General features: G+C 55.1%; 1 protein-coding gene across 1 annotated transcript; it reads right to left on the minus strand.

The window, feature by feature from the left end:
- Positions 1–31,094: 31,094 nt before the first annotated feature.
- On the minus strand, positions 31,095–49,038 carry MAP2K3 (mitogen-activated protein kinase kinase 3). Its single transcript, XM_055576260.1, has 12 exons — positions 48,847–49,038; positions 39,526–39,592; positions 39,203–39,251; positions 38,349–38,462; positions 38,133–38,252; positions 37,595–37,711; positions 36,665–36,716; positions 35,454–35,581; positions 34,948–35,025; positions 33,104–33,243; positions 32,014–32,059; positions 31,095–31,519 (listed from the first exon to the last, which is right to left on the minus strand). The coding sequence occupies exons 1-12, from the start codon at positions 48,893–48,895 to the stop codon at positions 31,436–31,438; spliced, it is 1,044 nt and encodes a 347-aa protein (XP_055432235.1). The 5' UTR covers positions 48,896–49,038; the 3' UTR covers positions 31,095–31,435.
- Between the last annotated feature and the right edge of the window lie 11,910 nt (positions 49,039–60,948).

Here is a 60,948-nt window from a genome sequence, read left to right on the forward strand (position 1 = left end):
AGGGATTGCCACCTTAGTTCCACAGACTAATTTGCCAGAAACTCCTTCATATACTGAAGGTGAGACTCTTAAAGCTAAGAGCGAGGGCTTTCAAGAAGATCATATGGGGTGGTTCCAAAAGGAGGGACTCCTTTTTCTGCCTGGAAACCTCCAATGGAAGTTGGTTAACTCCTTACATGCCACTACTCATTTAGGAGAAAAGGCCCTCCACAGATTACTAGAAAGTTCCTTCAGAGGAACAGGCTTCCAAACAACTATAAGACAGGTGGTCTCCTCTTGTCCCACTTGCCAATTAAACAACCCCCAAGGAGCTCGAAAACCCCAGCTGGCCCAGCCCGTCCAACGACGTGGGGCCTACCCCAGAGAGGACTGGCAGATGGACTTCACCCAGATGCCAGTTTCTCAAGGGTATTTGTACCTATTAGTTATGATAAATACTAATAGGTATTTATACCTATTAGTTATGATAGATACATTCACAGGATGGATTGAAGGCTTTCCCACCTGGACCGAGAAGGCTGAGAAGGTAGTTAAAAAACTGCTCCATGAAATCATCCCAAGATTTGGTCTGCCCAGGTCATTACAAAGTGACAATGGGACATCATTTACTTCTAAGGTCACCCAAGGGGTCTCGAAAGCATTGGGCATTACTTATTATCTCCACTGTGCCTGGAGGCCTCAATCTTCAGGAAAAGTAGAAAGAGCCAATCAATTCTTAAAATCAGCGATAAAAAAGATAACCCAGGAGACCTCCCTGGGATGGAAGGAGGCTTTACCAATAGCTCTCCTCTGCACCTGCATTGCCCCTAAGGAATAGGTTGGTCTTAGTCCTTATGAGATGCTATATGGGAGACCTTTTGTTTATGTCAATGACCTCTTCCTAGATCCAGAGGTTCGGACCCTTCAGTCTTATACCATGGCCACTGGGCAATTCCAACAGGATATACGTTTGTGGGGTATGAACCAAGACCCAAAAGATTCTAAAGAGTCACCACTATATGCTCCAGGGACTCAAGTCCTAATTAAAGTCTGAAAAGATGGGTTCCCAAAGGCTCAACTCCAGCCCACATGGAAGGGCCCCTACCCTGTAATACTTTCTACCCTCACAGCAGTCAAGGTACCAGGACATGACTCCTGGATTCACTACTCATGAGTCAAGTCGTTGAAGAAAACAGAAGAGGACACTCGATACACCTGTGAGCCCCTGGGAGATCTCAGATACCTATTCAGGACTACCAATGAGTGTCATTCTAATGAACACCCCCAAAATCTGGTTTCTGGGGATAAGATTTCTCAGGATAACTCTAAAGAGCCAACACAGCTTGACAGAGACTGTACTCCAAAATAACAGGAGATAGATCTTCTGATCCCTGAACAAGGAGAGACTTGAGCCATCCTGGCGATGTAAATTTAAAATTGGCTAATGTCCCTACTAGTCCTTGTTATGCTTTATTGATGATGCTTATGATTATTCCATGTACTGTCAATTGTCTAACCTGTTTTGTCTCTGCCCAGGTCAACAAGCTACAACATGCAGTGCCAATTCAACAAAGATATAAAACTACAGCCGACCACGGAAAATATCACACACCCTTAGATGGACGGCTATAAGGACTCTGAGGCTTGAGACTAGCAAGAGGGGGGGGGCCCAATACTCCTCGCCGTCCCAGTTCAGCAGGAAGTAGCTAGAAAGATCTCGACGCCACTATTCCCAAAGAATTGGGCCTCCCATCTCTTGAAGGGGGAATGTTAGGTAGGTAGAATAGGGAAAAGGAGTCCAAAATGGAATGTCACGCAAGTGTATGTTCCTCGGTTTTTTGTCTCGTCACAACAAAGATTTGGAGCAACGGACATTAAAGCCCTCAGCGCGTCACAGCTCTTGGGTCTTGGACAAACCGTGTTACAGCTCTTAGGTAAATCAGTGTTACAGCTCTATTTTATTTAGAAGATAGCAGGAGAGTGTGAGAGAGACAGAGAGAGAGAGAGAGAAAGAGAGAGAGAGACAAAAGAGCGCACGCACGTGGGAGAGAGAGTCCGTGAGAGAGCGCTTTGGCTCCTCCTTTTATATGTTTTTTTCCTCCACCTGGGCCTGCCCTATGCAACTTGGGCTTAGCCAGGAGTGCTGTTTGTTCTGCCTGAAGTTTTCACTCTGGTCCTCGGACCTTCCTTGTCTTTTAGCCACCGCCATTTTGGACTCCTTTTCCCTATTCCACCTACCTAACATGTCCGTTACAAGTTCAACATAGAAATGAAACCCGCTGACCCACTGACCCAGGGACTTTACAACAGCCAGCAAACCCTCCAGAGATAATGAAGATATGTGAAGTTGTGACCTCAGGGCCTGTTTTAGTAGCTAAAAGAGGTGAAATGGCCCAATGTCCAGCAGGAGGGGACAGTGTCTAGCACGTGTGAGGCAGGGCTGTGGACCACTACCCACACAGAAGGGCCCAGTGGCACAGCCTGGGATTCCTGACAGGGGCCATCAGCAGCACCAAGCTCCACCCTGTGTGTGCCCACCACCAGTCCTTCCTGCTGGCTCCTCCAGGACATCTGACCGTCACTGTCCCCACCACAGGGCTGGGCACCAGGGAAGGACCCGGCTCAGGCACCACGACTGGCCCGTCTCCAGGCTGCCGTTCAAGTCACATTAGCTGCCCCCTCTCTGGGCTCAGAGATGGGGCCCTCCATCCCCACATGACCAAACTGGCCCCACAGAAACACACTCCCACCACACCTCCTGGGCTCACACCCACAGGGAGAAACTGGTGAGGGGGACAGACTGGGCCGCGAGGAGCTCCGAAAGGCTAGTCACCCCCACACAACACACCGCACCCCTCCTTCCACAGACAGGGTCCTGTCGGTGCCCTCAGAGGACTCGTAGGCAGTGGCCCCTCGGTTCCTGGGGCCCCACTTTGCGTCTTGCTAGGTGGCCCCAGGCACAATGGACACATTCTATCTGAGTGCTTGGGACTCATTTGGCCCCCGGTTCCAAGCTTCTAGAAAAAGAGCAGAAGAGGAAAGGAACGAGGGGCTGGGAGGGGCTGGAGGCAGAGCACAGCAAGGGCAGGTGCTGTGCGACCCCAGGCCAGTAGCTCAGCCTCTCTGGAAAGCCTCGCTCAGAGTGTGTAATGGGACCTTATGTGCCCAACAGGGCCAGCCCTTTGAGATTCCCAGAGCTTCTGGGCTAAGTCCCTTCCAGTGAGGGCTGGCCTCAGCTACAAGCCCCGGGATGCAGAGTTGAGGCCACAGAACGGGGCCCCACGCACCGGGCCCTAGAAACGGGCGAGCCTAGGGAGTAAACCAGGCCTGAGCGCTGCAAGGCTCTGGGTCCACCGGAGCAAGAATGAGGAGGGCCCTGGGTCCGTCCAGGGCTGGAGCCCCACACAGCTGCTTCCGAGGGACAGGAAAAAGAAGTTAAGGCAGGAAGGGTGGCTGGGCCAGTCCTCTTGCCAAGAAACTGGAGGGCCAGGGTCCCCCTGCCAGCCACCCTTGCTGCTGTGTGGACGGCACCCAGTCCTGGACGCTGGACCTCAACAGGTATCTGCTGGGGCTGCGGGAGGTCCCTCCCACACACAGAGGGGAGGCGCCACTGAGGAACCTCACGGGAGGTGGAGGCATGCTCAGGGCAGGGGGTGGTGCTCAGGCAGGGCGCTCCTCATGACAGCCTTGAGCCCACCCACCGAACTTGCCCTGTCCCCGCCCTCTCCAGGAGGGACAGAAAGTGGTATCATCTGGTGTCTGACACCACCAGACATCATCAGAGGTCTGGCAGCTAGTGTCTGCAGACTTGACCCCTCACCTGTGGCCTCGAGAGAGCGCATGTCCTCCAGGAAGCTGGGTCCCGTCCTCTCTAAGAGGGGGTCACCCCTGGAATGCCAGCATCATCGAAGTGGGCCGTGAGGCATGGGTGCACCAAGCCCCTCTCTGCCCCACTGGCAGAGCTCTGATGTCCACCAGATGAAGGATACCAACAGGCGGACCCCAGGCTGGGAAGTGGGGCCCCAGAGCACCTGGAGTCCTCGTTCTCATCTCCCTGCAACAGGGCCAGGTCCGAGGCAGCTTCCTCCACCGTGCCCCATCAGGGCTTTTGACTTACTCCACCCCACCCCACCTTGGAAATCTCTTCCTCCAGGCCCCTCGCCCTGTCCAGGTGTCCACTCAGGTGGTGCCTCCTCTGAGAGGCCTTCCCCGACCTTCACTGTCCCATTTCTCTGTGTTATTTTCCCCGACAGTGTTCGTCTCCACCTGGCGTTTGACTAGATCTTTTTCCCCAGCGAGAACATTGTCTCAAGGGCTTCCGAGTGCAGAAGGGGAGCAACCCTTGCCTGCAATCCTGAGCTGCTCACGAGGCCCAAACCTGCCCCTCGGCCCTAGTGGGCAACCCACGTGCACAATGAACTGAAAGTCGCTTAGTCGTGTCTGACTCTTTACAACCCTGTGGACTATACAGTCCATGAAATTCTCCAGGTAAGAATACTGAAGTGGGTAGCTGTTCCCTTCTCCAGGGGATCTTCCCAAGCCAGGAATCGAACCCAGGTCTCCCCATTGCGGGCAGATTCTTTATCAACTGAGCCACCAGGGAAGCGTGCACAGTGAGAGCAGTGGTAAATACAGCCCCTCAGGGGCATCCTCGGCCAGGGCAGGAAGACAGATGCGCTGTTCACCTCGATGTCCACCGAGGGTCCACAGCTGCTCAGAAGGGGTGGGGGTGGTGTGGCCAGCCGCATGGGGCTGGGGCTGTGGAAGGAGGAGAGCCAGGGCCGCAGCCCCACCCATGCTGGCGCCAGGGTCGGGGCAGGGGTCCCTGCGGCTGTGCAGGCAGTCTCCTCCCCCTCTGCCCTGGGGCTTCAGGAGTCCGGGCGAACTCGGCCGGCTGCCAGGGATGCAGAGACCCTGCCTCACACACAGTGGGAGCCTGTCCGGAGTACCAGTCACACCCTGGCCATTGAGCAGCCAGGGTCCCATCCCCAACAAGTGTTGACCCATCCGAGCCGTGCTGCCTCTTGGATGCCTCCTGTTAAGGACAGAAAATGTACGTGAGGTTGGCATCTGCTGCAGACTCTGCCCGAGGTTTGCTCTCATGGGAAGTGTCATGTCCTGCCCCGGATTTTTGAGGAAAACCAATGCCCCAAGAAGAGGGACCATGAATGCCCCACAGCTTGGCTTTCTCCGGAGTGAGCCCCCACCCCTGACCTGGAGACACAGTGAGAGTGTGAGAGCCAGGGCTCAGGGGCCGGGTGGGCCTTGGTGAAATCCCAGCTCAGCCCCTTGTGTCCGGGCCACACTCTGTCTCCCTGTGGGCCTTGACCTCCCTGTCTGTGACCTGGTTCCTCCGAGCCCTGGGCCCCAGGCTACAGCCTCCGGGGTTAAGGGAGGGAAGGAGCAACACACAGCCTGGTGGGAGGACAGAAGGAGGTTAAACCCTCCAAACACCAGGGACTGTAACTCAGAAGTGCCTCTCCAAGGTCTCTGGCCAAAGAAACTGAATCCAGGATTCACACAAAACCATCTATGAAGGTTGAGAACATCACTGCCCACAACAGCCAAAGCGGGGAACAAACCAGGTGACCATACAAAAGGTGGTCCATGCAGTCAAATAGTACTCCACCCCGGGAGGACGACCCTGGAGGTAATTATGCCAAGTGAAACAAAGGACAAAGACCATGACTCCACCTACACAAAGTGTCCAGAACAGGCACATTCACAGACGAGGGCTGCAGGGGTGCTGGGTGCCCACTGACACACACAGGGTGCTGCTTCTGGGGGTGAAGACGCTCTGCAACTAGAGCGTAGAGCCGACCACAGAGCACCGTGAGTATACACAGCACCCCTGAGCTGTGCACTTTGGCTAATTCTAGGTCACATGGCTTTTACCTCAATAAAAAGAGGGGAGTCACCAGGGCCAGGGCAGGACCACAAGCAGCCACAACAGGTGACAGTGAGCAGAGAGGGTCTGGGCACGTGTGCCTCCAGCCACCTGCCAGCAGTGTGACCTTGGCCACATCCCTTCTCTGAGCCCCCGTGTCTCCACCTGGCAGAGGAGGAGAACGCACCAGCTCGGGGGCCGTGAGGAGGGCCGGTGGCACGTCTGGAGTGGGCCTGCTGCCCCATGACCACCACCAGCAAGGGCCACAGGCACCCTCCCCACTGGCGGAGAGCTGAGCCACGCAGCCGTCCCTCTGTGTCCCTGGTCAGCTGGTGTCTCGTCCCTGGGCCTTGCCCACCCATCTCTGAAGGGACTGGACACCAGCCGTCTATGGAGCCCCAGCCCTAGGACCTTTCTGTTCCTGGAACTCCACAGGGTGGGCAGTGGGGATTAGGCAACAGGGGGTTCAGATCCCAGCTCCCCGCTGCCCAGCCCTCCACCCTCAGGATCACGGTCTGAGGCTCCATGCCTATATCTCCCCATCTGTAAATGTGGGGTAACTATAAACACTCTGTGGGATGCAGGGAGACTTGACTGAGTCCTGCCTCAAGGCACAGGCTCTGCAGGAGTGAGTCAGGCACCCGGGCTTAGGGCCCTCATTCTTCAGGTGAAGAGACAGAGGGTCAAGCTGGAGCGTGGAGAGGGGGCTACAGACTGGGCTGCTCCACACTAGGTGGGCTAAGCCCAGGTTCCCCAAGAGTAGACACTCAGGCTGGCTGTGCCAAGAGGGGCGGCCAGGAAGGAAGGGGGCTGAACGGGGTGGCAGGGGTGGGTGGGGGAGCCGGCTCTCATATGTGCACTTGGACGCACACACGCACGCACACACACACACACGCACACACACACACACACACACATACAGGCAGGAAGAGCTGCCCAGAGGGACGGGTAGGTGGCCTGTGTCGGGTGGATTCAGCCCTACCAACCACGCTTTATAAATTTTGCATCATCTCAGCTATGAATAGATTCCTCCACAGCAAGACAGACAGTTCAAAGGGAAGAGAAGGGCCTGTGGCGGGTTAGAGGGGTGGCAAGACGCACTGAACCCCTGCCTCGAGCTCTGGAGCTGTGGCTGGTGGGAGTGGGGGAGGACCGGAGGAGGGGTACAAGGGAGCCGGAGGACAGAAAGGGCCAGGTGTGTCGGGCCCAGGAGGACGCGACTCAGGTGGGCACACTGAGGCCTGGGCCTGGGGTGAGCTGGGCCCGTGGTGAGTGTGGGAAGGGGCCCAGTGAGCTGATAGGGTCAGATGAGTGGACCCCAGGGCGTGGGGTCTGGGAGTGTGGGCAGGGTGGCTTCAACAGGCACTTCAGGGCTGGAGGACTTGGGGAAAGAGGCAAGACTTCTCTGTGCCAGTTTCCCAGTAATAAATGTGTGATAACACCGCAGCTGGTGGGGAAGGTGCACCCTCTGGGCCCCTGCCCAGGGCTCAAGCCCAGCCCTACCGCCCACCAGCCATGGAAGTGGCTCCCTGCAGAGTGGCCCTGTGTGCTTGGAGAACCACCCTGGCACAGAGTCACAGCAGCACCCGTTTACCACCACAGTATTCTGGTTGTTGGAACGTGAGGGGCCCATCACCCGTAAAGTAACTGCTGGGCAGTCCCACCGGCCACAAGGGTGTCACTCCAATATGTCTGGGGCCCCTGTCTGGTTCCCACTGGGCCATCGCCAGCTGAGACCAGGGGACTTAGTGAGGGGAGGCTCGCCGCTGGCAGGCCACACCCCATGGGGCTCTGTGGGCAGCACGGCCTCATTCACTGCCCACGTTCCCAGTTCAGGGACCTCAGGCCATCGTCTGACCCTGCACTGGGGAGCAGGCTTATAAACTGAGGAGTGTAGCCCACCTCATGGGGCTTCTGTGGGAACCGACACCCTGAACCTCATCCGGGCCAGTTACGAACATGACTCTGACAGCCGGCTTCACCCAGACACACGCACGCCAGGTGCTGTTAAACGCTCACTCCCCACTTTGAACGGCTCCTCACCCGAGGCAGATGCTGAGAGTGTCCCATCTGACTGACAGGAAACAGAGGCCGTGGGAAGCGAGCGGCCTGCCTCAGACATGGGCTCATCCTCAACGCTCCATCACAACGCTCAGTCCTGGCTCTTCACTTAGGCCCTAGGATGCCCATCCTCTCCCCATGCCCTTGGCAGTTGATGGGTCTGAGGCCAGCAGAGTGAGGCCTGGTCCAGCTGGCCCTCTGTCCGCCGGCTGGGGAGGTGAGTCCCAGGCCTCCTCCTTCCTCCACAGAGTAGCACTCATGCTCCAGCACTGAGCAAGGCGAAGTGCAGGAAGTCCTGGCCAAGAGCCACCTGAGACTCCTCCTTGCCTGAGACCGACGGGATGATGGGGCTCCAGAGAGCCAGGGCCCACGAGGCCTGTGGGCGGCCAAGGCCCCGCTGAGCAGGGGAGTCTGGGGCTGGTTGTCCCCACAGCCTCCCATCTGCCAGAGCCCCGCCAGCCAAGCAGAGGAGTCCCCAAGGAAGCAGATTGGGGAGTTGACCTTCCCCGAGGAGAAATATGGCTTCACCAGGCCCTCAAAGTCCCCCTCCCAGAGCACCCACCAGCTAAAGGCCCTGGGCCTGGATGGCTCCCCTCCTGGTAGCTTGGACCCCAGACTCTTCAGAGTCTCAGTCACCCAGGACCCCCCTGGCTCCCCACTTCCAGCAACATGTCCCATCACCCAGATGTTGGGTGGCATGGCCCCACGGCCCTGAGGTCAGTGGCTCACCTACTGAATCACTGGGGTCAAAGCCCGTTGGCCGAGGACCAATCTCGAGCTAAGTGACCTCAGCTGCCCGGGCGTCACCTAATAGTCCAGAGCCAACAAGACCATCACGAGTACCTGTGGTGAACAACAAGCCCCAAATCAGCACTTTTGAGCCAAATAAGCCCATTAGAGCTTGTGCCCCAGACCCACCTCCATGACCTCATTTCTGCATTGGATCAGAACTTCCCTCGACTTCTCACACCTTGGGCATCCTCGTCTGACCATGTCTGCCTCTTCAGCAATCAGAGCTTCTGAGAGCAGAAACTGAGTTTGATTTCTCTCTGTGGACCCAGAAACACCTGACATGGGGCCTGGGAGCTCAGAACTTGTTTACTGATTGAATGCATGATGGCTTTTGACCACATGTAAATTGCAACTAAGGTCACAGATTCCCTGTGGTGACCTCTATCGGGAGACGAACTCTATTCCCTGTCACTTTGCATCTTGAGCTTGGCAGCAGTAGGAGGACAGGCAGAGGTGATGCCAAGACCAAGACCAGGTCTCTAACAAGTTTGTAGACTTCTGCCTGGGCTGGCCTGCTGACAGGTACAGGGCCTCTTGGAAGTGAGGCCCAGTCATCCCACCTGAGTTGGCTAACAGTGAGCAAGCCCGCTGGAGAACAGCTGAGTTCAACCCAAATCACCAACCCAAAGATGGTGAGCAAAATAAAAGTGTCATTTTGTAGCCTGCATTTAGGGGATGTTTGTTACAGGGCAATAGTTAACTGATACACATCATATCCCCACTTCACAGATGAGGAGATTTGAGGTTGCAGTGGGCCAAAGCTCCAGGCCTCATCTCCATCTGCAAAGGGGCATCCTACCCACCATCCGTCACTAGGAAGTCAGGGGACACAGGCAGAGGGGACAAAAAGTGCATACCTTCAGGATGGACGACTGTGACAGTCCCGCCAGCACTCTGACAGCTCATTGATTCAGATGCGTCGTTACACATAAACTCACACCAAGGGCGCCTTCTCACTCCTCCTGACATTTTGCGCCAACAGCTCATGGGTTGAGGGGCAGCTTGGCCCCACCAGAAAAGAGTACAAGGACCAGCATCAGCCCCCTCTGCACTGACTCTGGGCCCACAAGGATGGGTCTTCTCCTCCATCTGAGAGTTGGCTGTGGCCTGCGTGGGGGCAAAGGGAAGGTGAGGAGGGGACTCAGAGCTCCCTTGTTTCCTGCAGGCATGCACCTGCAGCCCCAACCACACCAGGCTGACCAGCACTCTCTGCACTTGCCACATCTTCTGCCTGATGCAGCCTTTCCTCCTTCCTTGCCAGCCCATGGCCAACTCCTGGACAACCTGCAGAGCCCAGCCACATTAATCTCCTCCTGGCCCTGCTCACTGTCCCTGATTCTAAGAAGGATCCATCTCTCTGTGTTCAGCCCAGCCCCGGGCCCTGAGTTAAAATGGTCAGTGAGACACATCTTTTCTACCAGCATCCCTCCAGCCATGCTGCCCACTCCCTGTCCTCCAGCCCTACACGGCCAGGTCCCAGCAGAGACTTGACCCCAATTAAGATAAAAATTAGAGGAGATAAAACTCAGGCACCAGCTCTGACAACACTTCTCCGGGAAAATGCATTTCCCAGGTACCATGTCCATTGTAGGCATCTCAAACCCAGTCAGCCACGGTTCTGAGTCACTGCATGAGGACTAGTGATGGGGTGGGGGTGCGGTTGGGGGAAGGGGATGGGAAGGGTGGGGCGAGGGAAGGGTGGCGGGGGAGGGGGGGCAGGGGTTCCACCTCAGACTGCAAATCAAATGCTATGTCGATGGGGCTCTGGAATTTGCATTTTAACAAACTTGGCCCTCTCTGGCACATGACTCCTACCCATGGGAAGGAAACAGGGGTTTATACTGGGTCCCAGAGCCCCCTAGGATTCACAGGTGACCTGGCACAAGAGGTACAGGGTCCCCCACTGTGAACCTTACTCCAGTTTCTATCCTGTTTTACATAGTGGGGCTTGTGAGTATGTTCCATTTTTTTCCTCAATGGGTTTGTTAACTCCTCCCATACTGTGTGGGTGGGAGTGTAATTAGGACAAGCCCCATGGAAGCTGTCTGGCAGCATCTGCACAGCATCTGGCAGCATAGCTTGTGACCCAGCGGTCCACTCTTGGGTGTGAACCCCAGGAAACGAATCCACTGGAAGATACACTACGGCGTTCTTGCCGCTTCATTCAGAATCGCCCTAAACTGAAGCGACCCATCAAGAGGAGGAAGAGTAAACACATCATGCATATCCACATGGAGGCACGCAGCACAGCAGCCATGGAGACCTGCCACGGGGACCAGCCATGGGGAGCTGCCACGGGGAGCTGCCACGGGGACCTTTACTCAGAGAGAAGGGATCCAAACACAGAGCCACACACATGCCTCCAAATGAACCAGACGGTTCTGGGCAATGCTGTCGGAGCAGGGCTGCTTGTGGGGTGCCGGGCCTGACCAGTGGCCTCATGTCAGATGCATAAACACACTCAGGAATTTTATTTAAGGGGAATCATGAAGAACGGAGAAGGCAATGGCAGCCCACTCCAGTATTCTTGCCTGGAAAATTCCATGGACGGAGGAGCCTGGTAGGCTGCAGTCCATGGGGTCGCTAAGAGTCGGACACGACTGAGCGACTTCACTTTCACTTTTCACTTTCATTCATTGGAGAAGGAAATGGCAACCCACTCCAGTGTTCTTGCCTGGAGAATCCCAGGGATGGGGGAGCCTGGTGGGCTGCCGTCTCTGGGGTTGCACAGAGTCGGACACGACTGAAGCGACTTAGCAGCAGCAGCAGCATGAAGAAAGGTTGACAAAATGAGCCTACTTAACCCTGCCACCGAGGGACACCTGCCCCAGGGGCCTTCGGATCCAGGCTTGCTCTAGTTCAGCCCCTCACCGGCCTCACGGCTTTGGACCTCCTGCTCACCCCACAGAGCTCGCAGACCCACGTCAGGCCGAGTCAGCCACTGGAAAGGGACACCACTGTCCTCCGAGGGGACCCCAGGCCCTGCTGCTGCCCTCCAGCCACAGCTACCCCCAGCCCTGCTGGTCTGGACACCCAGCGAGCTGCTCTTTCCATTCCTCACCATGGGCCCCTTGCACCTGCCCAGCCAGGACCGCTGTCCCCAGCCTCATCAACTTCACATCACCTCCGGGTGGGGGAGGGCCCGGCCCTAGGAAAGCTCCCCCGCCTCATTCCTCTCATGACTGGTTAGGGTGGTTGTGTCTCTGGTGTCTGTTCACCACCCCCACCCACCCAGCCGACTCCCTGGGGCAGGTCAGGTTTGGGGCCATGTCCATAGACAGCCTGCTCACTGTGGGTCTGGTGGACATGCGCTGGATGAGTGACTGAGTGAATCAGTGGATGCACAGCCCCCCTCTGTGCCTGAAACTGAGGGCGGGAAGGCAGGCAGGCAGGGAATGGGGAGGGTCCTGGAGCAGAGGCAGCGATGGCAGGGCGAGGGTATGGGGCCAGGCCTCAGACTGGGATCCATGGACTTAGGGCCCCGGAACCAGCCTCACCCTCAGGGTCTTGGCAAGGAGCATGGCCCGGCGCTGCCCACCTAAGCTCAGAACTCTGCACTGCACCCTCCAGAAGGGAGCCGCCCTGAGGGGGTGCTCACTGCAAGTGGCACAAAAGTGCTCAGAACAGAGCTGGCTGCACAAGTGTCAGTGCTTCTGAGTACTTGCTGTGACCTGGCCGTGGTCATGCTGGCGTCCACCCCCAAGGCAGCACTGTGGTGCCATTTCGCAGATGAGGAAACTGAGGCACAGGGAGGTAACGTGACTCCCAAGGAGGAGCCTGTATTGCAGCTGAGTCCTCATTCCAGAGCCCAGGGCTCCATTCCCAGGCCCTTCAGCCCCCAGCTCTGCACCACACACAGTGTGACCTTGGCCATGTCACCACCCTCTGGGCTCATCCCCCCCACCACCACTCTCTCAGGAGGCCCGGCAGCCCTTTCATCCTCCCTGATGGCAGACCAATGCTGACTTCCAGCTCCGGCCAGCAAGGCTGAAAATATACCCACATGACGTTTCCATTGAGTTTCTCTTACGTATGGGCTAAGGCCTGCCCGGGCTGCTTCAAACTCTGACTCCAGAGACCTCAGAGAAGGTGCAGGCTCTGGTGGAGCCAGGCCAGGAGACACCGCCCCCTGCAGCCCAGTGGGACCACCTCACCTTCTCCCCACCCAGAGTCCCCTGCACGTTTCCCTGGGCACATGTGCACCGGGCCCCTCCAGCCCCCACCCCGTGGCCTACGGGCACCACACACTCGGAGTGTCAGTCGGTGGTGGCGAGGGTGCAGGGCCGTGCGCTGCTGTGTCCGAATTTGTGCTCTGGGCGGGGCCTCCGTGGAGACACCAGTTGAGTGGTCAGCACGCTCACCAGAAGCTGGATATTTGAGTCAGAGGTCTTCAGAGGTGCCCAGGCCAGGAGCTGCGCTTTCTACAGTGTTAGAGGTGGGACCAAAGTTTCTGGAAGGGATGCATCCAGTGCACCTGCCGACCCACCCCCAGCTGAGTTCTCCCCAGGGTCCTGCCTGGGGCAAAACAGAAGTGCTGTGGCCATGGGGGCCCTACCCTCTGCACACACACACACTCACCTGATCTGCATCTACTTACAGGGAGGTCCCCGGCAAACCCATGCTGACCCTCTCTGAGCCAGCTCCCTCCTCCCCAGTATCTGAACCCAGACCTTATTCCAGCCATGCTCTCTGATACAGGAGCCTCTCACCACATCTAGCTATTTAAATTTAAATTAATTAAAAGTTAAATAAAAATTCAGTTCTGCAGTCTCACTAGCTGCATGCAAGAGCTCGGTAGGAATAGCTTGGTAGGGACATGAGGCCAGTGGCCTCCATGCTGGGCAGCACAGATCCAGAACATTTCCATCTTTGCAGAAGGTTGTCAGCTCTAGAGGATGAATCTAGATGGGGCTAACCTGGTCACAGAGTCCCAGTGCCAGTGGCTGAACAGGGAGACATAAAGGAAGGCTGAGAAAGATGATCCTCCTGGCACAAAGGAACAGACCTGGGAGGAGTGGACACTTTACACACTGGTTACCCGCTTCTCTGCAGCTTTTGAAGGTCATGGTGAAAGGATGTGAAGGCTGGAGCTGAGGCAGCCTTTTTGTAGCTATAAGGCTACAGTCACCAGTCACTAGCAGAGCGAGGATAGGGTCACTGTCCTCATGGAGCTGTACCCCAGACCCAAAAAGTACCTGGCAAGTTGCAGACACTCAATATTTGGCAAAAAAAAAAAAAAAAAAAAAAGAATAGCTGCTTCATTTATCTCCCCATCTTGTCCTGCACGTGGTGCAGGTTTAGCTCCTCCCCTTGCCCTGCACGTGGTGCACGCTTACACCAAAGCTTGTGAAAAAGTGGAGAAATTCAAATGTCCACCCCTACCTCACACCATCCACCCACATACAGTCCTAGTCAATTAAAGGATCAAATACAAAAGCAAAGCATTCACATTTTTATTTCTTTCTTTAAAATTCCATGTGGATGGTCTATGCATGCAACAGAATGTTATTCAGCCTTAAAAAGGAAGCAAATCCTGACACTTGCTGCAACATGAGCGAATCTTGAGGACGTTATGCTAAGTGGAATTAAGCCAGTCACAAAAATACAAATAATACTCTATGCACAGGAGGCACCTGGAATTGTCAAGTTCATAGGGAGAGAAAGCAGAATGGCAGATGCCAGGGCTTGGGGGCAGAGTGGGGAGTTGTTTTTGTTCAGGACAGAGTTCAACATGAAGAGTTCTGGGGACTGGCTGCACAACAACATGGCTGTACTTAACAGGAATGAACTGTGCACATAAAAACGGCTAAGACAGTAGTATTATCTAACATGCCTTTTGCCACAGTTTTAAAACTTTTGAATGACATGTGGGATAGATACAGACAGAATGGAGATACAAGATGACTGTCCAATTGAAGCCAGAACACTTGGATGGGCCCCAGAGGGCCCACAGCCATCTGAAGAAATAGAGCTTCACAGTCCCTCTGAAGCCCTGAACGCTCCTGTCCAGCTTCACCCCGTCCCTTAGAGGAAACTGCCCTGCAGACGCCGGGATCACTATGTTGCTCACCTTTACACTTTCGCCAGATGTGTTCCTAAACAAAAGGTAGTTCAGTTTTGTTCAGTTATAACATCTACATAAATAAAAATAAATAAAGCACATGTATATCTCTTCTGAGACTTCTTTTTCTCTTGGTTCTTTTTGGGGTGGGCATTTTTATTCCTATTATTTGTTAAACTTGCATTTGTGTAACAGACTCTTTAGTATGTCTTACAGGCTTCATGGTTAAAAATAAATAGATACAGTGCTAAATGTAAAGAATGAAGCTCTTTTTTGGAAAGTGGGGGGGTGGGGATCTTGGTGACTCTTTTTATCATCTTCAGCTGAGGAGGGACTCTCTAAGCATCACACAGAGACAGTCACAAAGGAATAGGCGGACGTGTTGGATGACAAAACAGCTCAAAAACGTCTGTGGATTTTAAAAAACGCCTGAAGCAGAGCTAAAAGGCAAAATGAAAACTGTGAAAAGTATTCACAGCATAAGGCAGGAGAGATTAACATCACCACTTTATGAAGGGCTCTTCCAAATCTGCCAAGAAGAAATGAACATGCTCCCACATGCTGGTCCTGATACAAGCTGGTGCACGGTTTCAGAACGTAATATGTATTGATACATATCAAAAATCAGAAAAAATGTTTATACCCTTTAACCTAGTAATCCCACGTTTAGGACACAACCAGAGAGGTGTACCACCATCACATAGACGATGTCCTTCACAATCTTATCCGTAATTAGGAAAAAATGCAAAGGCCCTAAATGCTAACCAACTGGGGATGCTTTGAATTATCAAAACCACTGAAATCCTGTTTCAGAAAAATGTTTCCTTCAGCAGGGAAATATGAATGATACACGAGTTAACTGTAAAGGCAGGTTATACTCTGATGGGTGGCTTATCAGGACACGAAAATGGTACAGTCACTTGAGAACACAGCTTGGCAGCTTCTTCTGGGGTCAAATATACATTTGCACACAACCCAGAAATTCTACTCTAAGGGATTTACCCAAGAGAAAGGAAAACATGACCACAAAAATTTGGGCACAAATGTTCATAACAGCTTCACTCACAGCAGCCCAAACCTGGAAAGAACCCAAAATGTCCCTCCACGGGGAGGCAGAGCCACACACACTGTGGAGGGCTGTTCAGCAACAAAAACAGCAGAGTCTCGGGAAAACCTCAAAAGCATCATGTTAAGTGAATGAAGCCAGACACAACAGGCTACGTACAGTGGGATTCCATTTATACAGCTTTCTGGAAAAGGCAAAGCCATCATGTCAAGAAGCAACTAGCCTTTGCCAGGAGCCGGTTGCAGGACTGGAGGCTGACTACCAAGCAGCCAGAGAGGATTTGAGAAGAAGGAAGTGCTGTTTGTTGCTTTGGTGGAGGTCATGGTTACACAGCTGGCAATCTTTCTCAAACTCATCAAGCTGTAACTTAAAATTGGGGGATTTTATTTTCTATAAACTGTGCTTCAGTGAAGCTGATTGTTAGCTTTAAAAAAGAATGTTCTAAAAGAATATGGTTGGCAAGGCCTCAGTGTTGTGTAAAAATGCAGTAAGCACTTGTGTTGGTTAAGACAGACCAGCATATGCCAGGAAGACAAAACCCCACAATCTTGGGGGTTTATGCACACTCATGTCCCGGCCTAGACCAAGCAGGACGATGGCCACGCCACTCTCTCCCGCATGCTGACCCCAGCAGCACTGGCAGCCTCCACCCTTCACTCAGAACCTGCAGAGTTTCTGTCCAGAAGGAAACGAATCAAGGGGCTCCAGCTCCCACCGTGTCATTCTGAAGTCAATATACATTACTTCCCCTTCTAGCCCATGGCTGAGACAAGTCACATGGCCCCAGCCCAATGGCAAGGGGGGCTGGAGTCACGGACCTACAGCGAGCAGGCACTGCCTCTGTCCAAATCCTCCAAACGGCCTTCCTCCATCCTCCCTGCATGGAGAGCACACGCCTCGTCCCATCCTGCACGGCCTCCAGCTCAGGGCAGGGGTCTCCAGGGATGGAAAGTAGCTGCTGTCTGGTGGCTCCTCTCACTCCAGAGCCTCATGAACTAAAACAGTGCGTTATCCACCCTCTCCACACACTCGCGATGCAGGTGTCAGACAAGAGCAAGGTTCTGTCTGGAGCCCACCAGGAACACTGTGCAGCCTCATCTCAAGGGCAAGAAGGCTCTCTCTGTGAGTCGTGTCCTTGGGGCCCTCACTCTGCCTTTTGAGGGTGTCCCTCCATCTTTCCTGTCTCATCTTCCTGGCTACATCTGGAGTGACTGCTCTCAGTGCTCGGCACACTCCCTGTCTGTCCCCCAGGAGGGTGAAGGCCCCAAAGCCATCTCATCCCCTTTCAAACAGTGACCGGCAGAGGGGTGGCTACACACACTAGGTGTGTGTGACTGTAACGGGGCAACATATGAAGAGGCTGCAGAAGACTTGCAACTCTTAACATGAATAACTAAACTCCCCTCCAGGGCAGGGCCCCATATTGAGAAGGAGGTGCTGAGAACAGAAGCCAAAATGAGCAGAAGAGGCACAGGAGGGGCCAAAAACTAGAAATGAAAGGGGTGGGAGAAGCGAGGGAAGAAAGGGAGGGAAGGAGGAAATACAAGACCATTTTTTTTTTAACATGTCATGAAAACAGCAGGAAAGAGTACTAAAGATTGTGAAGCCGCCCCAGTCCTCCTCTCCAAAGTTCTGAAAGTCATTTCAGATAAAAATGAACAACAGAGAAGATTATAGTCAAGTCCCATGCGAAGTTACGGGAGAAATGAGGAAACGAAACAGATAATGAAGGCATTCCAGAAACACAGGCCACAGGACCACAGCCAGAATTTTTTTTTTAATGTACCCTAAAACTCTTGCATATGTCAATAAAAAGTAAGACAGTAATAAAAGATACAAAAGAATAACAAATCAAAATGAGAAGACCTAAGAAAAGATGTGCTTGCATTGAGGAAAGAATTGGGAAGAAAAGATAAAACTCAATTCAGAATGACAACTATTAGTAAACCAGAAGGAACACAACACAGCTAAACACAAGAGATGATGCCTAAGAGAATCAGAAGTTAGAACAGAATAGAAAATTTTAAGCAATAAAAAAGTGGAAGAGATAAACAGGATTCGAGAGAAAGTGACTACGTGGCGAACAGGCAGAAGATAGAACGTGTATAACACAAGTCGCTGAAGAAGGAAACCAAGTGTTTAGTCAAAGACTAAATACTGTAATTTAAAAAAAATGTCCCTGAAATATGTAACAACTGAACATCGTTGAGTATCTGGAAAAACGGATCCAGAACAGCCAACAGAGAGACATGTTGTCCAACATATTCTATAGCTGCCTTTGGGAATTCAAGCAAAAAAAGATGAAGTCGGTTCCCAGGAAATCAGGCTATTGTCAGAGTCTCCAACACAAGCCTTCCTGCCAGCAGCCTCAGAGAGGGGCAGATCCAGCCAAACTGACCTGGAAGTACGACGGTCATAAACAGATCAACAGGCAAGAACTTCAGGACTGTTACTTCCACCTGCCTCCTAAGGACCTGCCAGTAAAGAAGCCTCAAACAACCAAGACCACCAGAGAAACAGCCCTGAGGTCTGACTGTGAGAACTGAACGTGCAAACACGTGAGAATCTACACAGTTAAGACCAATGATGGTTACACTGTGCATGCTGCTCAGTCGTGTCCGACTCTTCGCAACCCCATGGACTAGCCTGCCAGGCTCCTCTGTCCATGGGATTTCACTTGCAAGAACACTGGAGTGGGTTGTCATTTCCTTCTCAAGGGAACCTTCCTGACCCAGGATTCGAATGCGTATCTCTATGTCTCTTGCATTGACAGACGGATTCTTTACCACTTACCACTGTGCCACCTGGGAAGCCCAACGGTTACACCAGATATAGTATATTTGAGGGAAAGTGGGAAGAGCATGTAAAAAATAGAATAAGCTTACTAACTGCCTAGTTAATGTCTGAGTGTAAAAGGCGTGCGTGCGTGCTAAGTTGCTTCAGTCATGTCCAACTCTGTGTGACCCTATGGACTGCAGCCCTCCAGGTTTCTCTGTTCATGGGGATTCTCCAGGCAAGAAACTGGAGTGTGTTGCCATGCCCTCCTCCAGAGGATCTTCCCAACCCAGGGATCAAACCCACATCTCTTACGTCTCCTGCACTGGCAAGCAGGTTCTTTACCCCTACTGCCACCTGGGAAACCCAAGAGTAAAAGGATATTAATTCAAATCAGATACTGTGGAAGACAACTGTAGCAAGTTTCAGTATGGCTCATAGGAGGAAACCAATAACAAAAAAAAGAGAGGACCAAGTGTCACTTACATATATTACTATAAAAGTAACAGCTGGAACAAAAATAGGAACCCTTCCTAAGTACCAAAAAATAAAGTCCAGTGAGAGAGAAAATAAAAACCACAGTGAAAGACACATTGTTTAAAAGACTTGCACAGGTAGGTGTGAATGTAACATAAAACACCACGCAGAGCTGAAGTTAAACATATTGATCCTTCCATCTTAACTCACCTATTAATAGAAAACATATTTTCAGGTTGGCTTAGAAAGGAAACTCCAGTGCTGGAGGGACAGCCAGAGCCTACAGTCCAGGGAAACCAGGGGAGGGGGCCAGGGCTGTGCACTCAGGTCACCGCGGCTCCTGCTCAAAGCGCGAGTGGAAGAGAGGGTTCTGAAGACCTGCTGCCCCATGACCGCCCCACGGCTGACTGTGTAAACGATTCTGTGAAGACGAGTCCATGCGGGACCCAGCTCGTGGAGGCTTCTTTTCCTCGTGGTGCTGATGGCAGCCCCTTGCTTACATCCAGAGGGAGGACGGGCTGGCCGGGAGGCTCCCCAGCTCAGGGCCTCTGAGGAGCCAGGCTCTGCGGCACGGTTCCCTCAGCACCTCGGGCCCCTCACGCCCATCTGCCACACTCTGCCAGTAGCTGAAGAAGGCCCAGTTCCCCAGAGTCAAGGTGGGAAACGTGAGTTCAAGAATTCGTAGCTGTGTTCACAACTGCAAAGGCCACCAATGGTAAGCCATTTTCTTAATGATTACATACAAGGGAGAGACCCTCAGTTCAGTTCAGTTCAGTTCAGTCGCTCAGTCATGTCTGACTCTTTGCGACCCCATGAATTGCAGCCAGACCTTCCTGTCCATCACCAATTCCTGGAGTTCACCCAAACTCATGTCCATCAAGTTGGTGTTGCCATCTAGCCATCTCATCCTCTCTCCAGTATCAGGAAGGGTAATTATCATAATCAATTGAAACACATAGAAGATCTTTGGGGTTTCAGGGTTTTTTAATATTTATTTTTATTTATTTATTTATTTGACTAAGCTTGGTCTTAATTGCATCATGTGGGATCTAGTTCCCTGACCAGGGATTGAACCCAGGCCCCCTGTATTGGGAGCATGGAGTCTTCACCACCCAAGCACCAGGGAAATCCCCCCAAAATATCTTTGAACCCATGTGTTTCTAAATGTTGTTTTCATCCCTACTTGATCACCATTGGCAAACTTAACTCAGAAAACTGTTACAGGGACAGGCAAGCATACATCCATGTTGTTGTTCAGTCACTAGGTTGAGTACGACTCTTTTGTGACCCCATGGGCTATAGCCTGCCAGGCTCCTCTGTCCATGGGATTTCCCAGGCAAGAATACTGGAGTGGGCTGTCGTTTCCTCTTCCAGGGCATATTCCCAACCCAGGGATCAAACCCGGGTCTCCTGCATTGACAGGTGATTCTTTACCACTGAGCCCCCAGGGAAGCCCAAGCGTACATCCTGCCTTTCCTTTAGAACCCACACCACCAGTGCAAACACTGGGGGAGGGCAACTTTCCCTCCACGAAAGCGTTCAGCTAACAAATGAAGCAGGAATGATAGAATTAGGATGTCACTAGTTTGCAACCTCTAATAAATTAGCGAATCCAGGCGCTGCAAATCAGCAGCTGCTAACACAGCAGAGATGGCAGGACGCTGTACCTCTCCCTGGGGGGAATACAGAGCCCCTGACCTAATGTTCTTGTCCAGTAAATAAATAAAGTCCCAGCTGAATCTGATCAAGTCTCCAGACCTGGCTCCCAACTTACAGGAAATAGAGAGACTGCGGGAAACTCTACGAGTCTAACAACCTGGTTTTCCCAACTAGTTACAAGGAAGAAAAGACGGGGTGAGCCTTTAGAGGAAAGGTATTTAGGAGATACATCAGGCAGAGTGACATGGGGACCTTATTCAGATGCGGATTCAAACCATATTTTGTTCATTCTGACATTGAGGAGACGACTGTAGACTGAGACTGGATATTTGCTGATATTAAGGAATGGCTGTGACGCATGAAGATCTAAACAATGACGCTGTAATTGTCTTTTAAGTCATAACCTTCAGAAATATATTTTGAAACACTTATGGATGAAATTACACAATGTCTGAGATGAACAGGACGACCGCTTGGGAGGGGAAGAAGTGGCAAGGGCAGAGATGAGACCATTCTGGTGTGTGCTGACCACTGCTGAAACTGGGAGCTGGGTGCCTGAAGCCTCATGACCCAACCTAGCATTGTATATGTTTGAACCTGTTGTAATAAAAGGTTTATGCATGTGAATTTTTGCACGATAGAAACTTTTATATATGGGGAAAAAAAGACTGGAAGGATATAAATCAAAATGCTAGCTGCACACTTTAAGCTCATACAATGTTCTATGTCAATTTTATCTCAATGAAAATGAATTCTAAAAAAGTGCTATCTATAAATATTTCTGGCAGATGGGATAATAGATAAATTTGCTCTTTGAATTGCTCAGTATCTTCTAAACTTTCTACAGCGAACACATAGCACTTCAAAAATCTTTGAAAGAAAGACTAAACGAAAGTGGTCCCCCTCCCCCTCCCTGCCCCGGGCTCTGCAGGCAGGTGGGCCACTCAGCACAACCCAGCCAGGAAGCTATTTGGCTCCAAAAGCCGTGGCCTCACGGGCAAATGTGCTTCCCTCTGCCCCAGTCCTCTTCTGGGAATCGTGCCCAGGGAAATCACCTAAATCTGAAATGCCAGCTGACCTGCTACTCAAGGATGTCCACATTACTGGGGTGAAAGCTTGGTATGTATTGGAGGCCACATCCAGCTAGGGGGTACATGGTGAAGAAGGGACCTCATGGCGATGGACCACTAGGCAGCCACCAAAATGGAAACTCATGGACTTGGTGCTGTATGAACCAAGAAAGTACATCTGTATTCCTGGCAGGATTCCGGTTTTGCAAACATATGTGGAAAATGAGTGGAGCCCTCATCAGCCCACGGGACATCCTGTGTGTATTTTAGTTAAGATGCCGTGATCCTGGCCCTTCATGGGGGAATTGGGTTTCTCTGAGATCCTTCAGGGCCCCTCAAACCCAGCCTGGTCTGGCCTGTGTCTCTCATATTCCCTGGTCAGCTCTGTCTTTTGCAACTATCCCCGCTGCTCTTAGACAGCCCTCACCCAGACTGAAGTGGGTCACATGTCCACTCAAAAGTGGACGCGGATAGGTTTCACAGGAGGGGCTCCTTCCACAGACCACTCCTCCTGGCCCATTCCTGTCCCTGCCTTACCAGCCCCCACTGCACTATACAAGCCCTAACCTCCCCTGCACCCCACGGGCTTTCCCTTACAGGAGCGCCTTTACTGCTACGGACCCTAAGCATATTTTCTTAAATAGAGACCATTATCTCTGAAGGAAGAATATGGTTGCAGCTTCACAGTAATATTCTGTCCTCCCTGTGTGTCATAGCATGAACAGATTTCCCCTGTTTCTGTCCCCCTCCTCCCAGACCACAGGACCCCTGGGGTTTAGGTGGGCACTGAGCTGCGTGTGTGGACTACATTTCCCAGCCCCCCTTGCAGTGTGGTGACTATTTGACTAAACTGTTCAACCTGAGGTGAGCCAATAATGCGCATGCCCTTCAAGGGGAGGGAGGTGCCGCTTCTCCCTCTACCTGCTGCTCAGAACAGGGGCTGGTGTCAGGGACCACCTGGAATGGTGTTAACAAAGGCCTCAGACACCCAGGATGGAAGGAACCTAGGCCCTGGGCCATGAAACTGCCCTTTTGCTACAGACCGCTGACCCTCAAACTGTACGAGAGAGAGATGGTTGTCTATCTGCTTTAAACCATCCTTAGTGTGATTTTGTTGGTGTTTTTAATAAGCCGCCATACCTTGATCCTGACCAGTAGACTCATCTGATTAAAATACACCCAAGATACCTAGTGCCAGCAGGTGGTCTAGTCAGATTCTCTCAGAAGCAGAGTCTGAGGCAAGGATTCAGGTTGCACAACCTCGGAAAGGATGCTCTCCCTGCTGAAACCATCGCGGAGCAGGAGCAAGGGGAGTGGGAGAGAGGCCGAGCAGCCCACGAAGGGGGCGTTTCTGTCCTGGCCGCGGCTGGATCCTAGGGAGCTCTGGCCTGTAGATCACGCCTCTGAATCTGCGCTGCTCCAGGCGAGGAGCGACACCCCTGCAGCAGCAGATGGGCGGGGTTGCCCCAGGATGCAGGAGTCGGCTCCCGGGAGCTCGGACTGCGCTCTCAGGGCAGTGCGGGCCCCAAGGCCCGAGGGCCACTCTCTGAAGCAAGTATCAGAAGCAGGTCTCAGCCAGCAGCCAAGCCCAGAACAGCGCAGGGACCAGCATGAGGTCCCTGTAAGGAGGTCTGCAGGCTCTGGCGAGGCACCAGCGCTCCACACGCAGGAGGAAGCCCCCCAGGTCTGTTGCAGTTCCCATCCTCTCAGCCTCTACACTCCCCTCACACCGAGGCCCCAGACACTTCTCCGGGACCCTCAGCCAGCCACGACACCTGGGATTCGTTTGCCCAGTGAGCCATGCTGGCACTGGCCCTGAGGAGGCAACAAGTCCCAGCACAGAGCGAGTAAGAAGTGCAGTCACTTGCCCAAGGCCACACAGCTAAAGCGGAGCGACTGAGGGGGTGCGCCAAGAGAGCAGTGTTATGAAAAAGCCCTGAGGGAACCCGGGAGAAGTAGAGTCCAGATTCTGCGGAGAGCCCGGGGCGTCGACGGAGAGGGAGCAGCGGGGCGGGAGGGTCCCTGTGACGACTGCAGGCGTCACTTACCCAGCACATGTACGGACTGAAAACCTGACCTCGGTTAGCGCCTGCATCCCCACCCTTTTTCACAGTGGTACTCCGTGTAGCAGACACAGAGAAGGGTTTAGGTGCAAGGGAATCCTGGACAGTGCCTACTGGGAAGCGAGACAGCGCGTGTTCCCACACAGATCCCCCGGTGCCTGGAGCCGCACCCAGCTGAAGCAGCCAGAGGCAGCGAGGAGGCAGGAAACCTCCCGGGCAGGGATAGCGCGGCACCGGGGCGGGGAGCGGGACCTGTGGGCGTGGTATGGGGGCGTGTCCCGGTTTTTGCGTCATGGTGGGGCGGGGCTGGATTGGTGGGGTGAGGCTGGTGGGGTAGAGTGGGCGGGGGCGGGGGCGGAGGCGGGGCAGGAAGCCGACTCTGGAAGGATGGAGGGAAGCAGGGAGCTGGGGGGGAACCCTGCAAAGGAGATGACCAATACCTGTGGAAGTGACTTTTGAGGGCTGAATAGGAGTAGGAATTCACCAGCAAAAAGAGGGTGTAGGGAATATGTGTTTTAGGATGGGGTTGACTGTTCAGTACCCAAACCCCTTCTTAGTGGGGAGGAGTCCCTCTGTTCGATTTCCCACTACAGAAGCTGAAAGGACCAGACTTTGGTCTGGTCACTAGACCACTCTTGCCTGGGACTTAGAAGCTTACTATCTGGGGCAATGATGACAACACAGTCCTGACAATATTGGCCTTGATGCCCAGGCCCTTGTAGCCCCTTTGGTACCTGAAAGTTCTCTTGTCTACTCTGTAAGCCCTGAGATTGATCCAAGAAATGCCCCCTTTACTTATGGTGGACAGGCACTTTGTGTTGCTTGCAACCAAGAACTCTGAAGGGAATTCCTGGAGAAAAGACTAAAATGAGCAAGAAAGGAAAGGGAGCAACAGCATGAGTCATCCTGGCCCCCAGGCCCTGCACCTGAGTCCTGCCCTCCTCCCCAAAGCTTTCCTCTCTGAGACCATTGCGATCACACAGGGAGCAGCCTGACCAATCCATTTCACAACAAACAAGTCTGAGCCTTGAGAAAAGTCATGACTTGCCCATAGACAGAGGGGACCAGTCAGCTCCGACAGAGGGTCAGACACCAGCTAGGCTCTGTCCTGGCTCCAGTCAGAGCCTCCAGCGCCCCGAGATGCACAAGCCCATCCCTACCTGTCATAGCAGCCTGTGAAATCTTAACAGTTCCAAGGGCAGACCTTGAAAACAAGATTTAAAAGTCAAGCCCAGGACTTCCCTGGTGGTACAGTGGATTAAGAATCTGCTTCCCAACACAGGGCATGCAGGTTCAATCCCTGGTCCAGAAAGATTCCACATGCCACAGAGCAACCAAAGCCTGTGTGGTGCAGCTACTGAGGCCCATGGGCCTAGAATTGGTGCTCCGCAATGAGAGAAGCCACCGCCATGAGAAGCCCAGAAAAGTAGCCCCTGCTCACTGCATCTAGAGAAAGCCCATGTGCAGCAACAAAGACCCAGCACAACCAATAAATAAATAATTAAAAGTTAAAAAAAAAAAAGGCAAGCCCATCTCAGCCACAAACATGCATCCCATGGTACCACAAATAATGAGGCTTTGTTTTAAAGGCAACTGTGAGATGGAAAATGAATTTGGAGTCACTGAATACCATGCCTGAGACCCATAATTCACGCTCTGGGCCCAGCCCAAGAGCATTAACTGCATACCTACTGGGTGCCAGGATCGTGATGGACCTTGCGCTCTCCAGCATTTCCTGGAAGCCACCTGCAATCCTGTAAGATCAGCATTACTAGTCAATTTGCAAAGAGGAAACTGAGTCTGAGAGATACTATGCCATCTTCAAGGTCACTGTGCAGGGTGACAGAGTCAAACTCAGTGTATCTGAACCAAGAGCTGAGGGTGGGAAGCCTGGAGCAGAGCTTTGAGGGCAAAAAGGCATGAGAACATTTCAGAAAGGTGCTCCTCTCGCTGCTGTTGTTCTTCCCACTCTGGCTCCAGGGCCTTTGCACAGGCTAGCCCTGGCATGCTCTCTCCACTCCTCACCTATGAGATGCCCAGGCCTCCTGCTGCTGCCTACCCTGTCAGGTGGAGTATTCTGAGGCTGTGGGCTGCCCCCCATGACAAGCACTCAATAAAGGTCCCCCCTCACATGTCCCCTTTTCACTCCACTGAGTAGATTATAATCCTCTAAACTAAATCATGCATTTTCTTTTCTTTTTTTTTAAACCATGTATTTTCAAGGGAAGCAAAAATTGGTTCTTGGAGGACTGAAAAAATAGATGTTACAATTATTTGCAGCCCCATATGACAAAATCTTTTTCATTAGTATTGCATCTCTCATCAGAGAGAAATTAAATAATTTACTTAATTAAAGTGAGTTACTTGTCATTAAGCTTAATTAATTTAAATGATTTAATAATTCGATGCTTCTCCTTAGAGAATGACAATGGGAAGAGAGTGTGAAATGCAGCTTTAAGCTTTTATAAGTCTCCTTATGCTCCGTCTGATGCCTTCTGACCTCAAAGAGGGCAGGCCGGGTCTGTCTAGGTCCACCTATAGCTCCAGTCCTAGAACATTGCTGGCACACAGTAGGTGCTCAGGTGACACCTTCCATGTGCCAAACCCTGCAGAGAATAATCCAGACAAGGCTCTGCTGTAGAAATATGGTGCTGGGCCTCTGTTCCCTGAATCCCGTGGGCAACAGGGAGCCATAGAGGGTTTGGGAGCCAGGAAAAGAAGAACTTCTTGGGCTGGAGCATCCACAACCAGAGATGGCAGCTGCTGCTGCCTCCCAAGCATCTCCTCATCCAAGTCCCGCCATTAAGCCAGTGCAGGACAGAAACAGAGCAGCCCACGACTTCTGCAAGGCTGGAGGGGGTGAATGCAGCTAAACCCAGCTTGGCAGGTGGCTTGATCAGAGTGGGGGGTGGACAGGACTCCTGGGTTACTGAGCTCACTGTCTGGAGGGCCTCAGGCAAGCCTGGACCCTTGCTGAGGCTTTGTGATCTCCAGGAGAACTTGACTGCCCTGGGCCTGAGGATAAACGAGCTGCGATAAACATAGCACAGCTGATGTATATATAGACCCTCCCACCTGGTTTCCAAAAGTATTCAAAACGGCTTTCACAAGAGGCAAAGAAATGAACATTTAGAGTGTGCCAGAGTCTACACATGAGGCTCTGGCATCACAAGCCTCAGGGAGTGGAACCAGGACAAGAAGAATCTGAGATCCCTCCAAGAAGCACGTCTGAATGAGACCGAGCTCCCCATCAGGGGAGGTGTGCAAGCAGAGGTCTCAGGCCCTGGTGAGGGTGTGACTAGGGAGGGATCCCTGCACTGGACAAAGGTTTGGCCAGATGCTCTTAAGTCCCTACTGGGAGAGGAAATGACCCCGGCCCAGCTTTCTCATCCACTGCCTTTACCCTCAAAGCACTCAAGGACACAGCGAATGCAGGGCTGATGGCGGGAGCTACATACTGGCCCCTTCCCTTTTTCCTGAGCCAGAGCCATCCTGACAGGCTTAAAAACTGGAGGAGGTGGGAGGATAAACCTTACTCACTGCCCCGGGACCACCGTGCTGACAACCGCAGTGATGCAGGCAGCCCCGTCCCCAGACCTTGCCAAGATCCCAGCCCTGGTGTTGCTCCCTGTGTGACCGTGAGCCCATCGCATCCCTGCTCTGAGCCCCCCGTCAGTACAACCAGGGATGGCCTTGGTTCTAAGCGTCCTCCCAGGACCCACAGCCTCAAAGAAATAGAAGGGCAGTCCCCAGCCCACCCCTGAGCTGTGGCACAGAACTGGCCGAGCCTGGCTCTCTGGGCCCCACTGCATTGGTTCTGGCATCATTCTGGCACCAGAGGGCAGCTTCCCTGAACCTGCCTCCTCCCTCTGTCATTGCCTGGCCCTCTCCATGCCAGGCTCTGAGCAAGACAGACCCAGCTGGCAAGACAACTCCCAGTGTAGTTGGAGAGCTGCTCAGCAGGCAAGAGTGTGAAGAAAACACAGCAGTGCAAGGGGACACAGCGGCAAGGTGGCCAGGGAGGCCGCTCTGAGAGGACGGCATCTCTGAGGCGAAAAGAGATGTCCAAGTCCAGCCAGGACTGACGGGGCAGAGTGGCACGTTCTGGGCACAGAGAACAGCGAGTTCAAAGGCCCTGAGGCAGGTCTGAGCATGGCGTGGCTGAAGCACAGGGAGCAAGGAGGAGTATGGGGTGTGGGGGCTGGCTGGCGTGGGCCACCGGAAGGCGGGGGCCACCGCGAGGCATGGACTGGAGGAGGTGGGAGCCACAGCAGGGCTCTGAGAAGAAGCCAAGCTGATGTCTAAGGAGCAAAGCTGCCTTCCCTCACCTCCAGAAAGGAAGTCACCAAATCCTCCCACAGGGGCCACCTCCTGCTCCCAGCCAGGCCCAGATGCTGGCTTTCAGTGCTGCCTCCTGAGGAGGCTCTCACTGCTGCACCTGAGGCAGACAGTTCATGTGGCTCCACCGTCTGTCTGTCAATCCCCAAGAGACTCATTCATCCCAGGTCTGGGAAGGCCCCTGAGCACCCGGTCTGGTTCCTGTGCCCATGGGCCCCACCCACATGGACAGTGGAAGGAGCCTCCACCTGGCGTGTTCATGGCTGAATAAACCGTCATGTGCTTTGTGAATGTCAGTGACCTGCACGCAGGCTTCTCCCAGCTAGATACGTGGACGCCCTTTGTGAAAGCTGCAGGGTCCCCTCCATAGTATCGGAACCTGTAAACAACCATGTTCAAACCAACGTGAAGAGGAATCTAGGAACTTTGCTTGGCAAACTGTGAACCACTTGCTGGGTAAAAAGTGCTTTGCAACCCTGCGGAGGGCCTTGTTATCGGTCAATTATTACTTTGTAAGCTGTGTTTTGTGAACAGCTCTGGGCTTTGTAAACGGCAAAGTTCTTTGGACACTGCAGATGATTTACCAGCTGTAGAGCGCAGTGGAGGACAGGGGAGCCTGGCGCGCTGCAGTCCATGGGGTCGCTAAAGGTCGGACACGACTGAGCGACTGAACAAGAGCGCTGTGAACCCAGAATAGGGGGCACCCCTCCGGGCCTCCGCGTGGAGGACCGGCGCTTGGGCACTCCGGGGCCGAGGGGTAGAAGCCGGGGCTGTGCCGCGCCGCCTGGTGGCTGCGGAGGGAGGAGCACCCCGGGCTGTGCCCGGGGCTCGGGTCGGCTGGACCTGCGCGCGCGCGCGGTCGTGTGTGTGCGCGCGCTTGGGGGGGGGGGGGGCGCGCGCGCGCACGGAGCCACATTCGCACGCTGGCCGATCCGTCTATGCAGGTATCCACGGGCGCACCTGCAGGACCACGCCCTCAGGCCTTTCTCACGTGTTCATTCATTAGTGTTTCCACTGATCACAGGTGGGGCGCTCCCCGCTCCGCAGCTTCCGGCACTGAGCACACGATAGTGGCGGGTCTAACTAGCCCAGATTAGTACATCGATGGGGCCATGTGCAGGCTGGCCTCCCTGGGGAAGTCACAGGAGTCAGGAGCTGGTAAGCAGAGACCCACAGAAGGTGGGAAGGGGCGTTCTAGGCACAGGGTACAGTCACAAAGACCCCCTCAGGTGAGAACGGCCTCCCCGCCCAGATGGAGCTTGAGGCTGTTAAATGCTGCATCCAGGAGGACTACCCGCAGAGGCTGTCCCAGGCTGAGGCCAACCTTGGGCATGAAAGTCACACTTCGCCTCTGGCTGAACTGAAGATGGGAGGACTGGTGGATAGAGGCAGAGGAAAGAGGGACCCCAGGAGGATCCGTGTCTCCTGTGGGAACATGCCATTTCCCCTAGAGGGCCAGCGAGGCCCTGCTCTCAGATCTTGGTGTGCAGGCCAGAGAAGTCTCCTGAGCAGGATCCTTGCTGCCCAAGATGGGCATGAGGATGAGCCTGTGACCCTTCCCAGCCGAGAAGAGCCAGTCCTTGGGCTTCAGCAGTTCTGGAACACTTTGCTAAGCTGGCAGCAGCTACTGAGTCCTGACATGGCCCCAAGTGGGGAGTACAAAACTGAGACAGAGAAAACAAGTAAGGTGGATTTAAGTTCCACAGGAGATTAACCTGGCTCCCGGATTCCACGGTGCCTGAAGCCAGGCACACTTCCGCTTATGTGAGCAAGTAAATTCCCTTCTACTTCAGTCTGAAGGAAGAGAGTTTCAGCCCAGGCCTCAAGCATCACAGAGTGTGAACCCTGCCAAGGGGGCCATCCTCCAGCTGCCCCACTCCCTCTGCCCCAGAGCCTAGTTCTCCAATCATGAGCTGTGTGATTCTGGACAAGTTACTTCACCTCTCTGGACTCATCTGTGAGCTGGGGATAATGAAATTACCCTCAGTGAGGTGGCCGCCCAGCCCAGGTGCAGCACCTGACAATGCACTCGTCAATGCCCCTGGGGACCAGGCCTAAGTCTGCGCTCTGTCCAGCGTCCAGCAAGGGCCTGGAGCCTCGTCACAGTCCGGAGGCAGCCTTGTGTCCTCACATGTGGAAGCGCACAGCCCTGGAAGGTCAGAGGCCCCCCTGACCATGCTGCCTGTCCCTGTCCCTCAGAGCCACCAGCCACCACTGCGCAGCAGGAGGGCTCACAGCTCCAACACACAGTCACACAACCTTTTGCCCCACTTTTTTTTTTTTTTTTTAATTAAAACAGCAATCAGCCAGCTGCCCCAATCCATCAGGGACAGGACCCTGGACAGGCAGTCCTTTCTTCAAAAAAAAAAAAATATATATATATATATATATATATATATTTTTTTTTTTTTTTAACAATACCAAAAGCAAATCCACAGCCCCTTTCGAGCCGGTCCCCAAGGAGAATGAGCTGGATGGCTCCCCTAGCACCTCTCTGAGTGGAGACCTTAGGCCCATCTCCCAAGACCCTAGCCTGAGCAGACAGGGCAGGTCTTAGCCTGCTGGTCCCCTAGCAGGTGACAGAAAAGTGATCGGCTCCAAACCATGCAAGAAAAACCAGCCAAACCCACAAAGCGAAAGAAAAAATCAGGAAGATAAATTAAAAAAATAAAGGTGAAACTACACCCCTAGAGGCGGCAGGCAAGGGCAAGGTGACCCCGGTGCCCTTAGCGCCCCATCTGCCAGTGCTGGGGTGAAGGCCTCGGCGGCTCTGGCACCTGCCTTGTGGGGGCTCCAGGGAATTCACGTGGCTCATCCCCATGCTGGGTCCCCTCACCAATGCCAGGAGAGAGGTGTGGCCAGCCTAGGCCAAGTGTGCAAAGTCCATTCAGTCGAGAGATAAAAAAATATACAACTTGGGTGGCATCCAGGGCTGAGCCAAGGCAGTGGCCTGCACAAGGCAGGGTTGCCTTCTCTGTGAGGGGCATCAGGCCCCTCCAAGTCCAGAGTCTTGGGGTCCTTGGAGCAGCAGGGGCAGAGGCACTGGGGGTCCCCGATGGTCTGGTTCTTTGGCACTTGGGACCTTGCCTGTCAGGCAGGAGCAGCCCCCTGGATTCCTCTTGGGTGCCCAGGCCAGGGCGGCAGTAGCTTATGGGTGTGGGCAAGCACTGCCCCAACAGACAGTTGGAGAAGGTCCAAGCCCTGCCCCTATGAGTCCTCTCCCAGGATCTCCTTCACGAAGGCAGCGATGTCAGTCTTCTTGGTTTTGTGCGAGGTGAAGAAAGGGTGCTCCTGAGGGTACAGAAGGCAGTTACCTTGGAGGGCAACCAGCCAACTCCTAGTCCTAACCTGCACCCTGATCCTTCCAGCACCCCTGCCCTTGGAGGCCCTCCAGGTAGAGAGTGTTCAGGCTTCCTCCTCAGCTCTCTCACTGCCACCCTCAACTTGCTCTTGCCTGCACACGCCAGGACTCTGTCCACAATGGGCATTCCAAGTGGAGTGCCCTCTCCATCGGCGAGGAGATCCTCATTCATCCTTCGAGGCCCACTTCCCCTGCAAAACCTCCCGACACCTCCAAATAAAATGACCCGGCTGCCCTGCTGGCCCTCTGCCCCACTCCAAGAGCCTGGCATGAAGGGTGAAAGAGGGAGCCAGAGTACACAAGTGAATGAGAGAATGAGCGACAAAGTTCCTCAAATAATTCTGAATGCAGAGGCAAGCCAGAGGAGCTGCCCACTGCTGTGCATAGAGGCAGCCCTCTCCCAAAGAGCCCCACCCACACTCACCATCAGCTCCAGGTAGCTCATGCGTTCCGCGGGGTTCTTTCTCAGGCTAGGAGAGAACAGGGTAGGCTGGGGCCAGGATGGCAGGGAAGTGAGTCCAGCCCATCCAGGCCAGTCAAGTCAGGCTGGGCTTGGCCCTGCCCAAGCAGCAAGGAGACACACATGCTCCCGAGGCTCAGAAAAGAAAGGACTGACCTGTCCTGGGGGCTTCCAAGGGCAGAGTGGGATTATGGTGCCCACCACAGAGACTGGACCAAGTTTCTTTGCCTCCTGGAGTGTGAGCTTTCTTATCTCTATAGTGACCTAGGAGATTTCCAATGATCCCAGTACTAAAATGCTACCACTAACCATCATATGCTTGGTGTCCTTAATCGAGAGAGGAAGTTCCTTACCATGGGTCCTGGGAGAGAATGACCCTGTCTGCCAGGTGCACCTGTTTTCAGACTTTCTTATTTTCCAGTGAAAGAAAGAAAGGCTGTGAATTCTCCCCTGAGGTCTCTCTGGCCAAAGCACAAAGCTGTTGGTATGTTATACTCTCAGTCTTCACTTCTCACTACTTTATAATTTTATGTTTTAGATCTCCTTATAACCCAAGAGTATATTAGAAGAATTTACTTTTAATTTCCTTGTAGCTTTTTTCTCCATAGTTTGTATTTTCTGTTCCATCTAATTATAGTCAAGAGAATGTGGCCTATACGACTTTACCTCCTGCCTTTTCCCTTATTTCCTCTGTAATCTCAAGCATAATTAATCTTTATAAGGATCTTGTGGGCATTCTTTAATGTGATACAAAGTTCTACACATCAACAAAAGCAAATTTACTGTGCATTTAAATCCTCCATATACTCTTCATTTTTTTTGATCTATGTGATCTGTCCATTTCTAGAGGAACTGTATTAAAAACTCCTCCCAGGACCATAGTTTGTCAAATTATCCTTATACTCTATTTCTGCCTACTATCTTCATGCTGTTATTGGGGTTTATCTGCTCAAAAAGGAGACCGGGCCCAGGGAGGATGGGATCTGGCCAGGGCAGGGAGGGGTACTGACTGGGCTCAGGGAGGCCCTCAGGTCTGAGCAGGGCTGAGACTCACCACTGTGCAGTAAAGTCCACAAACTCAGGGGAGAAACGGTCAGCTGGGAGCTGGGGGGACGGCTCCTCTACCACCTGCTTCAGCTGCTGGAAGGGGGTCCCCCAGGACTCGTAAGGAAATCGCAGAATGGCCATCTCAATCTGCAGTGGAGATAGCACTGCCAGGTCAGAGACACCCACACTCTCACACGGAAGCAAAGCCTTCAAAGATCCTGCCTGTCCTGGTCCAGCATCCAGAGCTGGACTGTGAGGCAGGTTAAGGGGCTGACAGGTGACATCAGTCCAAAGATGAAAGCCAAGGGGACAGAGGAGTCAGTTCTTCTGTCCCAGCCAGCAAAGACTATAGCTCATGGTACAACTTCAACCCTGAGTTTTGACTGGCTTGGCTATCAGGTTTTCAAACAATCTGAATTCAGAAGGTTTTGCATTAAAACCCAGGTTCCAGCTAACCTGGAAAAATCAGAGGGCTGGCAGCCTGGGGTGCTCCCCACAAAGCCGCTGTCAGCAAAGCGCCTTAGCAGAGTGATCAGCTTCGAAGTTCCCCACAAACCACTCCCTCCTCCCTAATGTCTCAGCAACACCTTAGCGTCTGCTGCCGTTTATGTGGGCTGTTGTTATTACTGAAAAGGCAAGCGGAAAATGAAATGATTCTCATGAGCTTGCAGGAGGAATGTTAGACTGAGAGGTTCATCTTTGGGCTGTGCAGCAATCCACCAGTCCCCATTAGGAAATGAAGTCTGCAGCCCTTTCTCCTCCACAAAGCCCCCACCACCCAGCCACCAATGCCTGGGAACCCCACCTCCAACGCTTCCCCCTCCAGGAAGCCTTTCTACTCTGATCCTGCCACTGTTTCTCCCCGACTCCCTGGACACAAGGCTGCCATGGCCTCATCGCTTCTACTAGACCCAGATCTCCCTGTGCCCCATGCCTCGCCTGCAGGAGTCATTTGTAGGAAAGAATGGCTGGCTCACAACAAACTCTGCTTCCAATTTTGACTGCTGACATGAAAACTCAGGTCCACCTCCCTGACAAGCGATCACCGTAATAAACAGGAGAGACCTCAACTCAAGCAGACGCACCCAAACAGGTCACTAGTTGTGCTCAGAAAGCACCTTCTCATCAGGCTCCAGGCTCCCCTCCAACCAAGACACAAACAGGCCCACAGATGGAGGTGACGCAGTGTGGCAGGAATGGCTATGACCCTGGATTTTCATAGGGCAAAGACAGCCTTTTTTCCCTATAGTTTCCACTGACTCCAGCACACGGGAGTGAGGACCCTGCCTGGGCTGCAGAGGAGGATGCAGTGGCCACCAGAGCTTAAGGACGAAAACAGCTTAAGGACAAAAACCTTGGACCTAGTCGTTTCTCTCCTGGTAATTTTTTCTAAAAGAGCTCAAAAAATGAAAAATGAAAACATAAGCAGCCTCTGGGCATAGAGACACATAGTATGGCATTATTTGTGGGAGTAAACGTGGAGAAGCAGCAAAAATGAGCAGGGCAGGTCGCTGAGCCTCGCCACTGTCCTGAAGCCCTCGTGCACAGGGAGCCAGTTGGTCTGGGGCTGGCTGTGCATTCTCAGTGAGCACTGCGAGCCCTGAGGAAGTCCAACAGGAAGTCGTCACAGACGAGAGCGGCATAACGCTGCCCTAATCCAGGGAGGGCGTGAGGCATCTGCGGACACGCCACTGAGGACACCATAATCTTTGATGGCACTGTCTCTTCTCACATCGTGAAGCCAACCAACCCTTCTGTCCAGGCTAGGCTATCTGGCCCCCAGAAGCCCACAGACCTGGCACAGCCCCCACCTGTGCTCCACCCGACCAGCAAGGGTGCCCCAGGCCGTACCATGGTGATGCCGAGGCTCCAGACATCAGACTTGACATTGTAGCCTTTCTGGTTCAGTTCTGGGTTGATTCTCTCAGGCTGGAAGAGGAGCCAGAGGAGGGTCACCCAGTCCCCCTCAGCTGGGTCTGGTTGCCCCCCACAAAACTTAGGGGCCAGTGCTCACCCATCCTACCTCCCCCAGAGCAAGTGTGGAAGCTGAGGCTGGTGAGGGCCAGGGTCTCAAGGTGGAAGCCTAAGTCTTGCCACACAGCTGCCACATCTGGGGGTCCCACCTTGGGGTATTGGCAACTCTCGCAGGCCCCACCAGCCACCCCCCTGAGGTGAAACCTATCATCCAAAAGGACGCCGTGGGGCCAGTCAGAAAGGGGTGGAGAGGGTTGAGCAGGAGACTCCCTCTAGAAGGAAATTCGGGGTCTGGGGAGGCCTCATTCCTGATGGAGCAGGAGGACACAGCTAGGTGCCTAAGACTGGCTGCTTCCTCTGGGCATGACCTGGGAACCACTTACGGCCATGTAGGGTTTGCAGCCAGCATCCATTGTCTTGGCCACGGAATCCACCAAGTAACCACTGATCCCAAAGTCACACATCTTCACGTGGCCCTCCTTGTTGATAAGGACATTGGACGGCTTCACATCTGCCAGAAGTAGGACACGCCTTTCAGCTACTGGTTGTTGGCCCCCACTGCCCAGGTCAGAGCTGGTAGCCACACAGTCAGAAGCCCCGGCCTCCAGCCACAGGTGGGGAGAGAAGTTGGCTCCACCAGGGCTTCCCCCAGGACCATGTCTTTGCAGCTTCACAGTTGGGACTCAGCCTCCACTTACCAGTGCAACCTCTGGCTCTGGGGTCCACCCAGATGCAGGGAACGCATCACTAACAGTATGAGCGCTGTAAACCACCCAATATCCACCCTGAGGGGCCAGCAGTCTTGGCTAGGAAGCACAAGGCAGCTGCTCAAACACAGGAGGCGGGTCTGTGGGAAAACCCAGAGCCCCAGGACTCAAGGTGGGCACGGAGCGGGCACAGAGTGGACACGGAGTGAGCTAGGGGGCACAGCGGGGCCATTCAGCAAGCACACGCACAGGATACACGCACATCCCTCCTGCCTTTTACGAGGACGTCTGCAGGGGCTCAGAGAGATGCCCAAAGGGTCCACGAAAACCTGCCAATAGCAGTGACCTGGGGACCACTGAGTGGTCAAAGGGCTGAGCCTAATGAACTCCATGTGGAAAAGCAGACCCCTCAGAACACAGAGGGAGGGGACAAGCAGGACACACACAGCCCCACCGAGTCTCAGAATCACTGGCCCAGTTGGGAGGCTGAGAACAAGCAAAACCAACCCCCTTGAGAAAATCAGTGGAGTCGGGGGCTGGGGCGTTACAGGGCAAGAAAGGGAGGGGAGGGTGGGCGTGACCCAGTGTAAACGATGATCGGATTCGTGCAGCACACTCCTCAACACGTAAACAACACGTCAAGACAAGATGCGCTGGCTTTCCCAGGATGAAGGTCCACCCTGTCCACGCTCTGAGCGCCAGGGAACAAAACTGGGACGGGCCTGGGGACTGACGGGAATGGCTGAGAGGAGTGGACAGCAGCCCAGACCCAACGGGCACATCACAGCCTGTCGCCTCCCAGAGCCTCAGCATCGCAGGCCCGGCAGGACCGCGGGAATGTGTGTGTGAGGCCAGGCCCCTCCTCACCAGCCGGCCCAGGCACTGACCTCTGTGGATCACGGACAGCTTGCTGTGCAGGTGTTCCAGGGCCCTCACAATCTGGTGTTTGGGATAGGAAGTGGGGAGAAACAGGTCGCATCAACAGTGACAGAGCCATAAGACTCCCCACCCAGGGCTGTCTGTCGCCCTCCCCCAGGTCACACCCAGCCCCTCACCACCTGAGGCTCCTGCCCACATCCCAGCCTTTGCTGTGGTGTCCTGGTCACCCTGATACTGATACACCTGGTTCCTACACTGCTCTGAATGGGCCAGGGTCTCAGGTGATGTGACCAAGACCCTGGGGAGTCTGACTTATGAACCCCCAGAGTGCTGTCCCTCCCTCCACCAGACTCCTGGGTAGAATCTGGCCCTTCTGCAGCCTCCTTGCATCCACCCCTCTCCCCTACTAGCAGTCACTGGGCTACATGCTCAGAGCCACTCCCCACAGGAATCACCCGGAAGATTCTGACTCAGCGCCCTGGGGGTAAGTTTACACGTTCACAGCTGCAGTCAGGGGTGAGGACCACGGGTACACAGACCCCACGCCCCTTCTGCTTCAGCTGCTGGGCGCTCATGCCCAGGGAGCCGCCGCCCTAGGACATGCAAGCTCAAGAGGCAGACCCGTGGTTTTCTCCACTGACGGCGTGCCTCTGAGAGCTGCCTCTGAGCATCTTCAGGATAAGGAAGCTGTGAGCACTAAGTCCTCTTCTGTGGCCTCAAAACTCAGGAGCTGCACAGGAAGGCCCAGAGATCCTGGCTCTGCCAAATCTCTGTTGCTCCAGGGCCCCCAGGGTCTCCTGGGCAGGCTCCGCTCCAGGGTGGGGGCACCTGGGGCTTCCAAGGGCAGCTGCCCAGCTGCAGGACCACAGCTGGAGGCCACACGGGGGGCCCAGCTCTGCCCAAGACACTACCATTGGGACCCCCTCAACCCCACTTACAGACACAGCGATCTCCCCGAGAATGTCTTCTGGGATTGTCAAGCCCTTGTCTAGCACCTTCCGATAGAACTTGTCCAGGGACATGTCCATGAGCTCCATGCAGATCCACACGTCTCCCTGCAGGTGGACAGCCACAGCTCAGCCACATCTGCCCTGGGCTACCTGGCCCAGCATCCTCCCATGCCCATCCCCATGGAGCCGGCCAGCCCCCGACACTTCCACCCCTCAGCCCTCAGGGGTTCTCTGACCTCCCAGCCCCTCCCTGACAAGGCTCGCCTACACTGCTGGGTCCACATGGCAGCCTCCCCCAACTGTCACCTTGGCTCTCCCCCGTCAGACTCCTCCTTCCACGGCTCATCCCAGCTCTGACCCTGGCCGATGGGTCCCTTCACCGGCAACATACTGTCCCCCACCCCCACGCCCCATCCAGGATAGCCTTCTGAGAAGGCTGGGTGCAGCATTCCCTGGGGTAACCCCAAGCTCCTGGGCTCCCTGCCAGCTGACTCGGCCAGCAGGGAGGCTGGCCGTGTTTCCTCACCTCTCTAAAGAGGGCCCCGTAGAAGGTGACGGTGTAGAAACAGTCCACCGTGCGCATGTTGACATCCAGGTCCATGAGCAGGCGCTTCTGCTCCTGAGAGTTCACGGTGGCCCGGATGCGCTGCGGGGGGAGGGGCTGCGGTCAGAGCCCGGGCGGCAGGGGTGCAGCCCCAGGTGCCCCCGGTTCTGACGGCCCTGGGTCGGGGACAGTGCTCACCTTCACAGCCATGATGGTGCCGCTCTGGGCATGCCGCACCTTCTCCACCACCCCATAGGCACCTCGGCCCAGCTCTGAAATGGTCACCAGGTCATCCGCCTCCACCTCAAAGTTCTTAGGAGACAGAAAGGAGAGAGGGTTCAGGGGGGCCAAGTCAGGCACCAGTGGAGATGCTGGGGCAGCAGAAAGAGAATCGCCAGCCAGTCAGACTTGTGCTCAGGTCTTGCACCAGCCACTTCTGCTGTGTGTCCTGGGGTAAGTCACGTAACCTCTCTGAGCTTCCCTTCACCTTCTCTAAAACAGGCACAGCACCTACATCGGAAGGCTACTACAGGGTGTCAGCACATCAGCCTGGGAAATGCTCCCAGCGGTGCTGGGCCCTAAAGAGATGCCCTTTTCCTCTCGCCCTACCCTCTCAGGTGGCCAGACTCACTCATTCATCACCTATGGCGTGTAAGTCCCTGTTTCAGGCTCTGGGAACACAGATAGGATAAAAGAACGGCTTTGCCTCCCAGGGAGCAGCAGGGCCCTGGTCATCTACCCTCCCTCTTGACCTGCTGCCAGAAGAAGCAAGCAGGCGGATGAACAAGACTCCTCAGCATGTCCTGTGGGCAGCACACGGCCCCCAAGCCCGGCTTCCCAAGGGAACCACTGGCCTCAGGAGGTGCCAGTGAAACGCAGGCCCTTTGGGCAGAGCCAGGGATCTGCACACTCAGCACCGTGACTCCAGCTCCCCAGGGCCCAGGAGGTAGCCACCAGATGGGCCACCTGGTCAGCATGGAGAAGCCAGGCCCCCTCTACAGCCCAGCTCTGTCTCCACCCACAGACACCTCCTAGGGTCTGTTGACACCTACCCTGTCTCCGATGGTGATGAACGCCCGGGAGTCCAGGTTCCGGGGGAGCCTGCAGGGGAGAGCGGAGGCGTGAGCCCCAGAGAGCTCTGCCCTCTCAAGGGGGTCCCACCCCCCCACAGTCACCAAGCATCTGTGGGGCAGCACATGGCCTGTCACATGGACACGCCCTCAGATGGGCAAGGAGGGCTCCGAGAGGACATGCGAGGCACATGGCCCCCGCAGCTGCTTAGAGGAGATGCCGCCCGCACAGGCGACCTGGCCCCCAACACTGGCCCCTGCAGGAGGCCTTCTAGGCAGTGCCAGAGGAACTGAGGCCAACTCACGTGGGGCTGGGCGCCGGCGGCTTGGACATGCAGGAGATTCGTAAATCCTTTTTCCTCCTGGACTTTCCTAAAAGGGAAAGAAGGGAGCGTGCAGTCAATCACTGGTCAACCAACATCCCCAGGGACAGAGAGGGACAGGTCCCAGGGGCCCAGCACAGACACAGATGCCAAGGGCCACTGTGGTCAGTGCCAGGATGGGACCCCAAGGCCTCCAGGCACCCTGAGGACATGTCCAGCCCAGGCTAGAGGGTCCAAGCCCCGCCGGTCATCCTGAAACAGTCACTCCATGGTCATCTGAGAAAAGACAGCACCCCCAAGGAAGATGAGCCTGCTCCCCAGCCCCCATGAGGCCCCTGCACTCCCAGGCCTGAAGAGTGAAAACTGAAGTCCCAACACCCAGTACCTCTGAGCATGATCCTACTTGAGATTTACAGAAATGACCAGGTCACAGTGAGGTCACAAAGTGGAGCCCTGATCCAACACAACAGGCTCCTTAAAAAGGAGAAGCTTGGACATAGAGACAAGACATACATCAGGGAGGAAGACAACCATCTGCGGCCGCAGCAGGACCAGCCCTGTGAAACCTAGATGGGGCTCTAGCCACCAGACAGGAAGTCCAGTATTGAAGCCACCCAGCAAGTGGGGCTTTGTCTAACAGGCATTACCCACAGCCAGGCCCATGGGCCAGGACCCTGTGTCCAGGCACCCATGAGCAGGCCCTGTATGTGTGCAGGTGCCCGTGTGCAGGCCCCGTGTGTGCAGGCACCCCGGCCCTCTGTGTGCAGGCGCCCATGTGCTGGCCCCCTGTGTGCAGGCACCCCGTGTGCAGGCCCCCTGTGTGCAGGCACCCCGTGTGCAGGCCCCCTGTGTGCAGGCCCTGTGTGTGCAGGTACCCGTGTGCAGGCCCCGTGTGTGCAGGCACCCCGTGTGCAGGCCCCCTGTGTGCAGGCCCTGTGTGTGCAGGCACCCGTGTGCAGGCCCCATGTGTGCAGGCCCCCTGTGTGCAGGCCCTGTATGTGTGCAGGTGCCCGTGTGCAGGGCCCCTGTGTGCAGGCCCCCTGTGTGCAGGCCCTGTATGTGTGCAGGTGCCCGTGTGCAGGCCCCGTGTGTGCAGGCACCCCGGCCCTCTGTGTGCAGGCCCCCTGTGTGTAGGCACCCCGTGTGCAGGCCCCATGTGTGCAGGCACCTCGTGTGCAGGCCCCCTGTGTGCAGGCACCCCGTGTGCAGGCCCCCTGTGTGCAGGCCCTGTATGTGTGCAGGTGCCCGTGTGCAGGCCCCGTGTGTGCAGGCATCCCGGCCCTCTGTGTGCAGGCCCCCGTGTGCAGGCCCCCCGTGTGCAGGCCCTATGTGTGCCAGCGCCCGTGTGCAGGCCCCCTGTGTGCAGGCGCCCCATGTGCAGGCCCCCTGTGTGCAGGCACCCCGTGTGCAGGCCCCCTGTGTGCAGGCCCTGTGTGTGCAGGTGCCCGTGTGCAGGCCCCGTGTGTGCAGGCCCCCCGTCTGCAGGCCCCCCGTGTGTGCAGGCCCCCCGTGTGCAGGCCCCGTGTGTGCAGGCCCCCCGTGTGCAGGTGCCCGTGTGCAGGCCCTGTGTGTGCAGGCCCCATGTGTGCAGGTCCCCCGTGTGCAGGCCCCATGTGTGCAGGTACCCCGTGTGCAGGCCCCCTGTGCATGCACCCTGGCCTCTCTCAGCCTCAGCTGCCCCAGAAAGGGCCCAGGTGGAGAAGCATGAGGACCCACAGTCACACCTGACACCATCAGCACTTCACCCCAACTCACTCCCGGCTGACTGGGGGTGCGGAGGGGGCGGGGGCTGGCGGGGGAGATAAGCCCAGCAGGCCTACAGGGGTCAAGGCAGGGCGGACTCAGGCCTGAAGCTGGACCCAAGGCCTCATCTCACCCCTGCCTACTGCCCCAGGCAGGCTTCATGCCTCTGGGCCTCAGATTCCCCATCTGGGAGGAGCCCTGTCCCCAGCTCCAGCTAGGAGGGCGTGAGGTGAGAGGGGACCAGCAGGGTCCAACCTTACCGGGAGTAGGCCCAGGCCCCTGGACAGGACTCCCTGAGGCACAAGCAGGGCCAGCTCTGGCCAGGCCCACTCTCTCCACACCTGCACAGTTTGTTCCTTTGCTGTTTAAAGTTTGCCAACATCAAGGGCCCCAGGAAGCCCGCTCCCCTCCCCAAGGAGCTGGATGGGCCTGAGCCCCAAGGCAACACCTCCTCAGCCCACACCTCCTGGGGACCAACAACGGGTCACCTCTCCAAGCAGTCGTGTCCCCGGCTCTCGGCCAGCTGAGAATGTGGCCTGGTGCCCGGCCTGCAGTTGGTGCTGAAGAATGGGCATTGCAAGCACTGGGCAGCCCTGGAGCTAGACCACCCAGAGCAGAAACAGTGACCACACGCCTCTCCTGCGGCCCAGTGCCTCCTCCAGGCTCCCGCCCAAGGCCTGCACCCCTTGCCACGGTGTGCACACCCTCTTGAAGCCACCTCTGGACCGGGTTTGGATCGAGCCTCCAGCACACCCTGCTGTATGGCCTCAGCACCTCATCTATGAACCCAGATGGGCCCCTGAGCTTGGGTCCAGTGGTGGGGGGGCTGGCACTGGCGTCCAGTGACAGGCAGGAGCATCAGTGCCCCTGGGGAGACAAGGCCCAGGCCCAGCTGTACTTAGAGCAGGGTGAACCACCCACCTCTGGGAGGGGCTCCAGCATCTGCCTGGGTGGGTGGGCAGACACCTGCAGCCTCTCCTCAGAGGGGCCCCAGGCCCCCTTCATCTGTGGGCCTGTCTCCCCAGGCTGGGCGTCCTGTGCTGGAACATCCTGGCTTGTGGGGCGGCACCTCTACCCCACAGATGCCAGTAGCACCCCAAGTTGCCGAATGTCTTCAGACCTGGCCTCAGGGCCTGCCTACTCAGTGCTGAGGGGACAGAGGCTGTGAGCTGGATGGCTTGGGGCCCTCCCATGGACTCTGCAGATGAGAAGGGCCGCAGGAGGTGGGGGCACAAGGGAGGTGGGGTCCCGGGGCTTAGGAAGCCAGCATGTGGCCAAGTGGCCACCTCGCCACTGTGGGGTGGTGGGCAGGAGGGGAGCCGGGCAGAGCTGCTGGGCTGAGCGGCCCCGGCCCAGCCTGGTGCTCCCTGTGGGCTCAGTACTGGGGGCGCTGTGGCAGATGTGGGCCTGGCTGTGGAGGCTCCTTGGAGTGGAGAGCCCTGGTTTCCCTAAGTGAGGTGAAGCGAAGAGCTTCTCCTCCAGGGGCATTGTGACTCCTAGAGGAGACAGGAAAGGCCTGCATGTGAGTGGAAGGCTGCTGCTATCATGGACAAGAGGGCGTTAGAGTGAGGCCCCCACCTCCGACAACCAGCCATGTTGCCTTGTCTGTAAAACGGGATGAAATCACTTCACACTGAGGTCATGGCTGGGCAGTTGGCACACCCCTGTGCTAGGGGCAGGCTCCAGGTGCCCAGTCAGGTCCTGAGCAGGCCTGGGCTGGAGGTACAGAGGTGGGGACATAGCTCAATGCAGGCTGGGCGCTGCTCTAAGTGTTCTATCTGACAACTCGACAGGCAGGTGCTTTTTTTCATCCCCACTGTATGAATGAGGATACTGAGGCTCAGAGAGAGGGGAGGGACTTACCCAGGACCACCCAGCCTGTAAGGCACAAAGGTAGGATTTGAACTTGTCGCAGAGAGAGCCTTGCTTTTGGCAACAGGTTTGCACAAGAGCCAAGGCAAGTGTGGAGTGAGTGGAGACTCGGCTCTGGGGCTGCGGGCTGTGCTGTCAGGGTACATGCTCAGCAGTGGGCCCAGGGCTGCCTGGGTCAGGCCCTTTGGCCAGGACTGAGCCTCCGCTGCTGGCCCCCAGACACCGGGCTCGAAGTGCCTCCCTTTACACTCCCTGATGGCGCCCAAACACCTCTGCTGACACGCGAGGCCCTTCACTTGTCCCCTTGCACCATTCGCTTGTGAAAATCTTAAGAGAAACCCTGGAAGCTACACAATGATGCAGTCAATGAAAGTCAGGGCTGGTGGTACAGCTGCCCAGGGGGAACACTGTACCACGGGGAACTTGAGATTCACTTGAAGCAATAACAGCTGGAGACGCTGAGACACGCTCAGTGCTTCCACATGTTAACACGCTGACCCTCATCAGAGGCCCCAGTATCACCCCCATGGTGCAGTTCCTCACTGCCGGCCAGTTCCAGCCTCTCCCCACCCCCCACCCCCGACCAGCGCTGGCCCCACAGACCATGGTGTGGATGCTGGCCCAGGACTCCTGCAGGTCAGTGAACCTAAATATACCACATGTTCCTTAGGGCTCGATTTAAAACAATACAGAAATGATGAGCACAAAAGTCAGGACAGTTATCAGGAAGAGGCGACACTGAAGGGCTTCAGGGGCACAGAAATGTGAGATATTTTTCAGCTGAGTGTCAGGAGCACAGAATTCCCTTTTCTTTATTCCTTAAAATGCAGAGGTACATTCTATACAATCTTGTGGTGTCTGCGATATACGTGTAGTTAAAACACACAAAAAGAACGGATGCCCACCTGCTGGGAGGCATCAGCAGCGGCTGCAGGCCCAGCCCCCACACCGCAGGACAGTTCAGGGTTGCCTGGAGGGGCACCAGGGGGGAAGGGTGACTGGACACAGCCTCCCAGAGAGCCAGGACAACCCCTGGGTTGTCCGTTCAGCCTGCAGTGACACCCCAGAGAGGGGTCCTCAGGACATGGGGAGGGTGACAGGCACCTGTCCCCATCAGGGTGAGTCTGGTGACCCTTTCTTGGGGGGCAGGGGTCCCCAGAGCCACTGAGGCAGAAGCAACCACAAAAGCATCTGGGCAAGAAGCCTGACTCACGTGGACAATGCTGTGGGCACCTCCGAGAGGCACCGCCAAGGGGAGGCAGATACAGTCCCTAGAGACGATGAGCTCCACCATGCAGAGCTGAGCTCCGGGCAGGCCCACCCCATCTCCCCCATCCAGCTGGCACGGGGCTCTCTGTGTGTTGTTCTCTTCTGCAGCCCAACAGTGACCCCTTCCAAGACACTGACAATGTTCCCCACGGCCACCAAGGCCCTGCCTCCCAACTGCTCCCCATCAGCTCAGTGGCAAACCTTGAAGCTGGACCCTCAGAATCACTCCTCCACCGCCTCCTTTTCTCCAGCCAGGATGCTCCCTGGTCAAGACAGTCCTCACCCAACCCTGCATACCCACAGCAAGTGCCCTGCCTGGCCCTGAAGGGGCTCTGCCCACTGAGCAGCTGGCCTAGGAGGCTCCCACTCTCCTGACTCCTGGTGCCACATGCCCTACACTGTGGGGGAGGCAACCATCCCATTCTCTCTGCTCCCCACAAGCCCTCCCCAGGAAGGCCCAAGAGGCCATGAAGCTCCCGGCTCCAGTGTGGGCACCAGAGCCTGGCAGGTGCCAGCTGCAGCCAAAGTAGTGTCATAGGGCTTCAAGTCCACCATCAAGGTCCCCGTTCTGTTTGTTCATCCACCAATGAACAACTGCCACCACCATAACACAAGAAAATAACAGACGACATTTGTTTGACAAACACTATCTCCCACCTTTACCACCACTCTGAGATGGGGGGTTGGTTACTCTCACTTTACAGAAGAGGAGACTAAGGGTCAGAGAGGGCACCTGAGAAAGCTGGGAAGCAGTGGAGCGAGTCAGAATTTGAACACAGGCCCACCCACCCCTGAGCCCAGGCTCTGCCCACTTCCTGTCTCACTGAGGTTCCTCGTAGGTAGAGGGCAGTCTCTACTGTTCCTGTACCTGGTACTAGCAAGGGGGATGAGGCTGTCTACACACATCCTCACAGCTGCCAGCATGCAGGGTTCCCATACCCATTCTGCAGGTGAAGAAGCTGAGGCCTGCATCTGAGAGCTGGGCAATGCCAGGGGACTGAAAGCATTACAGTGGGCAGTGGACGTCCAACGTTACAGTGGAGGGGCTGGGCTGGGATCTGACCAGAGTCTTCGCCTCTGTGGGAGTTCAGGGCACCTCTGCTCCTCTGCAGCCGGGAGCCCCCAGCTGCACATCTGAGCAGGAGGAGCCCCTGGGCCGAGGGCAGTGAACAGTCACCACCACCTGCTCCAGCTCCATGAGCAAGAGGAAGTTCCTGGGGGGATGGGCGAGGGGCCAGGAGCAGGGGTCTGGAGCCACCCCGTACCAGGTCCAGGGAGGGGGCCGCCTCCACGCCCAACCCAGGACCAGAGGCCAGCCCATGAGGCGGGGACTCAGCCCCCCTCCCACCCACCAGCAGCCAGGCATTGGCTCTTTAAGCTGCAGCCGGCAGGCTGGCATGCCCCAAGAGTGAGTCAGTGCCCGGTGCCCGCTGACTCACCCGCCGGAAGCCTCCTGCTGCCCCGGCCCTCTCCCCGCACAAGTGACTGAGAACTTTGCTCCCTTCAGGCTCTGAGCCACAGGCTGGCTGATAGACAGTTTCCTGTGCGTCATGCCAGGGGTGGGGGAAGTCCCCAAGATGCCACCTTCCAATCTTTCCAAGAGCCAGGGACAGGACGGGTAGGGGAGGGCAGCCACATGGCAGGAAGGGCCAGGACACTGTGCGCCTGCAGCCTCAGTGTGCCCAGGGGGCAGCAGGAGGCACAGGAGGATCAACCAGGAAGTGCCCATGGGGGCAGCACTCACAAGGCACCCCAAGGACAAAAGTGGCTGGAGGCAGCAGACCCAGACTGTCTATCCAAACGTGCCCCTGCCCTCTGACCCTGGCTGCTCTCAGCCTCTGACCCCAGACAGAGATGGCCTGTGGGCAAGGGGGCTGGGAAAATATCAGGGCTATGGGGCCTGGGGCCTCATGCACTCTTGGAAACTCCCCGGGCCAGTGGCAGGGAAGGCAGGACAGGGCACCCCTGCAGGGCAGGAAGCTCAGAGGTAAAGCTCTCTAAGGTCAGGTGCCAACCACACCCTGCTTGGTCCAAATTCCTCAAGAAGGCGTGAAGAAAGACATCACTATGGGAAGGGCTAGGTCAAGACACTCCTCCTGTCTGACCTCAGTTTTGTCACCTGTCAAATGGGCTTCACTGCAGTGAGCATAAAGTGTGCCAGCTGTAAAGGGCTGTGTACACATAAGGCACCATCTCTGGCTCAGGCCATCCTCCAGGTCAGGCATGGACTCAAGAAGATGCTTCTGGACAGAGGTGTGATGGGGGAAGGGGAAGTGTCCCACCAGCTCAGCCCAAGCACCCAGCACAGAAAAGGGACACAGGGGAGCACTGGGCACTGAGTCCTAGAACCCCACCTCCATCTGTCACAGCTGTGGGACCTCAGGCACAGCGCTGAACACTTCTGAGCCTCAGCTTCCTTGTCTGTGAATGAGGCTGTGAACCATAAATGGGTGAATGCATGGCACACAGGAAAAGTTTGGGATTTTGGGGGTGGGGGGGCATTGTGGCTTCCCTGCCACGTGTTGCCACAAACTCCAAAGAGGTTAAGGGTGTCCCTGGGCCTTGAGTAGACCCCTGACCCTCCATCCAACCCACTAAACATCATCTGTTATCCAGACCCACAAACTGGAAACTCATCCTGGCCCTCTCTCTGCTGAGAGGCTCAGAGAAGACAATACCAGGGCTCAAGTCACACAGCATATAAGCGTTGCCCCAAAGTGCTTTATTCCTTCATACGCCTGACTCCTCTCCCTTCCCAACATTGCAACTTTAATTTTTATTTTGATGAGGCGTCCCCTGCCTGGAACAGCAGAAAGGGACTTCAAAAACTAACACTGCTTCCAATCTCTTCTTTCTGCCCACGAAAACCCTGTGGCCCAGAGAGGTTGATGGACCTGCCTGAGGTCTCACAGCCTGGCCAGGCTAGGCCTACACCTGGAGCTGGGGAAGAGAAATGTCTGATTTCCCGGTTCCCAAGCTCCACGAGGTCGGCGCGGTGCAAGTCCCTGCTGGGTACTCACAGTAGCTAGGCAGCGGTCAGGGACCCAGCCTCCCACTTAGGTTAAGACTTAATTACCCTCCACCTGGCCGGCTGGGCTCGGGTCCACAGCCACTGCAGCCACCAGGAACAGCAGCAGGGAAGGAGGACCCACATCCTCCCTGGGATCCCATAAGCGCTCCAGCTGCCACCCCGGCCCCACCCAGAGAGAGAGAGGCAGGGGTAACCCCTGATTAGGGCCCCTAAGGGCCAGCTGTTACCTTTCTCCTCCTCACTCTGCAGCTACAACCCAGGAGAGGCAAGGCCTGGATCCCACATGGCTGGGGCCTTTCCAGCAAGAAAAATGGTAACAGTAACACAGTCAGACTGTCTGCTAAGCGCTTCTCATCGTCATCACCCACAATTGCCTAGAACTCTTTAGTATTCACTATCTCACATCCTACGCCTGAAGTCCACGGAAGGTAGGTGTGATAAGGACACTCCTGCTGCTGGCGTGAAGCAGCAGGTTAGGGAGGCGGGGGCAGCCCATTCATTACGGATGCGTCCGGTTTGGAAATCTCTCACACAGTCCAGCCCTCTGAGACTCTGACATGCCAAAAACATCCTATCCTTTTCCTGCCAAAAAAAAATCCCCCTTTCACCCTCCAAGTCTCGTCCTCCCCCTCTGCATGACAAATCCTGCTGCCGCAGCCGCCACCTCACAAAAATTTCCAAGAAGGCCGGCTGCTTGGAGAAGACAAAAGCAAGACCATTGCATAGCCAGCAACCGCCTGGCAGTTGGCCCTGGACCCACAGACAGCGGGGACAGACCTGGTAGCAATCAACCCTGCACAAGAGGAGATGAGCTCCCCCAGTGCAGAGAGAAGCCTGCAAGTCCAGATGAGCGGAGCCAGTGGAGAGGCCATGCAGTAAGGTGTGATGGGAGGCCAAGAGAGGTTCCCCCTCACCGAGACAGGGCTGAAGGACGGCCAGGAATGGGGCCATGTGGGGCCTACTAGGATGGAGAGCCTTGGGGGAGAGTTAGGGGAGATCTGAGCTGGACTGTAGACAGGACACCCACATGGGAGGGGGCGTTTACAGAGAGATCCCCAGAAGGGCAGTTAAACCCCAGCCAGGATACAGCCCTGGGACGCAGGAGTGGAGGGGGGCTGGGTGCAAGATGGGAGTGAATCCCACCTGGGTCCCAACTGAGGGACCCAGACTGGGAGCGTTCGTTCCTGTCCATGCTACAGTTAAGGCCCAAATGGGGAGGTCCAAGCAAGGTTTCTGACCTGGTGGGGGGTGATCAGAACGAAACCTTCGTCAGAGTTCGGGCTGGGCCCGAACCGATCAGGGAGGGTTTCCAGGCCGAGAAGCTGCCCGGGTGCGGGCCCGGCCGGGAGACCGCGCAGAGGTCGGGTCCGCAGCCCGGGCGTTCCTACCTTTGGACGTGGGCACGCCGGCGGGCGGGCTCGGGGCAGGGGACTCCATGGTGCGGGCGGGTCCGGGCGGCGGCAGAACTAGTCCAGGGGGCGGCGGGCTCGGCCCGGGCGGAGCGCGCTCATGGCTACGGGCGGGCGGGTGGCCCGGGCGGCGGGCAGGGCGGCAACAGGGACGTGTCCGCGGCAGGCGGCGGGGCCAGACTGGGCAGTGCGGCAGGGCCCCCGGAGGGACGGCGCAGACATAGGCCCCGCCCCGCGGACCCATTGGCCCTCCAGTCTCTGGGCCCGGCCCCTGCCTATCAAACGGCGTCGGGGGCCTGCCCGTCAAACTCAAGCCTCACCTTCCATTGGCCCAGGGCGTGGCTCCTCCCACAGACTGTCAAGCCTGCCCCTCACCGGGAAACCTGTCAGGCCCCCCCCTCCTCGGAGCCCGGGCGGGTCCTTCCCGCTGCCGGTCAGGAAACCAGCCCAGCCCACTCCCGGGCCCGCCCCGCTCGCGCAGGCTGGAGTGCCCAGAAACCCTGGGTACCCCAGGCCCGCCCAGCTGCGGCCCGGGAAGGAAAAGTGGGTGCTGCGGGCGTCAAAGTGCGCCCGCCCCCTGGTGGGGCCGAGATCACATCCCGCTTTGACTACTTCCTGGCCAGGCTGACCTGGGCAAGTCATGTCACCCCGGAGCCTGTTTCCGCGTCCCCGCTTCCAGGCGCTGCTGAAAGGAAGGGACCCAGGCTTCCGCAGACACTCAGAAGGTGTTTGTTGACTATTCATTACGGACGGATCAGCCCTCTCTCCTGCTCCCATGTGGAGCCTGGGGGATTTCAAGAGCCACTCACCAATCTGGCATTGGGACCAGGTCACTAGAATGAACAGTCTAGCAGAGGTCATGGGGTCAGTCCCTCGCTTCACGTGGGCATGAGTGTGTCACCTGCCAGGCGCCTCACGTGAGGGAAGCAGATTCCACCACTTCCTAGAAAGGCTTGAAGCCTTTTCGTTTGTAAGATGAGGTGGCCACAGGGCCCACCCTCACAGTGATGAGGAGGCCCGATGAGATAAGGTGAGGCCTCCTTATTATCATTATTTCCTCCTGCACCCAGGGCGTGGGCAGAAAGACAGGAGCTATGGACTCAGCAGGTTATGAGTTCAAATGCCAACTGTGCCACTCAGAGGTGGGTGCTGAGCATCTCCATGCCTGCTGACATACCTGTGCTACAGGGACAGGGCAACCTCTCTGAAATGGGTTCATGAATGTGAGCTCACAAGTGCCTGGCTTAGGGCCTGGCACTTACTAGATGCCCAGCAAGTGTTTGTGAACTTCCTATGGGAAACTGACCCGGGCTTACCACTCCTGGGTGTCTGGAGTGGCCCAGAGTACTTGGTCCCAAATGGGTCTTGTGACCTCGGGACCTGCTGCTTACCCACCTGCAAAATGGGCAACAGCACAGACACCTCCCCACCAGGACTGCAAGCCTGGTCCGGTGGGTTTTCTGGGTTCAGGCCCCTGCCAACCGCTGGGACTTGTGCTCCCTCCGCACTGTTAGCGGGTTCTCAGTGCTGCCCCTTGTGCACACGAATACCCGTCCTACCGTGCGGCCTGCGCCTCTGCTGTTCCCTCAGCCTGGTACATCTTTTCCCCTCCAACCTTCCACCATGATTCCTGGAGCTGGTCCCTTTCATCCCATAGGCCTCCTCTTTTTTTTTTTTTTTTTTAATTTTTTGATGTGGACCAAGTCTTTATTGTATTTGTTACAATATTGCTTCTGTTTTACCTGTTGGTTTTTTGGCTGGGAGGCATATGGGATCTTAGCACCTCAACCAAGGGTTGAACACTTGACCCCCTGCAGTGGAAGGTGAAGTCTTAACCACTGGGCCACCGGGGAAGTCCCCTGCAGGTATCCTCTTAAATGAACTACCTTCAGAGGCCTTCTGGCCATGCACCCAAATCAGTGGTATTCCTCTGCACAGCACTCACGCCACCAATGCCTTTCCTATTTCCTCTGCTTTTAATATGACTCTCACTCTGGACCATCAGACCATCCTGGACAGGAATCTTGCCAACTTGCTCTCTGCAGCACTCCTGTTGCACAGCCTAGGGTTGTGGACATGTTATGCTATGTTGCACAACCCTGTTCCACATAGTAGGTGCCTAAAAAATATGTGAGGAATGAACAAAGGAAGCATGGAAAGCATGCCGCAGACACTGGAAGCAACTCCTGTCCCAACCCAGCCTGCTCCTATGGCACCTATGACTCAGACGAGGCCTGCCATTGCAGGAGGTGACGCTTAGTCAGGGAGCCTGACAGACAGCCGGAGAATCACAAACCTCCATGTGGGCTGCTATAAATAGACACGTGAACAAGGTGCCAGCCTCCACCTGGGTGAGGTCAGGAAGGCTCCTCAGAGGAGGTGACTTTGAGACGGGCCTTTAAAAACCAGGAGGAGCTCATCAGGCAGAGAAGCCAGAAACAGAGGGTTGGAGCTGCGCAGGGGTCCGCCTGTGAGAGCCCAGCTTGGACACAGAACTCCCTGTTTGCAGCCATGTCTGTTGGCCTCCCTCTGCCTCTAAACAGCACAGTGAAGTTGGGTTTCCCCGACCACTCAGAAGCCAGGAGGGACTTTGGACAGGGTGCCTGTAACAGAAAATAAGTCCCCAACACCCTTCCATGTGGACTCAGGGAAAGGGGTGTAGCCAAATCAGGATGTGGGCCCGGAGGTGGGTTCAGGGTGGGGGGTGGGGCTGGAGAGAGGATGGCTGAACCCAGGGTGGCGGCCCTCCGGGAGGTGACTCTTGAGCGAACCTCACAAGCGAAATGGCCAAATTAAATTACAGTCGCCAGGGGATGTGTTCCCGGTAAAGGAGGGAGGGGACTGGCGGGCGTCTAGGGGCGGGGCTGTGATTTTAGAGAAGGAGGAAGAGCCTCACTGCAGCCTCAGGAGGGGAGGGAGGGGAGGGAAGAGCACCCCAGGGAAGGGAACAGCGTGTGCAAAGGCCTAGAGGCAGGCGCCCTGCACATGCTCACTCACGCCCTCGGCCCCCTTCCACTCGCAAGTGCACACGCCCCAGATACACATGCAGACAGGCGTGAGCACAGCGGGATGCACAAGCGTCTACCTGTCCGCGGAGCGGCCACTCAGGCTCAGGCACGTTCACAGACACCATCCACACGCACATCTGGGCACACTCGCATACACACTCACACACACATACACACGCACGCACGCACACACAGCCCTGATGCCGCAGGGCATCCTCAGTTTGCGCCCACAGTGCCCTCTGGTGGCAAGTCCTGGCATGGTGGCTGGACCTCAGCTGGTCACTCTGTGGAGCCCTGGACACTGCCAGGACCTCCTCTGCCCCCCTCCCTGTGCTTCCTGTCCCCAGTTCCTCCGCAGCAGCCAGAGAGCCTTACAAAACAGGGCTGACCAAGCCCAGACGCTCAGCAGAGAACGTCCCCAGGGGTCTCCCAGCCCCAGCCATTCCCAGCCCCAGCTCTCCTCCCTGAACCTTCCTTTCCAAAGGCTGTTCCCTCAGCTGGGAATGCCCTTCCCTGCCTTTTCCACCTGACTCATTCCTACCCCTCAAGGCCCAGTTCTGAAACAGGGAGGGAAGGCTCTCCCTGACACTGCCCCCGAGGGACCCCAGCTCTGCCAGTGGCTGCAACCCCACCTGCATCTCCAGCAGAATTGAGCTGGTCCAAGGTGGGGGCTGAGTTCTTTCTGGCTAGAGATGGTGCTTTAGGGCTGGAAGTAGTTACCCTTGAGCCTGGAAGGAGATGGGAGCCTCTTACTCAGGGTCAGGCCTGGATGCTGCAGTCTACACAGGAGGAAAGGTCGTGGGCGGGGGTGCAGGAGCTCACCTGCTCTATCTAAGCTGTCATCACTCTTGAGTATCAATGGTGAATTCACACCAGTTAGGTGGCTCTATGAGAAAAACAGCAAGTCTTACTACGGGCTAATCCCTCGAAGCGCACCATTATGTGGACTCACCATAATCAAGCTGCATGGAGGCATGACTGCTCTGGTCACTGCAGTGTCCCCATCACACCACAGGTGCGCCGTAAACTCATGTGGAAGAGGAAGGCCCACAGTACTGCAGCAAGGTGCACGCTGCCACCATCATCTCTGTGTATCAGACGAGAAACAGAGGCTCAGCGAGGGGCGGAGGCTGCTAGTAGTGCCAGAGCTGCTGTTGCAACGGCCAGAGGGAGCTAGAGTTTTCCCTGCCCAAGCCCCCATTAAAGCAGTGTGCGACACCCTTCTGGGCAAATCACATCAACCCAAACTCCTGCCACGGCTTTCTGGGAAGATGCCAAGCACTTTGCTTCTGACTGAGCCCTGTGGTCTGTTCTGACCAGGACCCTGCAGGGCTTCACAGATACCCAAGGCATCCCCCCAGGAACCTTCCAGGTGCCAGGGGCCTCTGAGCATCCCGGGAGCCCTGGCCTGGAGCCTGTCTGTCCCCAAGTCCTCATGTGTAGCACTTCATGCCCAGGAGGCAGGGACAAAGTTTCACGGACAGGCATTGCACTCGAAGTCCAAGATTTCACGTGACCTGGCAAGGCCAGTGTGGACAGACCTTCATCCCACAGAAGAGGAAACTGAGGCTCAAGGCTTCAAGCATCTGGCCCAGGTCTCACCACCAGGAAGGATGAAGTCAGGCATTTAGCCTTGACCAGGAACAACCTGCTATGTACCAGGCATTTTACTAGCACATAGAACCCATAACCTGAGAGCTGTTCTTATCCCATGGTTTGGGGGAGAAGGACAGCAAACAGAGTCAAGCCACATGCCCAAGATCACAGGACCAGGGGGAAGAGAGAAAGAACTGTGTCCAGACTGGGCTGATGCCACTACCAGACATATCCCAGTATCTGTCTGCAAAGGGCTGTTTTCTGATCTGAGGGGAGTCCTGGCTCCACCAGGAAGTAGCTGAGTGACCTTACGCCAATCACCGGTCTCAGTCAGGCCTTGGAAGTGATCACATCCTTCTTGTGTCCCCTGTCAGCCATCCCCAGGCCTGACCTCACCCCCCACCTCCATGAGGGTCTCACCTTCTCACTGGCAGTATCTTCCAAGCCCAGCAAACTGTGACCATTACCAGCTTCTTCCTTAAGTTATGCTGAAGTTGCTTCTTGGAGATCCCAGGCTCAACTCCATCGATCTGTCCTACACATATTTCCTGAGCATCTATTTGTGCCTGATACTATGTTAGGTGCTGAAGGAGCAGTGGACAACAAGACAGAAAGGGCCCCTGCCTTCATGGAGCAAGCCTTCTGGAGGAGATTGAAAAAAAAAAACAAATACAACAGTGAAAGTAAATCTATAAAATAATTTAAATAGTGATAAGAACTAAAAATGAAGTAAGCAGGACAACATGACAGGGTGGCTTCATTAGATGGGTGGCCAAGGAGGCCTTCTTGGAGGAGGTGTCTTCTGAGCTCAAACTTGGGTGACCAAAAAAAGTTATGTGAAACTGGATGTAAGGGCCAACTTAAGTTATTCCATGGCACACAGCGGATGCTCAGAGACAAGATGAGGGGACTCCTACTTAGTTAACCATGAACTGAACCAGGATATTTTTCTCCCTTCCCTCCTAAATCCCCACTAAAATAATAGTAAACTAAGAAAACTTTAAGGTACAAACTAAAAAGCCTCTTGATGAGAGTGAAAGAAGAGAGTGCAAAAGCTAGCTTGAAACTCAACATTTGAAGGAAAAAAAAAACAAAAACAAGGATCATGGCATCCGGTCCCATAACTTCATGGCAAATAGAAAGGGAAAAAGTGGAAGTAATGACATATTATTTTCTTTGGCTCCAAAATCACTGTGGATGGTGACTGTAGCCATGAAATTAAAAGATGCTTGCTCCTTAGAAGGAAAGCTATGACAAACCTAGACAGCATATTAAAAAGCAGAGACATCACTTTGCTGACAAAGGTCTGTATAGTCAAACCTATGTTTTTTTCCAGTAGTCATCTGTGGATGTGAGAGTTGGACCATTGTAAAGAAGGCTGAGCACCAAAGAAGTGATGCTTTTGAACTGTGGTGTTGGAGAAGACTATTGAGAGTCCCTTGGACTGCACAGAGATCAAACCAGTCTATCATAAAGGAAATCAGTCCTGAATATTAATTGGAAGGACCAATGCTGAAGCTGAAGTTCCAATACTTGGACCACCTGATGCGAAGAGCTGACTCATTAGAAAAGACCCTGATGCTGAGAAAGATTGAATGCAGGAAGAGAAGGGGACAGCAGAGGATAAGATGGTTGGAAAGCATCACCGACTCAACGGACATGAGTTTAAGCAAACTCTGGGAGATAGTGGAGGGAAGAGGAGCCTGGCATGCTACAGTCCATGGAGTCGCAAAAAGTCAAACAGGACTTAGCAACTTAACAACTATAAAACACAAACTCACAAGAGCAAAGAGAACAGGAAAGTCAATGACAGGGACAGAATCTACAAAATTTTTGAAGCTGTCAAATGAATAGAAAAATGGTAACCAACTTAGTAGAGTGGAGGAAGGTGAAATTAATGTCTGCAGGGGAGGAAGCCAATCTGAGGCCAGACACCAATACAATATGAACACCAATACCAATACACCAATACAGATGTCCCCTTGGACACGGCAGCCTGGGAGACACCAGGTCCCACTGAGGGTGGGTATACAGGTGAGGATGAAAACAAAATAAGCTAAGAGTTTGTAAAAGAGCAGTTATGCCCTCCAACTTCCCAGAACTGAAGGCCATGAGTCCCAGGTTGAAAGGACCCCGTGAGTACCCAGAGGGATATAAGAAGAAAACAAGTCAATGATTAATTCCCAGAAAAACAACACAAAATAGAAAGTGTAGTCATAAACTACCACACAGCTCAGCTGTGAACAATATTTACATAATCACAATATGTAAACCAAAGCACCAAATGCTAATGTATCTGAAAAGAGAGTGGGCACGGGGGGGGGGGGGGGGGAGGGGAAGTGCAGGGATCCGTGTGTAAGGGACTAAGTCTTTGTCTGCAGTAGGAAGCGTCAGACACTGTCTCACACTTAAAACAAGCATGTGACTGAGAAGTAAGGGGGCTATGAGGGTTGGAAGCAGTCCCACAAGAATGTCAGCTGAGGGAGCATGTGTTGAGGTCTCTGCTGCACCCCCAGCACCTAGAGCCCAGTATACAGTAGGTGCTCAAACAGTTCCTGTTTGTCCATAGATATTCCTGCTCTCCAGATGGTTCTTGCAATGCCGTCTGACTTCTATGTGCCTGGATGGCTTCTAGGAGAATTGGAAATCAACTCAAAGCAGCACTTAAAGGCCAGCGTGTCTGGAGCAGAGCTTGAGCAGGAGAGGAGGATAGAGGAGTGAGAGCCTGAGGCTCGGAGGTCAGCAGGCCTAGGTCATGGAAAGCCAAAAATGGCATATTTTTAGAATATCTGGACTGTCCAGCCTGCCAGCCTCACCTCAGGAACAAAGATACAAGTCTCCCCAGAGCCCTGCAGACCAGACGCCCTCCCACAGCCTCTGTGGTGCTGGCCCTGCGGCCACGCCTGGCGCCGCCCTTCTGCCCACAGCCTGGTTTCCAGTGGAGCCTGAGTGGGGCACGGGTCAGGTGGGCACAAGGCCAGCGAGTAGTCTGCGGGGGCTGGTGGGGGGAGGAATCCAGGCCAAGCGGCCATCAGACTCCCAGTCAAGCCCCAGATCTGTCCAGCATGGTGCTCCACGGGGCATTGTGACAAGTGTGCTCTGCAGCGGAAAATGCTATAAATGTCAACTTTTTTCCACCAGCACACTCCCCTCCGGCTGCCCAGGCCCTGCACTTGGACTGTTTCTAATGCCCTTGAGATGCCCAGCTTCTCGGACAAGCCCTCGTTAGCAACGACTCCCACCAACCTGGGTCTGGAGGCTACTATGCTTGGGGCAAGCCCAGAGGTTGTGGGAGGGGTACTGGAGCTGGCACCCTTGGGCTGCTCTGTGATGACCAGGGCACCAACTGCGTGATGACCTTGCTGTTGGCAGCTCTGCAGCATCAGGGGAGGAGGGCAGCACAGCAGCACCTCCTCAGGGACCACATGCCCCATGCCTGGCCTCCTCCGGCTGGTGAGAATGCCTGCTTCTGCCAGCTGGTTTGCGCCTTGTTTGAACCACGGGGAGCATTTGCCCAAAGTTGCAGCCTGGTCCGAGTTGCAAGGTGGGAAGGTAGGAAGTACTCCAGGCCAGCCATAGTGATTTCTGGGCCTAATTTCACAAGGAATGTGATTATTTTCTTTATGCTTTTCTTGTCTAACACAGCTGCAGTAATTATGTACTTTTGAAAGTATGAAAGTGTTAGTCGGTCAGTGGTGTCTGACTCATTGCCATCCCATGGTCTGTAGCCCGCCAGGCTCCTCTGTCCATGGAATTCTCCAGGCAAGAATACTGGAGTGGGTTGCCATTTCCTACTCCAGGGGATCTTCCCTACCCAGGGATTGAATCCAGGTTTTCTGCTTTGCAGGCAGATGCTTTACCATCTGAGCCACAGCAATTACCCTCCGCCATGTTACTTTTAATCTAAATTAAATATATAGTATTTTAATATGCTGCTGCTGCTGCTAAGTCACATCGGTCGTGTCTGACTCTGTGTGACCCCATAGACAGCAGCCCACCAGGCCCCCCCGTCCCTGGGATTCTCAAGGCAAGAACACTGGAGTGGGTTGCCATTTCCTTCTCCAATGCATGAAAGTGAAAAGTGAAAGTGAAGTCTCTCAGTTGTGTCCGACTCTTAGCGACCCCGTGGACTGCAGCCTACCAGGCTCCTCTGCCCATGGGATTTTCCCGGTAAGAGTACTAGAGTGGGGTGCCATTGCCTTCTCCTTTAATATGCTAATAAAGTCAATTCTTATATTACTTTGATATTTTAATGTAACCAAGCAAAATGGCATGATTATTTTTAACTCTGGCTATTCTTTGCAACCAAATCCTGCCTCTTACATGCAGCCTTCCTGGATTACCCAAACTGATCCTCAAAAGACTTGATCAAACCTAGTGACTCAAGACTCTACTCCAGTGATATCAGGGGTTGAGTATATGTAGTGGTTTGGGTGGGGGGTGGGGGGAAGATGGTCATGGCCAGTGTCCCCTGATTCTAATCCAGTCCCATAGTTTTACAGGGAAAGGGTAAACAGTAGCTCTAGGATTTGACCCTGGACTTGTTGTGGAATCCGGAGTCCCAAAACGCACCTCGGAGGATACTCAGGACAGTGGAGCACAGTTTATTACGCCAGCAGGTCCAAGGGGAATCAGTTCCCAACAAAGACCCTAGTGTTTCTGAGAGGCCCAGTTTTATACCCCCCTCCCCCACTACATGACTGGTTACATGTTAGCAACCTCTGTGTTGTGTATGATTGAGTTTTACAAGTAGGTGCTAGAACAAACAATTAAGGTTAAAGGCGGGGAACAATGATTATACATCAAGGCGGGGGGCATGGTTAATCTAACAGGGGCAGCCTGATCTCAACTATCTCCGTTTGCCGACTGTAGGGAGGGAAGTCTCCAGGAGACCTGGTTTTTATTAGCATCGGTTTCCTCACTCTTGGGCAGGGTTCAGGCCCAGTTCACATCCTGTCTTTAAGAGGGATGACAGACAAGATGGAGTCTCTCCTGCTTTCCTCACATTGGCCCCAACAGGCTGAGTTCCAAGCCAGTGCCACTTTGGCAGGCCCCAGCCTCTCACAGGTCCTAGCAGAAACAGGTTGAGAAAGGAACGACATCAGAGATGGGGAGAGTCACAAAATCCCCCTATGCTTGTGTCCTGCTGCCTGACAATCCTAAACCATTGGTGTGGAATAACTGTTTTCTGACGCTGTCTCTGTCCCACCATATCTGGGGCCTCTGCTGGATTCCTTCAGAGAGTCTTTGTTTCCGTTCATTTCCAAGTCTGGCCCCTGGGCCAGGAGGACTCCAGGGCTGGGCCCTGCGGGAATGCAGTGGGTTGGAGCCCCTCCACACAGCCTCTGCCCCTCTTCAGGGCTTCTGCTCAGGGAGTGGACAGAGGCTGGAAGCTGCGTAGCCCTTCCTGCTGGTGGTGCGTCTGCCTGACTCTACTGGCCAAAGCAACCGGCCTGGTTTTAAGGGGCTGAGACACTGAGTCTGCCCTACAGTGAGTGGAATGAGAATTGCAGCCATTTTTCAAAACCTCCTTTCAAAACCCCTTCTGCAGCTTGCCAAGGGCAGCGGCCATTCACAGAGCTACCTACCATACTTCCCAGGGTGTCAGGAAGACCCCAGAAGGGACTTCCTCCTCCAGGGAGGAGGCAGGAGCAAGTCCAGGAGGGGCAGAAAGGTGGGGACGGGGTCTGAGAAAGATTCAGAGGCCTGAGTGGCTAGTGGGAAGAAGGGAGAGGATGAGGCAGGAGGCCGCCTCCAGGCCCTGGAGGAGGGTGCCAATCAAGAGATAAAACGGGGCAGGGCAGTAGGTGTGGGAAGAGAAGATAGTGAACTTGGTAGGGAACGCGCTGGACTGAAGATCTGATGGCTACCTCATCCTCCCAGGCTGAGTGCCAGCACCACCTCCCCCAGGAAGCCCTCCCAGCTGCTCCAGGTGGAATTACTGCTCCCTCCCCTGGCCTCCTGAAAGGGCTGTGCTGCCCTCATCCCACAAGGTCGGAGCCCTCAGTCCCAGGCCGGGGCATCTTTGGGGCCCAAGTCACCCAGGACAGGAGAAAGACACCTCCAAGCTGAGGGGCTTCTGCCGCCCCACGGGGAGGAGCCACACCCTCTAATAGCTGCCAGGAGCCGCACAGACAGGACTCCTGCTCCTCTGCCTCCGGCTAATTAAAGGACTTCAGAACTGCTTTGAGCTTCAGTCTCATCCTCTGTAAAGTGGGGGTTTTAATGGTCTTCACTTTTATAAGTCAGGGTGAGGATCAGAGGTGCCTGGCACATAGTCAGAGCTCAGTGAGGCTGGGCTGTGAAACCAGCCCCCTCCTGAGGCCAGGGAGGGGCAGGCCAGGCATCAACTCAGTGGCTGTCTAGGGTTTTGAGCTGGACACCAGGCCCCTCCCTCAGGGGTGCCCAAGGCCACAAGGGAAGGACTGGTGGGAGGTGCTGCCCTAGAACTTATGGGGAGCAAGTTTAGAAAAGGGCGCCCTCCCCCAACCCCCAGGTTATTCAAAATAGACATTTCAGGGGATGGAACCAGAGGCAGCCTCTGGAGGAGGGAGAAATTTCAGTTTGAAATTCAAGCAGTGATAAGATGTGGAGTGAAAAGTGTCCCCAGCTCTGTTCCTCACCCCCAGAAGCGTGGCCAGTGTGCACCTTCAGGCCAGGCAGCCTCTGTTCTCCGCACACTGTCCCTTTGTGACTCAGAGGCCACGGGTGTCCTTCCAGCTCAGCCTGGGGACAGCAGCCATCCTCACCACAGCTGCCAACAGTGTCCACCGGGTGACTCTCCCACAAGGCACTCAGTGGTCCCTGCTGAAGGCATTTGGGTGCCTCCCAGTCTTTTGCACTGTTTGCCGTGTAAACACCATGTCCCACCCACATGAGTGTTTCAAGGAAGACAGTCCCAAGGGGGCCAGAAAAAGGAACATGCTCCTCCATGTAGCCAGATCTGACCACATGACCCTCCACACCTCGGGGCCAGCAAAGGCTGTGAGTCAGCCACGTCCACTGGAGGCTCTGCTAAATGGGGTCAGGGGGGTCCTTGGGTGGGAAGGGAGCAGGTAAGCAGCCCCGCACAGATAAGGGTGCAAAGACAGGGATGTCACAATGAGCTTGAAGGCAGAAGGGAAGTGGGGGAGTCATGGGTGAAGTGGGGGTGCCATAGCCGACTTCCAGTGGGTATCATCAGTGAGGTGCGTGCCACCCCCACCCAGTTGGGGCAGGCCCCACGGAGGGGACAGAGGCCACAGGTTCAGCCTGGCCCAGCAGGCAAGCACTCAGGTTACAGGGACACTGATTTCTTCAGTGAGTCACCTGGGCTCCCTCAGCCTCAGTTTCCTCATCTGTAAAATGGGACCATAACAGCTACTCCCTGGAGGGAGATCGTCCACACAGAGCCCTGTGCTCAGGAGCCCCTGTCTGCCTCCACTCGTCCTCAGCCTGAGGGGCATCTGCTGAGTGCCAGTGCTGCAGACCACCCAGT

Source organism: Bubalus kerabau, chromosome 4 (assembly GCF_029407905.1).
Source record: "Bubalus kerabau isolate K-KA32 ecotype Philippines breed swamp buffalo chromosome 4, PCC_UOA_SB_1v2, whole genome shotgun sequence".
NCBI lineage: Eukaryota > Metazoa > Chordata > Mammalia > Artiodactyla > Bovidae > Bubalus > Bubalus kerabau.

Excerpts from the sequence above, each read along its gene's own strand:
- MAP2K3 (XM_055576260.1), bottom strand. The coding sequence starts at position 48,895 with ATGGAGTCCCCTGCCCCGAGCCCGCCCGCCGGCGTGCCCACGTCCAAA. Across the intron at positions 35,582-36,664 it reads GCTGTCCGTGATCCACAGAG|ATGTGAAGCCGTCCAATGTC; the intron begins GTCAGTGCCTGG and ends TACTTCTGGCAG. Across the intron at positions 31,520-32,013 it reads TGAGCTACCTGGAGCTGATG|GAGCACCCTTTCTTCACCTC; the intron begins GTGAGTGTGGGT and ends CTGTACCCTCAG.